The following is a 72,089-nucleotide window of genomic DNA, read 5'->3' on the forward strand; positions in this document are numbered from 1 at the left end:
AAGACTCTTGGAATGTCCTCTAGTCTTTGAAATGGAATGAATGAGTGAGAAGAGCATAGAAGTAAATAGTTAAACAGTTTCATTCAAATATTTATGCTTATCCACCAAAAGAGAAGCAGGAAAGCACGTTTGCCTAGCTCAAATGCTTGTAATTAGCCTTGGACCCTTTCTCTACCTTTGTAGTCTTCAGAACATGCAAAATTTTCATGCTTGAAGAAAGAGCAATCTAGGATAATAAGCAATAATATTTCTTTGCTTAGGTAAGTTTACATATACAAAAGATATATATCAAAAGATACAAGATCTCTTTTATTAACAGTGAAGCCCCGCAATACTCAATAAGCATAAAATACTGTACCTGTCTCTCAGCTTGGTTTTGAAGTCTTGGGATTGCAGGACCACATTTCACTTGCCTGCTATGCACAAATCTTCTGTGACAGTTTACAAACAGTGCTGCCAAACATAGAAACTAAACAAGTAGAGAGCAGAAAACTTTCAGCCTCTGTGGTCTCTTCCAGTTATTGCCACTTCAAGAGTTCTTTAGATTAAATGCAGGTTAAAATATACTCAAAGAGAAATGTCAATTTAAATTGCAAGGATCACTAATATGTACTAAACATTGCATTTGAAAAGCAAAACACTTTTTACATGCACACACCAGTCTTTAAACATTGAAGTGGCAAACTGTTTATTTTTGACATGTCAAATGTAGGGGGGTTTCGATGTCGGATTTTTTTCAACTTACATTACTTTATTAGTTTTTAAAAAAATTGTTGTAATGTTTTACAGCTGTTCACATGCTCCAGTCCTGAAATCTGCAATCTTCTTACGGTATCCAGTGCTGAATTTCAAAACTAGTCTGTTTCTATAGTATGAAAAAGTCATGAATATTGGGAGAAAATGTATAGCCCCGTGTTTCACTTGACTAATTCTTTGTAGTATAACACTGAATTGAGCTTTACCATAGCAATCCTGTACTTTTGTCATAAAAGTAGATGTGAGCCTTACCAAAACAAAAGCATAAAATTTGTTGTAAGTAATAAATTATTTTTCTTAATTTGTATGCTTAATCATATTTTTAATAAAAGTGAGAATGAGAAGGCAGTGTTCTAATTGCATAGGCTTTACTGTATGAAATCAGATGGGATAAGACAATCTTGCACGTATTTTAAAATGTATGCAATGTCTTGACAAGAGACATGCACAAATAGCTCTTTTACGTTATTTAACATTCACAGATGTAAACGTCTTTCACAGTAACATCAGGCCACAGCTAACTCTTTGCCTCCTTTTTATGTGTACCACAGTCAAGAGCAGGGTCCTCCATTTGTTTTTATCCCATGTTCTGTTGTAAGCAGGACAGAACAAAGTTTTGAACACTTCTACCTCAAAGCTTTCTGCATCCCACAAATAAAAAGACAAGAAATGACGGTTGGTTTTGGTTGAAGAGGCAGGAGGAACAAACGGCCTTCTAAGAAATTTGGAGGGCTGTGGAAGAGGCATAAGTTAAGTGAGGTTGAAATTGAAGGCAGTGAGAGGAGTAATGGTGGGAGGTGACAATTCACTTCCCTTACTCTACTTCTGCTGGAGCTCCTCCACAATTGCTCTGTTTTGCCATTCACTAGTGTTTGGTATCGTATACGAACTGTAAAATATGCCAGATCCTCCAATCCTCCCGCATATGAAATATTTCTTATAGCTATTCCTTCCTCTGAGGACTGTTAAGACTTCCAGGGAAGCTGGAAAACACCTCCCATTTCAAATCTCAGATGAGCAAATACATAACTGGACATATAAAAAAGCTAATTAGCACAACTGAAAATGGTAGTATTTTAATTCTTCAGGTAAATACTGATTGGGAGGGGTCATCTTTTTTTAAGGAAGTGTTAAGAGACATCCCAAAATTGACATTAAGTATTGATGTAATTTTAAAAGGTTTGTTATTTAAAGAAAAGGCTAGAATAGCTCCTTTGGAAGCATTTCAAGCAGTTAAATAATTATGTATTTAGGACAGATTACATTTTGTAAGAACAACTACAAACATACATGGAAAAATTACACCTAAATTCTGTTATCTCAGACAGCAGCTTTGCCACAAATAAACCTAGATGGAATTATGAATTTAAGCCAAGAACATAAGGTACTGGCCTGTGTATGACACCCCCTCACAGCCACAGTGACCCTCCTCACTTCGCACTGGCATGGCTGCGTGCTGACCAAATCTTGCTTAAAAATGAAGCCAAATATTGACCAAACGTCACTTAAAAATCAAGCCCAATGCCACGTGCTCACATCCGTGGCCCACAGCCCTGCCAGACCCACTGCACCCTCAGCTCCTTCTCACCCTGTCCGTCCTCAGCCCCACATGCCACTGGTGCCACCTGAGAACAGTGAAAGGGTGAGGGGAGCTTGGGGCCCACCCTGCCGCTCGGCCCTGGAGCCCCCACTGCAAGAAGAACCCGGGCCGGCTCTTCGGACTGGTCTCGAAAATGAATAATGTTACAGGAATTAAGCTTGTGTGTGCGTCCATGCCTGTGTGTGCATGTCCCCAGCTCGCATGACTGGGGAACTGAGAAATAACCTTGTTCTCAAGCAATAAAGCAAACACACAAAAGAGCCATGAGGACGAAGAGGCAAGCAACCTTGATTTTGCCACAGGACCAAGCCCCTTTCCCGTACTTAGTTTCCAATCCAGTTTCTAAACTCTGGTATCCCTACATTTAAAATGAAAGAACAGGATTCAGTCAAGATGCTGCTCAAGCAGCAGTCCACGGTTCAATCTGTAATACAGACCGATTCTTCTCCTCAGTGGTGCGTATTGCCAGATACCAGCCTTATTAGTCCCTAAGCAATAATGCGTATCTATGTAAACCTCAGTCCAGCATGTGCTCTCTTGCTGGGTTTATGGTGTCTGCCGACCTGGCAGGAGAATTACGACAGGAAAAAGAGCTGCACAAAGCAGTAAAGAACGAAAAGGTGCTTGAAAGCATCATGAATGCCAGAAAGCTTTATGCAGCACTCAAATTTTGCCTTCTGGATCCTTTTTCTCACTTTATCACATTTTGTCTGATCCATCTACAGCCCTCCTGAACTGGTGCACTCACAATTGTCTAGAACTTAGACTCCAGAAGGTTTCAGGGGGGGAAACGAGGGATTAGGACCATACATTGTATCAACTCACTGCTGTGTGTCTCCAGAGCCTTCTGCAGCCCAGTCGCTTGTCCAGGCAATTTGTTCCTACCTCTTTCCCACCATCCATCACCTCGTTCTGATGTTCACAAATCTTCCTACCAGCCCATAAGCTGTACCACAAGAGCACTCCCTTATTAACGCTTGTTCGGTATCTGGCACCAACAAGCTGCTTGTTACCAGCTCGGTTACTTCAGCTCTTCTCACCTACTCTCCAGTGCTGCTCTTGAAAAATATGGCAAAGTGCTGCCATACAGCCCTGTATCTGCTCCACCCACATATTTCTTTATGTAAAGCTGTATCAGATGTCTCAGCAGGGATTCAAGGCTTTTATAGTAGGGGATACAGCTGTGCCACATTAGCTTGTAGTCAACACTTCCAAAATAGGCAGAGTGGGACCAGAAACAGCAGGAGCTCAGAGAAGAGGAAAGGCTGGTGGAAGGTCTTGGAGCAGGTCACAGCCAATCTGACAATACAAGATATGGCTTCTTCCCTTTCAAGAGCCATTGTTTTCATCACTACGCCTTCCTAGCAGTACGATTTCATAGAAATTTAATTTCATTTGTAGTACTAGAACCAGATTCTAGTACCAGGGAAAAGAATGGTTCACAGAATGCAAAAAAAACCCAAAACCAAACACAACCAAAACCCTCCAAAATCCACAGTGAGCAGAAGCAATACGATACCTTCCCAATGTACTGATAATGACTCGTGCAGTGGCCTAGACTGAGAGGATAGAAAACAGGAAATCAATGTGACCAGTAAATGTAGATCAGTCCCATCAGAAACATCTCCCTGCCGCCTCCACCATGGGGTGAACACATGCACTGAATCCCAGTGATACTCTCTGCAAACCTGTACTTAACGGTGTCATTTCTTAACACAGCAGCAATGATTACTTGCAGCATAGCGGAGTACACTGCTATTCTGCCAAGTGTTCGTTAAATCAAAACACAGCCTAGCGGAGGGAAAAAAATAATCCAGTTAGGATGCACATATGATGAAATAGCCATTTGTGCATAAATTATGAATAAAATTCTGTGAAAAACTTGCGTAGGGGAAAGTTCTACAGAAACAGAAGGGAAAACTTCAAAATGTAGGCTGGTGACCCAGCATGTGTGAAAGTCAGGGACCTGTTTGGATAACATAAGATTTCAGATATTTTGTCCATGCCTGGAACCCAACTCAGCCATCTCTCTAATGACTCTTTTCTTGTCTGGGGCAAAAAGATCCTAGTTTGAAAAACCTTTCTGAAGGAAGCTGTGCTGGGTTACACGATAACACTTACCAGCTACTCACTGTTGCTTGAAAATTACTTGCTACTGTGATACAGAAGCCTATAACCCTTTCAAGGGTATTGTTCTCCAAGTAGTTTTTTGAAAAATGCAAATACATTTAAAGATATATAAGAAGTACATCTCGTTCTATCTGTAGGCACGCCACTAGAATCGAGCTTTCAGAGGGAATAGGAAAGCTGTGCACAAAAAATAAATAGCTCAGTCTTGCTTTGGAACCTCTTCCTGGTGGTGTCCATCTCATGTTGAGTCCAAAATACTTGTAGTTAGGCTTTTCAGCTGAAGAAAAGCATGGCAGGGGAGAAAGTTATTTTCTTGCAGCTAATTCTCACAGCATTCTTCTGCCAATTTAGCGATGATAGGGCTTGAGATTGCGTACCCACTTGTCCAGACAAGAGGTTCAGTCAATGTCAAGATGTGAAAGTGAGCTCTGGAGTTCGAAAGACTCTCTGGTTTGAGTCAGAAATGGCTTTTCTTCTCTTAATTTTTAAGAAGGAAGAAGAGATCGTAGATAGAACCCCTTGTATAGGATGTTTCCTTCTGGTACGATTTCAGAAACTCAAGCACAGAAGATTGATGCAAACCTCCAGTACCTCATTGGCGTGGAAAGTTAATGTAATGCCTGTCTTCTAGAAACACTTAAATGTAGCACAGGGTCTTTTATCTGCTGGGTGATCAGAGAAAAGCCATGTATTATTACCCAGCAGACTTTGTTTAATGTTTTAATTAATTTTAAAATACACAAACCTTAAACTTCTTTTGTATGGGCAACTTTAGGTCCAGTGACCACCGAACTATGGGATTTACTATGCACATAGTTTGTAGCTAGCTATGACTGTAAGAGGTAGCAGAGACTTACTGCCGAAGTGAAGGATGGGATTTCACTGGCAGGAACATTTCTGGCTTCTGGGTGAAAATGAATCTTCAAATAACGTAGTACCTCCCCGTGCACATTCACACTGAAGAATGATGCAAATCTTATATACAACACAGTACATATTATATTGTGTACCTAAGAATTAAATTATGTAAACATTTTATAATAAATAGTGGTTTCCACAGCACAGTCTGAGATACTGTGTCAAAAAGGCATGCAGCACAATTCTAAGCAAAGGGAAAACTTGAATCTTTGGACTGCTACAAAACCTCAAAATCACAAAAGCTTTTTACTTTAACCATTTTTTTCCCTGTGACCTATTGGACATCTCAGGAATTGGAAAGGATCAATTTATCTGGACAAGAGACGTGAAGGCTCCCAGACCACCGTTTCACTGCCAGGAAGTGTGGTCACAGGTTTTTGTGATAAATTACTGATCCCATTTGCAGCAATACTTGATGGTGCATAAAGCACCTACACATCCAACTAAGATTCTAGCAAATGTCCTACAGACATGGATTCTAGAAAACACGTACCAGCATACACTGAATTAGTAGTGAGCGGCAATTCTGAAACATCAAATGAAGGTTGTCTCTTTATAGAAAATACCATATGCCAGATAAGATCTGAGCCAGCCATATCAGCTTTTTCTGCCCTGTTCTACAATGCATGTTTCACACTTATATTGGTAATGGTGGTGATAAAAAGCTGGAGGAAAGATAGCCACCCGCTCATTGGTTCTTAACTTGGACAGGTGACTATTAGCCTCGTTCCCCAACACCCAGAACAATTCGTTAAGAGCTTTCCTGAAGCCATTTGCAAGGCTTATCTTACTGATTCCAACATCTCAAAATGCCTCAAACCAAAGACTGATATTTCTTGTTCAGACAAGCTGAAAGAGGAGCTCTGTGGAGTCCCTTCCCAGAGTGAAATCTGAATCTTCAAACCAGAAATCCTGCTCCTCACAAATGTTTGATTACATCATCCTCCTTAATCATACTGCCCCTTGGCCCTGTAACTAGCAATGATTAAAACCTCTTGTTCTCCGCAAAAACGAGTAGTAGTGTGTAACTTGCAAGGATCAAACCGTTACTTCATTCACAAATGAGCCCGAGAATACTTAGATTATAGCAATTTTATGTACAGGCCTTATACTTACTAGAAATAAGTACCCCGACTGTTGAAACTGATAACATGGGCCGCTTTCAAGCTCATGCTCTCTTGCAGAACCAGTTTTAAGGGTCTTCTGAACTTGTGATTACACCAGACCACAAGAAATACAAACCATCCAAGGACCTAAAAGCTACATTGCCAAGAAACTATACAAGCGAGGAAGTGTGACATGAAAAATGTAAAATGCTACAGATTGTACCAAAAATAATCAAGAGACACATCAAGCAACCATCATCAAGAACCCATGAAGAACCAATTCGCAGATAAACTCAGAGAGCCTTCTACAGAGTGCACAATTCTGTGTTGGTATCATATGAGTGGCTAGAGTGACCATGAAAATGAGCCATGAGGTAGACACAATCCAAGATATTCCAAAAATCTTATACCTGGGCTTGTGAACCGTTGCCCTGGAGGGGAGCAGAGATCTTCTGAAAGCTACTGCCATGCAACTTGTGAACAAATGCAGCAGCATCCTCAAATAACAAACACAAACACTATGGCTGTGAGGCATTAGGCACACAGCCCTTACACCACAGGCTTTATACCAGACTTTTTCCTACACGTTTCCAGTTACTTTCTTCCAAAATTTCTACCTTCTGAAGCTTCTTAACACCACAATACCATTTTGAAAATTTGTGCCACCGAAACGCTAATTAAAGCAACCACTTGATATACTGAGCATTAAAGTGTTGAGAAATAAAGCAATCTCATCTTCAGCAATGAGACATTAAAACCCTTCACACCAAAACACCTATGTCCACAAGTGAATATCAGTGAAATTGTTATGCCATAAAACTTTTGTACTGAAAAGTAGTTTCGTTAAGAAAGTAATCCTTTTCCCACTCTCTTAAAATAATACACTAATATAGCTACAAATAGCTAGAAAAATGAGAAACAGCATTAACACGCTCTGCAAAATACACCAGCTTTTCGAAACTATGTGCATTTACTTGTCTAAAGGAATTGGACTCAACAATGTCCATGGAATGGTGCAAGTCTAAGGAAAACTGTCTTCTCTCCCAAGCTGTTGCTCTTGTGCCTTCCTAAACAATTTCACTCTTATTTTATTAAATAGAAGATTAAGCCAATGACGAATTAACTCCCTTTTCTCTCTGTCAATTTCTCCTGCTCTGAATCTCAAAAGATTTGCATTAATTTTTTTCTCATTAAACTGCAAATGCAAGAAAATCTTCCTTTCATGACTTTTTCCAGCTCCCTCTTTTCTACCTGGTTTATCCTAAATTATCCTGACCTGTTTTCAGGCCATTTGATACTCCCAATCTTTAGACTTCACAAATGAAAGCCTTCCCCTTTCATTACAGCATCATATACAATCATCACTTTAATATCGCAGTTCTCACTGGTCTTTGTTGCTCCATTTAAAATCATCACCTCACACTTCCAGTCATATTTTCTAAGCTCACAGCCAGTATAAGGTCAAAAAAGTTACCACTACACCAACGTAGTATATAGTCCAGGCACATACAGATGGGGCTTTCTGAGTGACAAAGGTGGTATATTACCATCTCCTTGCCCATAAGGACAAGGAAACACCATGTCGACTTCCCACCATCTGGAGCAAAATAATAAAACATCTCAGGGTATCAAATGTATTAGGAAATTACACCTTGTTAGTTAACAAGAATTACAGTAAACTCAAGTCAAAAGAAAAAAAAATAGTGTTTTATTAACTACCACACTGTTATAATACACTTTAAACGTACAATAAGGTAGCCTTTAAATTTGAGGTGGTTTTAAGAATAACAAATGAACAGATTTCCAAATGTTTGTAAATAGGTGAACTGCAGTAATTATTGTACATTTTTTGAAAATGGTATAGCACTTACAGACTGGCTATATAACTTTATTTTGTACATTTTTCTATAATTGAAAATATAAACAGTAATTAAAAAATAAAAAGAAAATTCAGCATAATAAAAAACATATATGTTTATCAGTTAAATGTACTGGATACATACAATTTTTAAAGGAAGAAGCAAAAAAGGAAAGATGGCTGATATTTAAATGCAGGTTGACTAACCAAAAACTAAACAACAAACAAACAAAAACCTCATAAAGCCCCTAGTTCACTATGACTATATCCATGTGTTTGGGAGTACTGTCAATATGGAAGTGGTTTTTCTGTTGTATTTGCATATGTTTTATTTTACTGGTAATTTACATAATGGCTTTTAAGGCCCTGGCAGACAGATGTTTTTTTGGAAAAAGATCTGATAAAAATCACTGCTGAGACGCAATACACCTTATTTTTGGTCCTCCAATGTTCAAAAGAAGGGATATACTTCACTATAACATTTGCTTTACCACTCAAATGCCTCAACCTATACATATTTTTTTTAACGTTTTAAGCTTTTTAAACATTGGTTATATTGCCCACCTTGGTTATTGAAAGAATATTAACAAGACATCATTTTGGCAAATTAAATCTTAAACATGGCTTTTCAACAGGATTTAAAAGGTGACTATCCCTACAGTTCCATGTTAAAATGTAGTTTTCAAAATCTTACAAGAGTAATGCTTAAAATATTGTACATAGTTAACCTAATTAAAATAATTAGCTTCAAAATGACAAGTTGATGAGCTAAGTAAAGCCTACACTATGTAACATTTGCCTGGAAACTTGATTTGTCAGTTATGCATAATAAAAATTCCAGTCATCAAGAAAATTACAAAATTTCTTTTATCATAACATGATTTCTTCTCACCCATCAACTTCTTTTATCTTACAATAGATAAATACCAACATGTTCTCATTTTTTTACACTAAACCACACAGGATTGATGCATTTGGTTAGACTACCATTTCCATCGTTAAATTCTTTTTTTTTTTTAATATAACTTGGTAAAATTTCATCTTTTCTAGATTCCAAAAGTACCTACAAAACCCATGCAATTTTACCATTTTAATATACTATGGAATATCATACAAAGTAAGGCATTTCAGTGTCATGTATAACCAAGTTACTGTCAATCCAAAAATTTTTGCACATCAATAAAAAGATATCTAAGAACTTAGGAACAATATTCTTCTCACTACTGTATAAAAATAACCACAATTAATAGGTATCTTGTGTAATATTTATTCCATTGTCTCGTTTCCCGAAACTGTGACAAGCTGTAAAGGTATTTCAGTGTTGGTAAGAATATCCTGATTGCTGGTGCCAGATGTATTAACAGTTCCTATTCCTGAAACAGAACCTTGTTGAATATTTGCAAGGATAAGTGTTGTTCCTCCTGCAGTAATCAAAGTATCATCAGATGTTGCTTCTACTGATGCCAGCACTGTACTGCTGGAGTGAATACCTTTTTTATTCTGATGTGTTTTAATGTGTTTTGCAAGGTGGTCACTTCTCATGAAGCGTTTTGAACATTCTGGACACACAAACTTCTTCTCACCTGTCACAGAAGATAATAAAGAAGACATTTTCAACAACATTAAAAATATTACATGTACATCAAAAATTGAAATAACTTACTGCCTTTAAAAGACAGAATTCTAACAACATCTATACTGAACAAAAAAGCAATCCAACATGATAAAATTGAGTGTTAAATTTCTAGACACCTATATCAACCCTTTAATAGAATTCATATTTTTCTGTGTCTGAGTTTGGGAAGATCTTTCAGGCAAGCTAAAGATTATTGCAATCTCATACCCTCAGGCTGCTAACTTTCACTGCAATTATGACCAATAAACAACTTTTCAGAGGAGAACAAAATCTGCCAAACAATGGGCAGGAAAAATGTTATGAGCTCCTGCAGAATCACACTTCAGACTGACAGACGTGATCATGGTGTAATTCAGGTTTGAAGGGACCTCTGGAGGTTTCTAGTCTGATCTTTCTCTAAGCAGGGTCTGCTACGAGGTCAGACCTGGTTGCTCAGGAATTTATCCAGTTTGTTCTTGAAAACCGTTAAGGATGTAGATTGCAGAAGCTCTCTGGGCATCCTGTTCCAATGCCCAGACCTATCTGGTCTGCACCTCTCTTGTTTCAACTTACGTCTGTGGTCTCTCATCATCCCACCAATGCACCACCATGACAAAGTCTGGTTTGGTCTTCCTAATGGTGGCCTTGCAGGGACTAGAAGGTTGCCGTTAGACTACCCCCTGCTGTTACTCCTCTCTTTGTGCAGCTGAATGAGCCCAGTTCGTGCAGCCTCTCCTCAAAAGGCAAATGCTCTAGCTTCCTGATCATCTTGATCACCCTTTAGTGAACTCAATCCTGTTGATCAATGTCTTTCTTACACTGGGGGCTGAAAACTATAACAGATACAATATTCTAGATGCAGTCCAACCAGTACTAAGACGGGAATAATCACTTCCCTAGAACCAGTGCCTCTGCTTCTTTGATACAGCCCCAGCCACCGTTACCTGCTGGCTCTCGTTCATGTTCTTGTCTGTCAAGACTTGCAGGTACTTTACGGTAGAGCTGGTTCCCAACTAGTCAGTGCTTAGCCTGTTTTGCTGCAAGGGTTAACTCCATCCCAGGTGCAATACGTTGTGTTTATCCTTGATGAATTTCATAAGGTTGGTCAGCCCATTCCTTCAGCCCTAGTTCCTCTGAATAGCAGCCTTGCTCTCAAACACATTAACTGGTCACCCCAGTTTGGCATCATCCATAAACCTAAGAAGTGTGCACTCTGTTGCCTCCTCCAGGTCAGTAAAAAGATGTTAAAACAGGTCTAAAGATAGATCTCCGCAAATCTCTACGTTTTATTGGTACGCAGGTACATTAGAAGCCATTAACCACACCCTCCAAGCTGGATCACTCAACGGGTCTTGGGTTCAAGCATCCAAAGTGTCTAACAAAAGCATATTGTTAGGTACAAAACATGAAATATTTTTCATAGACATTGCAAAGACAGCTGTCTAAGCAGTGTAAATGATGATAATAGATAAATAATTTATTTGCTTATCAGTGGATTTTTCAAATAGTCTAGTTTTAAAAGGTAAGCATCTTGTAGAATGTAATTATGGGTTCAGTTTGCAGGGAAATGGGTTATACAGACAATAGATTTGAAGCAAACTGGTCCTTGAACAGGTGGAAGAACTAGACTAATTTCTTTTCTTTGTGTTAGGCAAAAAGAGAAATGGGAATTCGGAGTCCCTAATGGGTGGTATAACCATGAAACCAGAAGATGTAAAATGATGCACCATCACATGCCCTTCCGTGATTCTCTCAAGCGGACACCTAGTCAAGTGGACATTTAGCCCTCTCTTTTTATTTTTCTTTTTTTTTTTAAATGAGAGAAAATTATTGAAGTTTTAAGCTGGAAGAAGAGCTGTAATATCATTCAAAACAAGTGAAATGCATTGCTGAACCTGAAACAAAATATTCTAATTAAGCTATATTAAATAGAATCATAGAATGGTTTAAGCTGGAAGTAACCTTACGGATCATCTAGTTCCAACCCACGAGCCATGGGCAGGGACATTTTCCACTAGCTAAATATTAAATTAATGTCAGTTTTGAATCAAGAAAGGTAGCCATTTTTCCTCCTCAGACCTACTAAAGAAACTGAAGTGTATACATAGCTCTACATAGTAGCTGAGTTTAGAAAAGTCATGCTATATTAAAATCAATCCAATATAAAGATCTGTTCTCCTCTTAAAAGTTATTTATCCAAGTCCTCTCCATGACATGTCTTTAGTTAAAGGCACCAGAATCAAAGACTGAAAACCTGTGTGCGTTCTTCGGTGTCGCTGAAGCTCATCACTGCGAGTGAATCTTTTACCACAGAACATCCAATTACAAACAAACGGACGCTCTCCAGAATGCCAGCGGAGATGAGCTCTCAAATGTGAAGTTTTCCCATATACTTTGCCACAGCCTGGTATGTGACAAATGTGTTGCTTCTTTTTTCCCAAGTTGGTGCCTCTGTTATTGAAAAAAAAGAAAAGTTACTCATTCTAATACATTGCTCCTAAATACTGGTCATACATGTAAGTGAGATTACATATACTAATAGATCTGCAAACCAATCCAAGAAGCTTCCTGTTTTTGTTTCAAATACAGCCAGAGTCCAGTGCACTCCCTAAGAAGCTGGAACTAAGTTTTCCCAATTCTGAAAAAATTATAAATTCAACAGCATGTGAAATTTAAATGATAGAAGTGTAATCTTTAGCAAGCATACATGTATCTAAGTTGGAAATATAATCATTACAGCAGTTCATACTACTTCGATGTTGAGGTGCCCTTATTTTAAAATTTCTCCCAGTTTGAGTCTTTACCATAATCAAAGACAGTTTTGGCAAAGAAAAATGCAAATGACTGCAACTGCCAAAATGGAAACTGGAGATTCTGGCAACTGAGAAGAGAACAGATGGGACTTTTGGCATCTTGGGTAAACCTGAGAAGCAGTTTGGGGTTGGCGGACAAGCATATTAACTTGAATATTTCCACTAAAAGGAGTGGCAGTGAAACAGCTGATCTTGCTGACATTTAAATTAAAGCCTCGGTATATCAGGGGGAAAAAAAAAAAAAATCCATCAAAATCAACACATAATTCACAGACAGTCTAATCCAGACTACTGAGCTTGATGCCTATTTTAAGATGCTGCCTCACTGAAATGGTAGGCGATTGATTCAGAGGAAGCAACTAACACAAAAGCCTAACTTTCTTTTTCCTTTTTTAAATAAAATCACCAAAGGGAGATAAAACCCTCTGAAGACCCAGAGAAAGAGATTGGTCTGGCTAGCACAGGGTATCACGATTGATTTTAGCCAGCCTTAGCATTTGCTGCTGCTGAAAGGGGCACACCAAGGAGCAGATCCAACTGACAACGCAGCTTTATGAATGGTAAATGCTGGTACAAGGGAGGAGATCAGAAAATGCAACCAAGCATTAGGCCACCTTATTTATCAGCAATGTTAACTTAAAATAACTTAAGTGGATTCTGAAATCATAGTCTTGGGCACTCCAGTCTCCATGACTCATTATACAATTTTCAGTTGCCTCCCCAGGGCAACTTTTTTCCTTAAACTGAGTGCTCAACTTTTGCTTAGCTGTCCAGAGGCTGAAGGATTTTCGAAGCAACTATTACACCCAGACTGTCATCCCTGCATTCAAAACAATGCTAATTTACATCTCATAGGAGTTTGGGCTAAAATGCATACACACTTAAGGAGCCAGCGCTTCCAGTAAGCATTTCTGAATAGGCACAGAAATTAACTTACTCTTAAAGCTTACACCATCTAAAGAGAATTCCAATCTAAGCACGTATGAACCTAAAACATTCCAGACAGTCCAGAAAAGTAAGGACTTAGAAGTTCTATTGAGTCTTAGAAAATGTTTCTAAGAAGTCTCAGTATAGATCTTTATAGTGCTAGTCTTTAGTATAGTCTTTGTAGTGCTACTTTAGTCATTTTGTCTTCGAAGTGAACACTATTCTTTTTGCATACTAATTATTTGTCATGACAATGTAGGTTTTGACTTCAGAACAAATTCAATGGCCACAGTAGAGAGTACAGAAGGCTTTCGACCCTACTTTGGTAGCAGCGGACTATGGATGTGGTGACAGAAGATATTCTGCTTATCTAATTTTTTGTTGTTTTATTGCCACCCCTCAATCCTTAGCCTCACAGAAAGTTCACCTGCCTGTTTTATCCAGCCTGTTTATAAATTTCATGCAAAAAATTCTCTGACATTTGATCTGACTTCTTAAGCTCTTCCACCATTATTAGTCTTGGCAAGAATATTTTAGACTTAATTTTCCTTTTTTAAATTACTTTTTTTGGAACAGGACAAACATTGCCTTTTTTACACCTCCTACCTCAGCTGAAATGCCCATTTTTGGGAAGCTTTGCTACACCTGAACTGTCAGGTTCACGGTCTTCTACAGCCTTCTCTCAAGTCAAGCTAAAAAAGCAAAAATAACTGCAATTTGAGGTATTTCGCACTATGCCACCTACACAAAAGCTCAATATTCACAAATTTTGAGCATTCAACCAATCTCAAAGGCAGGGTCAACGTTAACCTTCATTTAATGATTCACTTCTAGACAGCTCTTCTTCAAGTCCTCTTGTTTGGTGCCTCAAGGCATCCAGCAACTGTTGTGCAAGGCAAAGGAACAGCCATGGCTCCTCTCCATTATACAGTCTTGTTAATGGAAAGAACTTTCCACAAGATCCTGCTATATCTTTAATTGCCTTTCCAACTCCATTTAACCCTAAGAAGCGCTCAGCCTGTGCTTATAACAAATTGTATTTCTGCATTTGAGAATATATTTCTGTAGATAGGATTTTTTTGTATTTCGTCCTCACACCTTCTCCAAGTATACTATAGTCTTCCCCTCCGCAATGATCAGTACAAATATTTTGTAACTTTGCACGATAGAGTATATAAATGTGACAAATGCCATGAAATCACACCAAAATTTCCTTAGAATAATTTCCTAAGTCAATCATTTGAAGTTGCTTAATTGCACCTTTAGTCTAGACTGAAGGAAACCAAGTTTCAATTCAAGATCAGCTTACTGTGCATAGGTAGTATAGCTATGTAATTCAAAGCAGCTCGCATAATTGGTAACAGAATTTCTTTGCAGATGCTGAAGTTCAAAGCGAGGGAAAAAGTTAGGGATTCACAGAACGACATCCATAAGACTACTGTGAATGCGTAACTAAGTGTACTTATTCTACACAGTTTCATGTAGCATGTGCATGTTTGCTTCACGTGTGCTTTAAACTGACTACATTTGAGCTAAATTATATCCGGACACTTCGCAGCTGTGACAGTCTGGCACTATGCCCTAACATGTCATAGTACGAGGCCTTTCTTGCTGCACTGGCCAATAACCACCATAATTCAGTGAAAGGATATGCCTCAGGCCTAGCCCTCAACTGGAGTCTTCAAATCAGTTAGTATTTAAGTATTTTCATAGTACATTTCACCTTTATAAAGACTGGAAACCAGGTTTCTCAGTAACCATGCAGAATGCAATGGTTTCACAAGAAGTCACTTTAATCTGCTGAGAAACTGGACTTTAGGTTTCAGGGGTAAAACACAAAGTTATTAGTTATTTTAAGAATCTGTAGTTTAGAGTTACGTACCTGAAGTGGTACTCAGAAGCATTGTTCCTCTATAGATCCAGACAGTAGTATTTACATCTCAATGCAATTTCCGATCTCACTAAGAGGAGGGTAAACTTTCCACCAAACTTCAGACACGTTAACTAGAAGCCTCATGCAGTTTGAGGTCAGAGTTATCCTTTGAGGTACATCTCTCTCTCTCGCTCTCTACTTGCTTACCTTGATGCTTTAGGATTTTAATTTACACGTCTAATGCATCACCCTCTTCCTTTCCCTTCCCTCCGCCCGCCCCGTAATGTAAAGGTAGTACTGATTTCCTACTTCATAGGACTAGTACAAAGAGAAATCCTTTGAAGACTGCAATGCAGTCTAATTCTGTATCTAGAGTCAAACAATACAATCCAAAAACCCCACATATAACAAAAAAGAACACCTTGACTCTACTTTGCTACCAGAAAACAGAAGACACAAAAAAATGTCAAAACTAAGGCAACACAAAAGATTAAATGATCATGAAATCTGGATATGTGAAGCCATGTACTGCCTTTTCCCACCCCATTCAGAGCACAGGATATTCATTGACTGAAATGTTATTCAGCATTTTCATACTGATTCAATGCGCTTTTCTTATTAGTTACATATTATTTAACTACTATCTTAAGTACAGAATTGTTCCATTTACCCATGAGTTTTTTCTCTCCATCACAGTACTCACAACACCCACAGTGTCTAAGCAATTCACAAACATCAATAAACTTATCATCTTGCAACACCCTTGTGTAGTGAACTTGAACTAGTACAAGCATTTCATAGATACAAATACGAGACAGAAAGAGATCAAGGCCAAAATTGTCCAACACCCACCACCCTGAGGTGTCGAGTTCAACATAGCAGAAGCATATTTTCTTTATTACCGTAGACATTCACAGTTCAGCTCAATTGACTTCAAATGAACTAAGTACTTCTGCAGTGGAAAAGGTGGGGTGGACAGACAAATGCCTCCAAAACTTCAAAGCCCCGTTGCTGCAGTCCCATATCTCATTCCCTACATGCCTTCCAACTCCTGCAATAAGAGAGGCAGCTGCCAATCATTACACAGCCCTGATTCACTCCCTGTGCATTATCAATCCCATTCACTGAACAGCACTGGCGTCACATGAAAAAGATAGTACACAGTAATGTAATTAGATACTAAATGATAATATATATGCACAAGGGATTAAAGTTACCCAGAATATCTTAACTTCAGCATGTGCCAAAGTCCAAGTTTTCAATTTTGCAACCTTAACATCATTTTAAGAATTGTGAATGTTGTCTTTAGAGATTTATAAAAGCAAATGTCCTATTATCTGAAACTCTGCGAGTCACCAGCAGAATTGAAAGATAAATGAAAACTCAAAATTATAGCACTAGAGATAAACAAGCAACTATAGCAGCTATGAAACATGATCAACATGTATCAGAAGGAGAAGAAAAATATCCCTCCAAAAGAGCCTACTAATTTTTGCTAGACTCTGAAGTACTTCTGCATTCCGGTGGGAAAGTTGCTCTAGCAACAACAGACACTTTTACTTTTTCTGTTTCCTTTTCTCCTTCATTATCCTGCTTCTATTCCAGTCTTAATTCTTCTCACGTCCTGACTTCTCGTCCTACTTTTCCTACTTACTTGGTACATTTGATGTGTCCAGTCCTTCCTTTACAGTGGAGTTCAGGTTCTCACCTATCTTAACTCTGTTCAAGCTCTTAACTTCTTCCCAAATTCCCATATGCGAGTTTCAGTCAGATTACACCATTTTCCAGAATTCATCCAAACCATCTCACAAAAAGATTCTCTCTTGGGCTTCAACTTTAAAATTTGGTGTTACAGCAACTCGACTTAGGAGGAAGACGATTTTAAACTAAAGATGTCTCTAAATGAAAGCCAGTTTGGTACAGAACAGAAGGAAGATGCAACATGTGAAATCACTTTGTTTCCTAACAGCACAGAGAGTGCAAATCACATTTTCAGAGCTGTCTCCTGGACTGAACCAAATCTCAACCCAGACCGTACTTTAGGCAGATCTTCATGGCAGAGTCAAGGTTCACCAAGAACTTTGAAACATCTGTGCCAGGTTTCAGTGAACTACACACAGGAATTTAACAACAGGAAGGCGATGGACAAAGATGCTCTATAACCTTAACTGCAGATATTATCACTAGCTTAACTGGTGATGTAAACATATGAAAGGAGTTTCGCCTTAAACATTTAGTATGTACTCAGCATGGCTGCCTAAGACGTTACCTCTCTGTGCCTGTAAAGGTATCCAGAATATACAGGAAAAAAAACCTGAGAGACTTGACAATAGACATATTCAGTCAGTACTTTTAGAGCCATAGGACACTGATAGGTTCTTTAAGAGAACTCAGTTATTTACACTATAGCTCTCACATAAATAACACTTCCATTTTAGAGAAGTAGCTATTATTAAAATGGACTAATTTTAGTATACTAGAAATAAGCCCTTGCACAATTATATCAAGCACAAACACACCTAAATCCCCACTTCCTCTCTTATATCCATAATCAAGATCTTTAAAAAGAAGTGGTTCGGAATAAAATTAATTCTTTCTAACGAAAAGCTGAAGAATATTTTCATGAGACGTAAAATAATAAAACATGACTTTCTTATGCAGCCATGAAGTTTTATATGAATTAGAACTTCATACCTCTTTGTTAGCCAAATCTCCGCTAACTTTGACAGAAAACAATCAATTCAAAATTTCGTATTTGGAGTTATTATACAAACCTTGTTTTCCTTAGGAAACCAAACAACAAGAAAACCAGGATCACTGGTTTTTTTAATACACTCTAAAGCAATCCATGTGGAAAAAAATGCTCAATCAGTGAGGACATGTAGGAACACAGGATTTAATCAAGTCCTTGACATATGATAGGAAGCCAATCATGAATGTGCATATTCCAAAATATTTCATTTTCATGTTATTTAGGGCAATGTTCTATCCTCCTCACTTGTGCTAGGTGGCACGTAACTCCATATTTTTCCAGTTCACCTCAATGAAGTATAATCCACTCATCCACGAAACTCAGAAATAAAGATGGCAGTCCTTTATTGCATAAGCTCTTTGCATAAGCCTTCAGATTTATGTCACTGCAGACAACTGCAGTTAACTAATGCTCCTTTTTTCCTTGCTCATTATTTGTTTTCATCATTACATGCACTACATGACACCGAACATTTCCCTACCTTCCACCACCTTCTTTGCAGTTGGGACATGTGCAAGCGACCCGTCGCAGTCTTTTTCCTTCTTGATGCGGTTGGTCCCCTTCCTCATCCACTACCTGTACTCTCAAATGTGTCAGATCATTGGTATTCAGTGTAGAATCACCACTGAGCTGCCACTCTTCTGGATCAGGCTCCTCTTCTTTAATCCTAATATCTGAGGAAAAGAACAAACACGGATCCATAAGCAGCCCATTAAATAGAGAGAAGGAAACCATGATGATCAAATCTTTTTACTGTTGAGAGCACTATGTCAGGCAAAAGTCAACACCCTTTAGTGCACACCGACATTGCTTCTGTGCCCCTGTAACCTGTAACGTATTTAAAAACTTTACCTTACTAAACATTTCAAAGTAGAAGACAAGCTATAATGAAGTATTAAAGTTTAAGTTTGAACTGTTCTTGGTAGAGGGAATGCTGTCACCAGGGGGACTTAGCTTGCTTGAAACCTGGGAAAAATTGAAGAATAAGAGGTCGGACAGAGGTTGGGAAACATTTAAATTCATGTTTCAAATGATCCTGAGTAGCCATTTATGTTTCCACAGGATTTCTCAATTAGTGTGACACATAGTAGAAAGAGCCTTTTTTCTTCAGAAGTTTTCAGTGTGCACAACAATATACAAAATAATATAAAAAATGAATTAAATAAAAGGTTTCGACCTATGAAAGATGAAAATATCTAAGGAAAATTAAAAAAAAAAAAATCATGCCTTTGTTCCATTTCCCTGTTCTTACCTCACATTCATGTCTTTTCCACTACTTATGGAGAGGAAAACATTTAGGAAAGAATGTTATCCACCAGTAGAGAGAGGTAAACAACACACGAGCCACTTTAAAGTTCTGATGAGCTAGTAGTCACAATAGGTCTTTGCTGTTTCATGGATGCAAAAAAGCCTCTTATGTTATCACAGGATGGATGTTTGCAAGTATGAGTATTCCCTCCCTACAGAGCAGTCATTCAATCTAATCCGAGTACTAATCACAGCATCACAGTACACTGTGAAACAACTATTATAACAAATTTACATTTTAATAGGAACATTTTTCCCCTCAGACACTATTTTGGATTCCCGATGTGCTGAAAGTCTAAGCCTGGATTTCAAAAAAAAGACAGCTTCTATGTATTGTTTTAGAAAGCTGAACCTCAGCCCCTTCTTTGGTTCAGCAGGGTAGTTTAGTTTCTATGTTTTTCAGTGTAAATGATTAGCCACTGGCACAAACTAATAAGTGAACGATATATCTATATATATGTATTTTTTTTTCTCTTTTGGTAGAAGCTTCAAACTAAACATTGTCTTTCTGGATACATTTAAGAAACTACTTTCTCTGCAGAACAAACTCAGTTATCACGTAGGTTCTTACTCTTAACTCAAACCCCACTCAAACACTGAAACCTTAACAGAACACTGTGGCTACTCTAAATTCTTTCTGGGAGTCCACGTGTCAGCCATAATCTGTGTTGTGAAGGCAAAGCTGCACAGATGGCAGGATAAAAACATAAGAAATACTTCGCTGGGTCAGATCATAAACAGCATCCTGTCCTAGTAAAGATTAGGAAAGAAATGAATAATAAAACATGTAAAGAGTAACAGTCACTTAGTCTACCTTCCGAATGACCTCCGGCATTCATCAGTTTAGCGACAAAGTATGCAGCTATGCACAAAAATTTGCTTCATGCTAATAAATTCTCACTCCAGTCTTCTCAACAGCACAGTCTGCCTTCCTTTTAGTTGCACATGTATAGCCATTTGTGGGACTGTGCTTGTAAACTACATCACTGATGTAACTGAAGTTAAAACACTTTTCTAGGAAACCACTGCACTGGGAAGAGAATTCCAGGTCAGAAACAGGGAAGTCTGAGATATTTGTCCAGTTTGGCTGCAAAAGTTGATTCTAGAAATTAAATTTGCATGAATATTACGCGCTCTGAGCTGTGGGAATCCAGGAGCTAGCACACTCTACACATGCTAACATCCAGTAGAACTACCAGGGTAAGCTTTTGCACTGTCCAACGTCACCTGCTCACTGAGCTTTGCTGTTACCATAAGGAGTCCACGGTTTCAGACAACAACGTAACAAGCATCTTTCATGAGAAGACCTAGAAAACCTCTGTGGTGACTTCTAGTCTTCTGCATTAGCAATCAAACTATCTTTCCTACTGAATTGAGTAATTTTCTGAGACTGACCTATGAAATCATTTTATTTCACATAATAATTTGTACATACATGTTTTATATATAATTCATTTTACATAGGAGAATATTAAAACACTATACAACATACAACGAGTTTATAAAATTGATTTTTCAAATTGGATTCTGCTAAGTATACTGATACATTTACTTACAGCAACTTTACAAGAAGGCAAAATGCCTCACACCAGTACCCAGGGCTTTCTACCTTCAATTCACGCAATGTTTCTTCTGCTTTGCAAACTTACAGCATGAGTTCCTTCCACTTTTTTCACCAGCATCTCTATTCCCACTCCTTCTCAATCACCACAGCAGCAAAGGCTCATAATAGTTTTATAATAGTAGAAGCATAAATGAGAAAATTATTTGGGGGGTGGTGGGAAGAGGGACAGACAAAACATTTCTAAGAGTTTAGGACACTAGAGAAAATAATTTACATAGACCTACAATAGGTTGTAGTATTATTTTAAAAAAAATCCAAAACTGAAATGAAGTCAAAGTAGTACTGTGTATAATTTTGTCTTTTTCACAGTTATCTTGGTAAGGCAGAAAGTGTAGCTATTGCTTTAGGCTTTCCTCAGAAGGACCACCTACTCCAGGCACACAGAAAAGTACAATGTAGACTGGGAATTTACAGACCGGACTTTTTAGTAATGCAGATTAAATAAAACAAAATTAAAAGAAGTATCAAAAGATGAAGTGTCTATTTAGCCTCTCCAGGATGTAGTATAGCAGAGAGTGGATTGTGTCAATTCCCATAGTGAATGTGATTGTCTTAACAAGGTTCTTAGAACCAAGGAGTTTGTTGCTGTCCATGTAGGTTTTACATTATTGCAAGAGATGAGGGAAAATTCCATCATTATTTTTTGGGGGCAGAAAAGTATGCCACCATAATTTAGACAACAGTAAGAAAATTAAAGAGAAGGGACAAACCATGGAGAAGAGCAAATGAGAAGAGTCTTCTCGGATGCAATGGAATGGGAGATTATACAAATTCATAGACAACGATGACTCTGCATTTCTCCCATGCAATTCTTCTGGACATACTCCACTCTCAGTCTCAACTGACAGAACTCTGGGTTTTCACACATACTCTGCAAAAAAGTGGGCCTAAAAAATTTTACATAATCCCTAAAGCTGATGCAAACAGTGGCAAATTTAAGTCAACTTTAATTTTCTACCAATTAAACACAGGCCAAATGAAGGTTACATTTTCTTTACCACTATTTTCTTTCCATTCTTTCAAATTTTCTATATATTCTTCCTTCTTAATTAAGTTCAAGACCTAGTACTAGGTAAGCATGAAGGAAAAATTCAGAAAAAGATATAATTTCAAACTGCCTACAGATTCTAAATACCAGATATTCTGTTCAATTTCTTGTTATCTAGTAAGCTAGATTTGTTTTAGGTTTTACTGTCCTCTAAAGGATAGAAACTGGGAGACGTAGGTTGTTTCAAAGGTAGTACTTCATAGCCACAGGAAGCCCAGAGGTGGCTACAATATGCAACAAGTTTAAGACTGTTTGGCAAATAAAAACAGTAACTAAGAAATTTGTTTGAAGTGCTTTAGAGAATAACTAAACTGAAAAGATTAAACTATGTAGATGCAAATGCAACTTAACTGTTCTAGTCACTTACCTACTTCACCATCTATCAGCTGAACGCATCAGTTAAGCTTCACATTCTATCTTGGCCTGTTTCAAACAGGACTTCAAGAAAATGCTAATAACCAACAGCCTTAGAAATGGGGATAAACTGAGAAGGGAGGCAGATGCAGTGCAAAACCACTTCATTTGAGAGGACTCTGCCACCACTTTGACTTTTTGAAATATCTGCCCCTGCAGAATGTCATAAAAGGCATTCTCGGCATTACCAGTAAATGCCTCCAAACCGTGGGCTTCTATCTTACTGCTTTTCCTAGACACTGAAACCACCCTGCCTTTTTACTCAGATGAGCTTTACAAGTTCCTGATCTGAAAAGCAGAAATACAGTCTTTCAACTGAAAACAGATTTGCAGTAGCATTGCACATACCTTCACATCAATTTCCTCACAGCATCACTAACTGACTGTCTGCAGTTCCAAGATCTTGTAATCTGTCATGCCTATTCATTTATTTTTCCAAATAGATGCTTCCCTTCCAAAGAAAACTGATACGAATTCCCATCTCCTTTCCGTCTTCTCTCATTAATTCCATTTTCAGTTTTCCCTGCAATGCAACCCACATTCTCTCAGTATCTAGACTCATCTTGCCTTAATCTCTGGATATGAGGAAGCTTTAAGCACAATGTTCAAATTTCTTAGACACTGTTCATTCCCATCTAAACTAAACTTACTAAACTATTTTATCCAAACAAAACTCTCCCTACTAGTTGGCCAGCTGTGCAAGTCTTTCAGAGAGAAAGCTCAACAAGGTTAATGATTTCTACTTTTGATTTGCCCCCAAAACCAAAGTGTGAATTCTGGTATTTTTATTAGATTTTATCAGATTTCAAGTTTCTGAGGAAATCAGCTGTTGTGTGCAAGTCTAAGCAGGACATCCCAGTACTGAATATTTAAGCAGTACAAGCAAAAATATTAAAACCAGAGATATAGATTTTTTTCTTGCAAGAAATGCCACACACAGTATTTCCAAGTGATCGTATACATTATTCTAATTCTACGCAGATTATTTAAAAATTTTAATAATGAAAAGTATTTAAGCCAGTGATACCACAACACATGTTATGCATCAAAGAAGAGTTACTTACCCTACAGTAACTGCAATTCTTTGAGATGTGTTGTCTGTAGAGTCTCAAGATTTTGCATTCTTATGGGCAGTAATGCCTGCTGCAGCATGCCCTTATTTTTTCCTTTTTTCCCATAGTTGAAAAAAATAATAGGGAATAACTAGAAAGGGGGAAGAAGAGTTGATCATGCTCAATATAGAGGAAGCCAGTAACTCCAGGAATAGGCAAGGAAAACAGGAGGTCACAGAATTTTCTGTGACCAACAGGGTTAAACATTCCTTCATTAGAAGTGTATTAGACTGCTGCTAGAGTCAAACAACAGAATTCGCAGCAGTAATTCAGGATGGCAGAGCTGTTCAATAAGTACTTCTGTTGCGTATTTAGGCAAGAGCCAGACAACGGTCCTATCGGTAGACAAGAATGAAAAAGCTCCCTGCTGATATTAAGTCAGGAAGATGTAAAAATAGCTACTGAAACAAACACTTAATAAATCAACAGATTAGGACAATTTTCATTCAATAATTTTAAGAGAAGGCTGAAGAGCTCTCTGCAGTTTTAATGCTGCAAGCCTTTGACCATGAGGATGCTCCAGTGGCTTAAAAAAAGGCTAACACTGTGATAATACTACAGAAAGGATAAACAAAGACTCAAAAGAAGTAGGCGAAGAATTAATGCTGCTCAAAATGGGATTATGGTACAATTAAATTTAAAAGTAATTTTTATTTAAATGAGTGATAATAGCATTGTTGATATGATATACTTGAGTTCTGCACAGCAAGTTTCTTATTAGGATACTGTAAAACATTCTGATTAAGGAAAATGAAGTACAAAACATACATGGAATATATTAATTAAAAACCGGGATGAAGTTTAAATGAAGACTGAAAACTATCATTTCTGTATGCTAAATAATGAGGACATGCCATGACTATGTGCATTTATTCCCCTTTTTATTCCTTAAACATTACTACCTTTTGAAAAAAATGTGCCTTCTACAATCCATGAAAGACAATCCATCTACAACGCAGCCTCATCTTCAAGAGAGCAATCATAAAACTAGGACCCTGGCACCATTCTTGGCTTTATGAAAAGACTGCCATTATCCTTGGTAGAAACTTCAGATGCTTTTTATGAGCCAGATGCACTGACAAGTTAACTTGAGAGATAAGAACCAAAATATGTGATACTGCCTCGAGGTACAAGGTGAGAAACCTGCAGTAGAACCTGAAACAATGGTCCTAAAGAGCTGAGACTGCAAAAAAGACAGAATATTAGTTTCCAGCCTTCTATACATCTACATAGGTATAAATGTTTTCCTTTTGTTTCAGGAATGTTTGCAAAAAATGAAAAAGAAAAGAGTACCCAAAACTTGGTAACATGATTCTTTTGTGAACACCCTGAGCAGGCTAACCTCCTTAACCTTGAGAATCTAAGTTGCATCACCAAACACTCAGCATACATAACAGAATATTCACTTAAGAGTAACACATACAAGAAAGTTTTACCTCACCACTATGGGCTGAAAGAAAGTGAATTAAGACTGAGCTGTTTTGCAACACAGCGCAGAAAAGTACATGAAATACAGACACAGGCAAAGGTTGCAACAATTCAATCTTTTCAAGAATTTGAAAGGGAAAAAAATGCAATTATATTCTGCAGCAGTAGACACTGAATTAAAAAAAACCCTAAATTTTTCAAACTTTCTTAAACTTGACGAGAGATAATTTACAATATGCTGTTATAACCAAGATCATGAAACACATACAAGCACGATCATCTAATTCTCCCATAATTTATTAATTTCCTTCAAAAATAATGAGGAAATAAGGAATGTAATTTAAGCATGCTGAAAGCAAACTATTTACACAAGATTGGCACATAAATAGCTCTAATGGCTGCAATAACTTAAATTTGTCAGTTTCCAATTTAATTTTTCATATCAAAAACAGAACAGTGGGAGGATTGGTTTTAACCACAATTTACAATATGCAAACTAAATGCCTCAAATGTAAAAGGAATAGCCCCAAACAGAAGTTGTCGGATGAAAATATTTACTTAACATCATTGGTTCCGTTTACATCATTGGTTTCATACTAACACCATGCCCTTCTCTCAAAAGCTTGGTATAAAAAAAATGCCTTAGAAAGAAAAAAGGCAAAATTGAAAGTATCATTAATAAAGTTAAAAACTGGAACTTAGAAAGACAAAAAAAACCAAAGTTGTGTAATAGTGAAAACAAGCCAAAACTTTTTTTTAAGTTTTAGATGCCAGAAGAAAGCTATGCTTTAAGTAGCATTGTGCACTGCTTCATCAGAAGCATTAAAACACTGAAACACCTATTCCTGCAAGCAAAACTGTTAATACTCCATTTTAATTGTGTTTGTTTACAGGTTTAGACTTTTCTACCTAAAAGATGTTAGACCAAAGCCTCACAAGATACCAGCAAATGAAGATCAGTTGTCACTCGGGTAACTAATTACCTTAAAAATTGTTTCCCAACTTTCTGGACAAATTTAGAATAGCTAAATTACTTCATGATAAAGGCTTCGGGTTCTGGCAGGAATGGAATGAAGTCCTCACCACAAATAGCCAACCCTTCCCACTCTCTATCAAATGGCATAAATTGATCAACAGGCATGCCTTTAAGCTTCAGTAGCAGCAGGCAGATGAGTCTGTAGGTAGCTGTGTATACTCCAACAGAGGAGAAGCTGGGAAAAAAAGATGCAGAAAAGAAGACACCAGTTTTGCAGTGGCAGTTTGAGTCAACTCTTGAAAGGAACTCCTTTGAGTTTAGTCCAACTGTAGACCAATCTGGAAAACTGTAGGGTTTTTTATTTTTAAGAAATGAATTCTCCAACTGACTGTGTCTGGGTTGATAAGCAGCAAAGCCCCTTCTTCAGCCAATTCTACTTTCTTTCAGGTCACCTGCTAGTTTCTGCAGATGCTACTGGAACAGTGAAAAGAAGTAGCAAAAAAAAAAAAAAAAAAAATGGATCCAGCGTTTTATAAAAAGTTAAGCAACCGAGATAAGACCTGGTAAAATTGCCTTTTTTCAGGAAATAACCAATCCAAAACTGCGATTCGATACATTAATAAATTAGCTAAGACACTATTACAATTAGATTTGATTAAGACTGTTAAGTCACTTCTGTCTGGGCAATGGCTTGGGGGGAGGTGCAGTAACTTAAAAATTTTTTCAAATTGATAAAACTTACAGGATCAGAAACATGAAAACCAAGTTGGTATATTTTAGTACCCTGTGGTTTTTCAAAAGGAGTGTTACTTTATATTAAATGTTTCAAGAATAATGTAATGTTTCAAGTAATGTGAACTGTGCATGTAATGTTTTTTTGTTGCACATAATGCAGTATTTCATTACGAACTGCCAACAAAAGGAGTAGACCACAAGTGAGTTTTCTCAGGTTTAAACCAGAAGACCGAAGCCACAACACAAGTGAGAGAGTTATCTCTGCCAGCATTTAATACGTAGATACCAACACAGCTTTTTGCTTTGCAAAGCAATTTTGAAGAAAATTTCAGCTATGGCTAGCCACTACTCTTCCCTTCCTCCTATAAGAGGAGTATGAGCTCTGATAAATGTTTCAAGAAAAAACAAGCTCAGCAGAGACTTTTCAGTACAAATTCAGTGTAATGGAAGTTTCTGTGTATATACGCCTGGTAAAGCGGACATTTTGGGAAAAGCATAACTGAACACCTGTCAAGGAAAACTGCACAATTACTAGAGATAGGATTAGATTTGTATTACGGTTGTGACATTAGGTAAACAAAATGTTGGGCTTAGGTGAAGGCAGTTTTTCCTCTCACACATTCATGAAAAAAGTAAAGATGTCCTCTACTGCTTACCAGGGAAGTGAGGCTTGGACAAACATCTGTCACACAATGGGCTGTAGCTACCAAAATCTAAAATCTAACCCATGGTCTTCACAGCTATATCACTAACAGAGCAATCAATGTTTTCTGGACTTCACATAATTACCAGTCATCTCTGACCCAAGACTAGGAACATGTTCTTTAAAGTATTTTTGCCTCGGGTAGAAAAGTTTTGCTAAATGAAAACAGAAAATGTAGCCTGACTCTATTTGATCTGGAAGGAAGTGCATTATCCAGGGTGGGAGAGGCAAATACATGGAAACCTTTCTTATCTTGTTTCAAAGCTTGTTGGGAGTTCGCAGAAAAAAGGAATCAAGTAGCCTCTCTCTTCAGCTTTAATTTCCCTTGCTCTCCTGTCCCTTCCTCATACCTTCCTCTTTCAGCTTAAAACTGTTTTTCCTAATTTACAGATCAGAAAGACAATATATTTTTTCCTGCAAAAGAATTTTCATGATTTCACTATCTGCTTCTACTTGCATACTTATTCTTCAGCCTGAAGAAAGGATGTCATGTAGTATTGTAAGGGATTATAAATAATAAGAGGAGCAACAACACTGAAAAAGATTATCTTGGACAACTTCAATATAGACAAAATATCAGATGCATATGGAAAAGATACTGAAGGTCAATTAAGACAATCCAGTCTGATTCTGTTAGTTAGTTAGCAGCTTCACACTGATCAGTACTTTTAAGAAGTGAAGTTTTTGTAACATAAATGAGGGACCAATTACATTCTCCCCAAATTTAGGGGATGGCAGTTTTAATACCTTCCAGTCCATTCACTATTCCTAGACAAGTGGGAAAAATCTCCACCCTGTCTTTAATATAATCAGGGGTTTATAGCTACTCACTTCAGGCAATACTTCCTACTATTCATATACTACTTCTGCCTATTTAATGACATTTGAGAGATGCCATTTACTCTCTTCTCACATGAAATTCCTCACAGGAAAATACAGTTGAAGAATACTTGACGGAACTCCCTTGTTTTACTATCAACCACCTCTAAAGCACTCTCAAGGACCATCAACATACAAACTAATACACACAGCAGGCCCAACTTCCTTTTCATCTGTCTTCTTTTGGTTCCTGTTTCCTTTACTTTCTGTCTTTCTTCTCAATTTTCTGCTACGTTACTCCACAAGAAATAATGTTAGCTACATGATCCCATACCAAATACAATTCTCAGAAATAAATAACTTCTCATCCTCTCCATATTTAGTGTTAGCCACAGGGTTCTAAGAGTTAGGTTCTAACACCTGAGTTTAGTTGTGTTATGAGGCACAATTCCTGGGTTTTGCTACTGATGGCTATATCCACCACCCTCATGGGTAACAAAGTGTGATGGAGCCAACCCAAGACTTTATTGTGGTCACCAGAAAAAGAAAATTTAAGAAATGAGATTACCCAGCAGAGCAAATGCTGCCAACAGTACAGTCCTCTGGTGCTGTTGCCTACAAGCCAGCGAAGAGCAGGCAGTTTCTGGGTCTAGGTAACTTTGCCTTGAGAAGTCCGTAACATAGAAGCAAATTCCAAAACAAAACAACTAGAAAAATATTGCGGCTTATTTTTTTAAATTCAAATTTCAGATTCCAAAGGGAAAGCAAACTTCCTGACACAGAATATACCAATATCAATTACTACATAAGTATTATAATCAGTAGACATATGAAACAAGCCCAAGGCATTTTTCGCTTAACATTGCATCCTTCTCACATGCTTCAACAGGCATACAATACAAAACATGTATGTTTTATTTCAACATATACGCTTCAGTATCTTAATGAACCTGAGCCATGGATCACATGATTATAGCAAAACAAGGATTCAAAGCTAATTCGTGCAACAGATCTCTCCCAAACAGCCTCTCCTGCTCACTCTGCCCCTCACAACTAGCCTGGGTACAACTCAGCAATGATGAGACTAAACGGCTTCCAGCATACCAAAATGTCTTGAACCTCAGTCATCTCTCATTCTTTCTTTTAGGTAGCTATGCCCTGAAATTTGGAATGCACAGTATCAAAATTACCAAAAATAAACAGGCATGTTTATTTTTTCTCACATTAAGAAATACCCATTTTAAAGAAACTGTCTTTCTTTCCTGCCCAGACAGATAAAACACACTGTGAAATTTATCATTAACAATTGCACATTCTGAAACATAATGCAAATAAGTAATATTGGAAATTCACATACATTCTTAGGCACAGCCTCCATTTTGATATTACATGCTTGTTTCACTTCTGCATATGTGAGTTTTGCACATCATGGTTAAACCGATATTAAATCAGTAGGAAATTCATTTAACAAAAAAGTGGATCAATAGCACTCAAGGGGGTCTGAAAATTTTCAGGTGAAAAAAAGACTGTATGAAAAGAAATATCTGAATTTTCTGTGAAAACTTCATCTACTCAGGACTGGGAAGAATGGGGTACGCTAACAGCACTGCTGACTCAGAAAAGTGGTACTTAGTAGCTAGTTTTCCTTTCCACTACTTAGTATGCAGACTTTCGTATGGTACAACCCAATAAGCACCAATAACCATAGTATTAAAAATGCTGTCAACTAATATGACCAGGTGGGAGTTACAAGAGTTTATACTAAAAGAAGCAAGGTGGGACTATGTTCTGCCATTACAGCAGTTTCTAATGTAATAGCAGTTTCAAATAAAACCTACCATCACTATGTTTACTCCCCTGTATTTTGTAGGTTTCCACAGCAAGACAATAATGTTACTATTAGCACCATTCAAACCAACCACATGCAATAACAAAAAACAATTTTCTGCAAAGAGAGTAAAATAAATACCTGCAGGGCTGCCAGCATTTTCTCCTTGATGCAGCTGAATACCAGCAGAATCTATAGAGTTTACTGTAACTGTCTGTAGATTTGGCAATTGAGCAGTGCTTAGACTAACTGGAGTTGACGTCAACGCCCCACCTGCTGCAACTTGACCAAGAGTTAGAGTCTGCACAGGGGTTAGAGTTATTTGTTGACCAGGTGCATTCTGAATTTGCAAGTTCTGCAAGTTCTGAACTCCTTGCACTTGAAATGTCTGCCAGGTTATCTGCCCAGAAGGGGTCACTGTTTGTGCCTGAATTAAAAAAGTTCCAGGATTCAGCTGCAGCTGAAGATTTTGAAGAGCCTGCTGAGATATGCTTTGACTTGCTTGCACACCATGGATTGTCTGCTGCGCGATACCTTGTACAATCTGGGCTTGACTGGTTGGCTGCTGAGACTCTTGAAGCTGTATGTGTTGTACAATTGGCTGTGCTGTGGAGACCTGAATATTCTGAGCCTGCGTGTCATCAGAGACCGATGTCTGGATGTAGTTTCCCTGAAGATCAGAACTGTGAACTTGACCACTAGTTGTGGTCAAGTCATTTGCATTTTGTTCCAATATACTTGAACTGTCTATGGTAACGGGCAATTGTGATGAAGATGACGTTGGCACAAACAAGTCATTATCAGTGGCAGTTTCTGTAATTTCAGGAGAAACTTGCTCACCAGTCCTTTCAGAAGTATCTGAACTATCCATGGCCTGTCCAGTATTTATTAAGTGCCCATCTGCATTAATGCCTGCTGTCATGGTTTGAGAACCACTGCCAAGTCCCAGAGAATCTAGATCAACACTGTTGATGGGTACAAAAGTAATATTTCCTGGCAGCCCAAGAGGGACATTAGCAACTACTTGTGCTTGGCCAGGAAACGATGAACCACCGATTGCAACTCCCTGAACCTGGACTTGACCAGGCTGTGATAAGATATTCTGAATATTAGCTGAAGATGTTCCAGAGGCAATGATGGTTTGATTGGAGCCAGGAATGATCTGAATTTGACCAGTTTCTTGATTTATACTGCTGTTATCAGAAGAGGCTGCAAAGCCAAGTTGAACCTGCTGACCATCCGCTGTCTGGATCTGGGGTATTACTTGGTATTGTACGTTAGACACTGTACCATTCGACGAATCTGATCCTGGTGCAACAGAAAAGATTTGTTGATTTTGCAAACTCTGAATAGGAAGGACATACTGCCCACTTGAAGTTACTGTGGCAGCACCTGGAATCTGTACTATATTACCAGCTTCATCCTTTATAGTGGTAGGAGATGCAGACAAGACCTCCCATCTATTTGGGGTTCCTGTTAATTGCACAGAAGCCAAATCCCCTGTCTGAATAAAAAGAAAAAAAAAAAAAGACAAAATTAAAACACAAGACATACAGATTATATGCTAGAACAGTCATGCAATTCAACACTAGAGATATGCTACTGGAAAACATGCAGTGCAGCCCATATTAACAACAGTAACTGGATTAGAGCTACAAAACACAGATTCTGTAAGTGAGTCAACGCATAAGTACGGGTAACCAGACTGGTTCGTGAGCTGCATGTGGCTCACAAGCAGGTCAAATGCAGCTCCTGTGCCATGGCCATGTCGGGTGACCAGCAGCAGGACTATTCTGGTGTGAGGGCTGCTGGGTAATCCAAATGCCTGGCTACAGGAAGAACCGGGCTGGCAGGGGCTGCTGGAGCCGTCACCAGGTTAGCCTGGGACTCAGTTGTGCTCTTTATCTAGCCCAGCATCTATTGCCTAGAAATGGAGGAACTGCCACGAAGCCAGTGTCACCTGTATCTCCCGACGCACCAGTCCTTTTGACTCTGTGTTATATATGGTATTGATGTGCATGCTGGGACTCTCAGCAGTAGGGAAAATGTAAAAAGGCAACTTAGTCACACAGTCGGAAAGACTGAATAACCTCAGTTTGAGTTACGCATAATACGAAGTCCTAGTATTTATAAGCTTGTATGAGTTACTGTTTCACTAGGGAAGAAAGCCTCTAAACGAAGGACTTTCACACTGAAATCACGGTTGGATTAGTCCCGTTTATCTGTTGGGGGGGGAGAAATTAAAAACACCTATCTTCATTAAGCTGAAGCAATATAAAAGGTCAGTGTTTCAGAACAGACCCCTGGATACGTAAAGATCAACGAACCTAAGTGCTGATGTAGTATGGGTTTGTTTCTTATTCAGTAAAGAAAAGGTAAATTGCACTTACCTTTCTTTACCAAAGCAAGCTTTTCAGAATAGAGTATTAAGAATTAGATTTAACATCCTGCAATCCTTAGTACAGATTTGCGTAGTCAAGTGACTTGGTATTAGAAATAAACATCAATCTAAAATTACGTAGTTAAGTTTGTCCTATGTTTTACAGCACTACAGTAAACCAATGGAATAACTTTGTATTTATTAACAAGTAATTTGTCTTACAACTCATTCAGCTCTGTGAAATACATGTTGTCTCTTTAACAGAGTCCACAAGACATAGAAAGAAAACCTTTAGTTTTTCTTTCTCCATTGATCCTGCGATCAGTCCTGGTAGGGAAGCTACCAGAGCATATTGCAGCTTCCTTCTGATGCTACACTCTTCACTTCTTTTAGAATAAAATCTGGATATGCAAAATACAGCAGATTATTCTTCTCTAACACGGCATTGAGACTTAGCCAGCCTGAATGATCCCTGTGGCGTACATCTGAGTGAATTTAGTCCATACTGTAGGCTGGGACTTTGCCAATTTCCCTTTCTTATCCTACTCTGAGCTTCAACGCTAAGATGTTTACAAGAAAAACTCTTTATTTAAGTCTGAGTACTTTTTTAAAAAGTTACTGTGCTTGGCAAGCTTTATTTCCAGAATGGAAACACACATGTTGGTTCTAAATTCCTCTCAAGAGCTTTACAACTAATAACTGTGTATAAAATAAAAAGAATGCTAGCCTTCTTTTGCCCTCAAAGATAGATAGATAGACAGACAGACAGATACAAAACTAATTTTATAGCCTCAATGCTTCAAAGATCAGAAAGAGAAAAAGGAATTATGGTAATTCCACTGTATTATTTTATTTCCCTCCTATACTGATTAGCCCATGATTTAAACAACATTATTTAATTCCTTTAGTCTTTCAAGCTTATAATTTATGAAATTAGAAAAAAATTATACAATATTCCATGTCATACCATCTTATATAGAAAAAGGCAAAAATACCATTTTCCTCTGGTACCACCATTAGCTTTATCTCTTATGTTTAAGCACTGTTTACAAATACGTACTAGTTGCTAAAATGCTGCTAAAAAAAGTTCATAACTACTCAATTCACTAGTATATAAATATTTGTTAACTGGAAGTTTTATGAAGTACCAAAAGACCCATTAAAGTCCTAGGTAAACATTGGTCAGAAAAGACCAAAAGCAAAAATATGATTATGTTTGTCATTATAAAATATACGTATAAAATAATGTGCTGATAATATCTGATAGAATAAGAGAGAAAGAAAAAGCAATGGGAACCATTACAAGTCTGATATAATTTCTCCCTGATTTAAGACTAGGTATAAGCAATGCTGACTGTTTAGGCAATAACTAAACTGACCTAATAAGCAATTGTACATCTATGTCTACTCACATATAATACACTTGAGTGTTCCCCGCAGAAATAGCTCAAAGGGAACCCATCTCCTTCGTGACATGTAAATTACCTATTATTCTTCTCTTCAAACATACGTTGATTTCCATATCACCATTTGCCCTTGTCATGTTGGTCATACATGTCTCCTCACCTTTTCATGATTTAGTCAAATCTTCCCTCAAATCCTGCTCTGTAAGGGTTTTAGCTCTACAGAGCCACTCTTTCAGCAGATGCACTTGTCAGTCCATGGAGAAGGTCAGGGTAACCATGCACATGGAGATGAAGCTACTGCTACACATAGTGTGTGAAGCGCTTGTTATTCACATGCTGTTCTTGTAGCTGGCTATATCAGCCACTACCAGACGAATCATGAGGAGGGAGGGGCAAAAAGAGTGTTAGGCTTTCAAGAAGCTATCTGGCAGCTATCAAAATTACAAGTATAAAGCACGAAAAAAACCTGTATGGTAAGAGTATTTGAGGATGACCTCTAACCTCAACTGGTCATCAACCTGTCATAACAAGCTGGACTATTATACCTTTTCTCAAAATCTGCTGAGCTAACAGACATTTCTTGGACCCCTTTTCCTACTCAAAAAAAAAAAAAAAGTTATCACCTTTCACTGCATCCTCGAGCAATTAAGTGGTGGTGGTGTAGTTACTCAAAGTTCTGACCCTGATGTATGAGCAGCAACATCTACAGCCCGCTCACTTACTAATCTTCGCAGAGCAGTCCCAAGAGGCAAGCGTTTGCTGTCTCTCAACCACCCATGAAAATTACTTAAAGGTTGGAAATAGTGCAATAGTTCTTTTCCTTATCAACCGATACTCAGACAGCAGTTATTTGGAAGCTGCACCTTTAAGACAAGGCTGGACAGTTACAATCCAAAAACTGTGTGTCAAGAGGAAGGGACAAAGATCTGAGGAAAGTTCAGCATTACCACTACTTGCCCAAGAAGGGGAGAACAGGAAGCAACAGGGAGTTCACTGGGAGCAGTTATCAGGAAACAGGAGAAAGCAACAGCAACAGAGCAAAGAGAGTAGCTGGCATGGGAAGAACTAAAATCAAATGATAAGTCCACCTGAAGAGGGGTCAAGTACCACCAAAGAGTGAAAGCAACAGCCATTGTTCAGCTTGTCTTTTGATCCTTTAACAAACCTTATATCATTTCCAACAGGTAAAATAAAGAGATTTCTCTGAGACAAAGTTCTCATCCCTGAAGAATAAGGGATCATGATAAATAAAAATCTATCATCTTGTTCAATTTATTTAAAGAAAATTAAAACATGTCAAAAAGTCAAACGTGGAAGGAGACAAGAGAAACATACAGAAGATAAAATACCTTTAAAAAGTGATCTAAACCATGCTGAGGGATAAGATTTGAGTTGAAAAAAAGAAAACATCCTCCACCAAAGTAAAACTGGAAAAGGCAGAAACATCCCTGTAAAAACTGGTATATGTTGTAGGCACCTGCATTTCAATACATCAAAGGTGATCAACTGGACACATACCATTAACCTTGAGTATTTTACTGTTGAAGAACTACCAAACATTTGTCTGTGCCGGTCTATTGCACACTGCTTTTTAGTGCACTTTTCAGGAAGTCAATTTTGCCCCTTTAGTCCTGGGGCAAAAGTATCATCAAAACAAGCACAGGTGGACAGATAATGAGTCACAAGTTCCTAAACATGTAAAAATCACATACCTAATGAACAAGATTGACCACTGCCTCATCCAAATTGTTGTTTTGTGAAAGAGTTAAGTCTCTAATGCATGAGTTTAATACTATGTGTTTACCAAGCTACAGTAAACTATCTGGCATTCTTAGGTCATTACAAATACAAGATAAAATGCACTTGCTTCAACTCTCTCATTAAGCTATGAGTTAATACATTCTATCTTGAACTTGCCATAGGTTAAAAACATGTTCAACATCAGTCACTGTGGTCCACCCGACACAAAGCTGCTTGTTAGGGCAAATTAATTCTCTTGTATGTTTGAGACCCCAATGAAGCCACACAATTCAGAGAAATACATTTGCTCAAATCAAAAGTTTAGACAGTGAAAGAATGTTTCAGGGAAAAAGTTACTATCTTGGGCTGCTTAAAATGTTATTTTATAAGACAATTCCAATCTACTGAAACCATCTTTAACATTTAAGCGTGTCTCATTTAAAGAGCATCAACATTTTTTTGCACAAGATGGACAACTGGACCCAAAACTTTAATAGCTTGTTTTAAATAGCGGAAGTTCAGAACCTGCCAAAATTAAGCCAATATAATGTCCCTGACATTTGTAGAAACAAGAAAGCTGCAGTATTAAGGAATGAAACATGGCAACAAGGGGTCATTTTTAACCAGACTGTATGTAACTTCAATTGTTTATTAATTATTAAACTAGATATGTGTATTAATGTCTATAACTGCACGTCAAACTAGAATTTTGCATAAGACTTTGCGTGAAATGGTTCATTTTCCTTGTGCCTTCAACTCAAGTGCTGAAGGCTCTATGATATCAAAAATGGCAACAAAGAGGACCGGGGCCTCAACCTGATCTTTGGGAAGGCAATGGAGCAAATAACCTTGAAAATAACCTTGGGGGAAAAAAAATAAATAACCTTGAAATAACCTTGGAGAGAGGGGTGGGCGATGGGGATTGGTGAGTCTACATTTAGGAAGTACAAACAATGCTTAATTAACTCACAAGACAACCTTCTGTGATGAGACGTCTGGCTTGCTAGATGGGGTTAGGGAGGGGATATCATTTATCATTACTTTAGTCGCACTTTTGACACTGTTCCCCATAACAGGAGAAAAAATCTTTGGGTTTGGTTTTTTTAACCATAAGGGTAACCAAACACTGGAACAGGCTGCCGAGAGAGGCTATGGAGTCTCCATCCTTGGAGATACTAAAAAACAACTGGACAAAGTCCTGAGGAATCTGCTCATTGACCCTGCTTTGTCCAAGGAGGTTAAGGAGATTGCCTCAATTGCTCTGTGAAATCTTACACTTCTTACTGATGCTTAAATATCAGAGACAACTTTTTGCTTGATACCATCTTTAAATACAGAAACATTTTAAAGCATGTATTTTCTTACTTTCTCTAAAACTGTAAAGAGAAATAAAACAAATTATCTTAAGAACTCCCTTAAAGCACCTGTGAAAGAACTTCTACCCTTGGTACTGATCCAGCACTAGGAAGACATAATTGGAATGTGAAAATCAAAGAACATTTTAAAACATGAGCTTCTTGACAGCAGCAGAGCAAACATACTGTTAGGACACTACATTTGAGCTGAATCTTCTTTTGCAGAAGTATAAGAGACAGACGAGACAATTCCAGGCAGGCTACGGTGGATGAACCCTTCCTGGTGCCTCTGTTCACATTCAGAAACTTAGCATCAGGAAGCTGTATCATCACACATAAAGAAGAAAATGGATGCCAGGACAACTTTGTCCATCACACAGGCCGGGAGAGCTGAGAAGCATGGGTAACTCTGATACATGGCACTCATCCATATTGTTGCACAAAATGCCTTCATATTTCTCTGTCCAGCAGCACTATTACTATTTCTATCTAAGCTGAGGTTATGCTATTTGTACCTCAAATGGTTAAAGTTATGAGGCATGAACAAACTGGAATTCTAGATTTTCATTAAGCTCCGTGAAGCATACATACTCAACTCTAAAGCTCAAGACATGCCAAAGCAGTCTTGTAACACTCTAACCTTTATTTGTAAATTATACAAATAAATGCTTTGTCTACATCACAGAAAGGATTCTCATCTTTCCCACTTTGCTAATTATTAACCTCTCCAAATGTTTTCCACATATTGTTCATAAGCAACACATACAAACAAATCATTCCCTCTTTTTTTTTTTTTCCCCTCAAGAATCAGTGCAGCCTGCAGTGCACAATACGCAACTACACACCACAATATCGGGGCAGTCATCTCTAACAGCTCCCATTCTTTGGTAGCTGTCAGAACCAACAGCGTTCCCAGCCAGCCTGCCACCTTTCTCAACTTACCTGCCTCCCAGTCCTCCCGCCCCATACTCCCATGAGTCTTGCAGTGCATCCTCACGCATACCAGCCATGCCCTAAGACAAAGGACTGCCATCTCAATCAATGCACAAACATGACATCAGCAGTAATGTCTGATAGCATTTTGTCAACCAAAAGCAAATGAAGCTCTAACCAGAACCCTGATCTGAGCTGAAAAGCTTGTGGACTTGAGACAGCCTGCCCAGTGCACTGACAGGATGGAAGACAGAAGGTGGTTGAGCTTAGTTCCATCAACCATCTTCTTCACTTGTTTTCCATACCAAGCAGTTGCCATATTTCACTAGTCTTTTTACTTCCACGCTAATCCTTTTCAGTGGCATAAAAGTGGCATCCATTCAAACATCAGGCTTGGATTCAGATATCAACATAGAATCATAGAATAATTTCAGCTGGAAAGGACCTCTGAAGGTCATCTAGTCATCTGGGCTCAAAGCAGGGCTAACTAGATTACAGCAAACAGAAGCACATTTGCCCCAGCTCTTCCCCAGATTCCAGACATGCAATATTCCCTGCATTCCTATGGGAGTTTGGTTGTTGCTGCTGCTTTTAAATCATACTCCTGGTCTATGGGGAGCAGCTGCAGCATACCATTTCAGACAGGAAAGCCGTGTGCTAGCCTAGCACACTGGCTACAGCCCTGCCAGCTCCTAGCAAGTGAACGTCACTAAAGCATTAACAAAATAACCCCTAAAACCACATGACCACTATCCTCATACACACAGGCTCTTAAAACGCTTCTACAAATAACATACAGTTCAGTATCTACTGTCCATTTATGTTGCTGGAGAGTTCTACCAGACATTCAGCAGCCAGATCTGCAGTCTGGGTATAGAAAATATCGGGAAAGGGCTGCCTCCACATCACTGCATTAGGCACCATCGCCATACACAGGTATCAAACTGATTCTTCTGTTTCTGGAAAAGGGATAAGCATCACAAATCCCAGGAAGTTACTATACCTGTGTGGATGCATACAGATTTTACTTCCCATATGAGTTATGAGGTACCTACGATTTAAGCCATTTTAGCTCCTTCCTCTACCCCCCCCCCCCCACCAATAAGATACACTCATGGGTCAGAAAAATCATCTCTACTGCACTAATCCCTTTTGGTCTTCTGTTTTTCACAAAGAATGTATTTCTGGGACTTTAGAACCTCCCCTCCCTTTATCAAGGTCATTTTAATTAACTCCAGTGTCTAGTTCAACTACTACAGGTATCTCCTCCGCTTTTTATTTAGTTTCCCTCCCCTCAAAATATTCTGTATCACTGAAAAGCTTTGTTGTAGGAGTGCAAAAACTACCACAACAACTACATAGGAGAGACCTATCTGAAAAGTAGCAAGTGAGTTTATATTCATATTTAGTTTTATCTAAGATTCTGGCTTCTCTTGAATTGTTTCCGCTTTGCCCTACAAAGCTCCTTATACCTAAACACAACCACAGATTAATTTAACAGGAATAAATTACTATTTCAAAACCACTTGCCCCATTTTGAATTATCAGGAACCATTTGTTCTGTACTAGCATTCTAGCACCCCATCGCACCTAGCACTGCTCACGCTAAGCAATCAACCCATCCCCAAGATGCACAATTCCAGCTTTGAAATGAGAACAACCTTAAGACGGATACAGGAAAGCAAGCTATCATTTAAGCAGCATTCATTTTTCACTTTGTACGTTTATGCAAGAGAGAGATCCAACATTCCACTGTATGCATCTGGTATTATGAAACAAATTTTAAAGGTATCAGGCACTTAGCAATGCCTAGAAAGACTTTTTTTTTCCCCCAAGGTATACTGCTTTAGAAAATAAGCAGGGTCAGCAGAAAGAACAACTGAAAGGGGTTCAGAATCTTAATATTTTCAAACTCTTATCATTAGTCTACAACCTGCTGCATAGTGTCAGATACTATTTTTTCTGCAGCTTCCTTTTACGTAAAGTAAGCTGAAATGTATAGTTTAAAGGTATTTTTAAAGTGTAGCGCTCAAATTTATTTAGTAAACCTAACACTATCATTAATATGAGGACGTTTGTTAAAAACTTGCCAAAACCACTTTATCCAGCAGTGTGCTTCACATATTTTTGCCCTATTTGCAGAATCCTAAAAGCATGCAAAGCTGTTGTACAGCAAGTTTAAAAAAAAAAAAAAAGACATGCTTTAAAAGAGAAAAAAAAAAAGCAAGCTTTTTCTTTCTTTTTTTACCTACCAAAAAAATAGAGGTAAGTTATGCAATTCCCCAAGGACTAACACCAAAAAATACTTTAGCATGCCATTTTAAAAGATATTTCGGAACTCCCTGTTAAAATACCAATATTTTTAGGCATCGGTTATTCAAAAATGCATCATCTCTTTTAACTTTATGAGAATACGTCAACAAGAGAGTTCAGCCAAACCAATTAGAGAACCTAGGAGATTCCATTAGGCTTTTGTTACGGAGACAGTTAAACTAGCTTTGACAAGAATACATTTCTGGTCTGCGAGATCCATCTCAATACACAAGATCCCAAGGTCATCAAGGCTTCTTTCACTGCTGACAGAATACGAGAAGCAAGGGCAGAAATTCGGTTCGCACTGCGAGGGACTGCGCCCAGAAAGAGCCGCGTCGACACAGGAAGCGGCTTTCCACCGCCGCGTTCGCTTCTCAACAGCCATTTTACTTCTACCGCCGTCCTTCCCCGCCACCAGCCTTCATTTTGCGTAGCTGCCGGGCCGCGCGGCTCCGGGCTGGCGGCCGAGGGGAGGCTGCCGGGTGCGCTCAGGTGGAGGTGAGACGCCTCCCAGCCTCGCCGAGAGCCGCTCCGGGGCCGGGGCCGAGGAAGCGAAGCGTGGTTTGGTTTTTTTTTCCCGCCTCCCCCCGGTTTTGAAAGTAAACGAGGCCGGCGCTCGCCATGGCGGGGGAGGGGGGGCTCCGGGCTCCCTCCTCCTCCCGGGAACCCGGCTCCTCCTGGAGAGGCAGGGGAGCCCGGGGACCCCTCTCCTGGCAGGTCGGCCCCGCTATCGTCCCTCCCCCCGGGCGGGCAGTGCCGTGTGTCCCGTCCCTCCCCCCGGGCGGGCGGGCTGGCTGGCTGTGCCGTCTCTCCCCCCGGCAGGCCGTGCGAGAGCGGCGGGGCGGGCACTCACCGCTCCGGCAGAGTGAGAGGCGGCGGCGGCGGCGGCCTCATCTTCCTCCGGCGACGGCGGCCCGATCTTGCTGCAGGTGGCCGCCAGCAGAGCGAGCGGTGACGGCTGAGCGTCCTACCCACAATGGGCGGGTTCAGGGAGAGAAAGTGGGTGGCGGTTAGCGCGGGACAGCGGCCGGGCTCCTCGCAGACGCGCGCACAGGAAGCGGCGGCGGCGGCACCGGCTCCCGCGCCCGCTCACAACGTGTCACCGGGGCGGGGGGGGAGGGGGGGGCCCGGCCGGGCCTGCGCTCACCTGCGGGGCGGCCGCCGCGGCGGAGGCCGAGGCGGCGCCGTTGCCGTGCTGGAGATACTCGCCGTGGCTGCTGCTGTCCACGTCCAAGGCAGCCATTTCCTCTTGTTTCACGGGCTTCTCGGGAGCTGCGGGCACGGCGGGGAGGGGGAGGGGAGAGTCACTGACGGGAGCGATCGCCCCCCCCTCCCTCTCCCTCTCCCGCCCTCCCTCTCCCTCCCCCCCCTAACCCCGGCGCTCCCCCCGCCCTCCCGCACGGAGCCCTCCTCCTCCTCCTCCTCCTCCTCCCCGTGCTGCTGCCCCTGCCCCTCTTCTCCCTCCTCCCCCTGCTCCTCCTGCTGCTGCTCTCAGTGCCGCTCTCGCCTCGCTCGCACACGGACGCTCGGGGGCCGGAGCGGGGCCGCGCAGGGCCGGAGCAGGAGCGGGGAGCCCCGCGGGGCGGCTCGGTCGGTGCGTACGTACCGGTCATGGTGCGGGTGCGAGCGGGAGGCAGGCAGGCGGGCGGGCGGGCTCGCACGCAGGCCCCACTGGCGGGGGCTAGGCGGCCGCCGCCGGGGACATGGTTATTGTGCTCACGGGCTGAAGCGGCGGCGGCGGCCCGAGCCTGCTCCGGTTTTTTTTTTCCTATTTTGATTGACGGTGCGGGAAAGCCGAAAGGTGGGGCTTGCAGCGGGAGAAGGGGGCCCGGCCGACACCGCCGCCCGCCCGCCCGCTTGCCAGCCCGGAACTCCCGCCCCCGCCCGCGCGCGCGCGTCCATTGGCTGCGCCCCGCGTCCGTGGCCGCTCGCATTGGCTGCGCGGGCCGCCAGTCACGCGTCGGGGGCGGTTGGGGAGGGGTGGGGGGGGAAGCGCCCCGCGCCGAGGCGCCTTCCTGTTTGCCAGCGCTTGGGCGAGGAACAATGAGCGCGACCCGCCGAGAGCCCGGGGCCTGCTCCGGGCCGGGCCCCCGCGCCGCGGGGAGGCGGCTCTGCCGCTGCGATGCCCCCCTCGGGTCGCCGCGCCTCCCGCCCGCGCTGTACGAGCCGTCGCAGCTGCGCTCCCCCCACGCCCCCAGTGCCCCGGGAGGCGCAGGGCTGGAGCCGCGCTCGTTCGAAACCTCCCGGCCGGGCTTTGTCCCCGCTGGCGCTAAAATGGCGCGGCGGCCCCGGGGGAGCCGCGGGAGCGGCGCTGAGGAAGCTCGAAGGCTCCTCTGCCTCCTCTGTGAAATCAAACCCAGCCAGGATAAGGCTGCAAATAAGATTTTAAGACGACGCGTCCTCAGGGGAGCGTCGGCGGCCACGACGTACGGGGCCTTAGAGCACGCCGAGTATCCGTGCCAGCAGATTTTATTCTGGTGATACTAAGGGGAGTTAATAACACCTCGGCCCCGGTTTGCTGCTCTGGCCCTCGCGTTACGCAACACAAAGGAAACAGTGCTCTCGGCTTGCTAAACTACAGCAGGAAATATGTTAAAGCGTTATATAAGTACATCGTGCTGCAAAAAAAAAAACATCAGTGGGGCCTGTGTCCCTGCTGCTCCATGTTGCTCGTGGAGGGTCCCTGTAAAGGGTGAGGGCTTCATCTTGGCCTTTGCTCACGTCTCAGCGCAAGTGCAGGATGACAGGACAGCGTTGGCTGAGGCAGTATGTTTGACCCTCAGCTTGTAAACTCCCCCCTCCCCATGAATGAGTTTTTCTTAGTTACCTTTTATGTGGTGTTCAGGGAGTCTGCAAATAAGGCTGAAGAGCACTGGTCTGAAGAACTCGGACCTACTTTCCTGTTGCAATATTTAATGTAATTATTACTGAGAATTACCTAGGAGATACTGTGAGTATAGTCCATAACTGTGCTGAGTATTTGAAACCACCGGCCAGCCAGATAAGCCCACGGAGGAGTTAGTAACTAGGAAACCTAGAAATACAATCAGGATCTCCAACAGCCTCTGTGAGCAGAGTAAACAGCACTTTTTAATCAGTCCATCACTACGACCTTGCAGTAACTGCCTAGGCTTGGAATCGAAACTGTTACAGAAAAGGCAAAAGAGGTGCTGAGAAAATGTGGATTTAATATCAGGAAGTTATGATAAAGACTGCGTTATCTTTCCTGCCAGTGAAACATCTTTCTTACTGTGTGATGTGTAGTCTTGTTTTAAATGCATTTACTTTTGCCAGTATGTTAAATGGGCCTTTAGGTGACTTTTAATAATAAGTTGTAAATTGATCCCAAAGCTGTCACCATTCCTTTTTTAGGGTAATTAAAATACAAACTCCACTTCTGTTTTTAAAATGTCTATATTTGTTTACGTAATCTCTCGTTAGTCTACTTTAGAATCAGTTTTTGGCAAGTTAAATAACATTGATAGAAGAGAGGAAGCTTTTTTACAATTCTTTTTTTTTGTTGCAATAACAGAACACACTGAGAAGCAGAAGTTGTAACTAGGGACAGTCTTGACAGTATGATGATGTCAGAAATATTTTTTTTTAAGCCAGCAAAAGCTAGAATACACAGCCTCTGAAAGCAAGTCAGTATATGCACATAAGCAAATTTTAGAAGAAAAATGAAAATGTAAGATTACATGATCCACAGGGCTGCACTATTCAAAAAAGTCTCCTAAAGCTGGTATAAAATCTGCAATTTGTTTTGCAATATCAGAAGTTGTTGGTGAAATGGCTGATAGCCTGTCATCCTGGAACAAGAGCTGTTACAGATGACTTTGAACTAATGCTAACCTAGGAAGAGGGTCGTTTAACAATGAATCTGTAAAATAAATAATTCCTGTTTATATGCTGGGAAGGTGGGAATGATATTAAAAATTTAGCCTTGCTGATTAGCAGAATATTGTCAAACAACATCAATGGCATTTTGCTTTGACAAGATTATATTGTCTAGGACTAAATATGAATGAATGTTGGTCTGTCTTCTACAGCTGGATGCACATTTAGAGCTCTGTGACTTCAGTGAGATATTGTCAACAGAGTAGTTTGCTTGGCTCTGATTGCAGGATTAGGATGTAACTGCAGTGTTTTAAGACAGAAGAGTTTGAAATATCAGTAGTATGTATTAGGGAGTTTTTCAGTGCTGTAAAACTCTGATGTAGATAGGCTTTACAACACTATTAGAAGACCAACTTTTTCCAGTCAGGTATCTAAAATTAGGGAGTCACCGTGATGATAATACTATATTAAAATAAACATAAACTCAAGCATAATAGAATATTAGTAGACTACTAAAAACAAGGTAAATTACAAGAAAGTTGCAAAAAAAGGTATGCTGTCACCAAAAAAAAGGCATGAAGAGGAGACTGGGTCAGAAATGGTACATAGAAACTGATTGGTAATGAAAGTGTTTGTTTGCTGGTCCCCAATAGAAATTAAGAACAAACCCAAGAAGCGAAAAAAAAAAATCAAGGAAAAAAAGGAAATGAGAAAAGACATAGCTGGTATTCTTTTGTTTATTAATATATTAGCATCAAGATGTTCACTAGGAAAATGCAGGATATTGAGGAGATAATTTTACTATACTGGATGGTAGTTCTATTAGGTGGTGGTCTTCCTGCTGGGTTAGCACTGTGCTGGTATACCCACAGAGATTGAGCTCCATGTCCAACTGTAAGAGTCATTCTTTCCTCTTCTTTGAGATTGCCCATCGGATGTACTGTATCAGTATGTGATCTGAATAAACTAACCATGACCAGTTTATTATTGAAAAGCCTGGCCTGTTCAAGCCCTTGTCTCCCACTTCTAGGCTACTTGTGGTAAACTGCAGGTCCTGGGATGAATTCTCAATCCATTTGCTGAAAATGGTGTGTAGTAATTTGAGCTATGTAGATGCAGAGAAAGCAACAGGGGTGTATACATAATGAGGATACCTCTACGAGATACCAAAATGCAACTTTTTCAGAACTGAGGTGCAGCCTTTGTGATTAAGTAGCAGTAGAGTTCAGGAGAGGAAGTGGTGCCTACCAGCTTCTGATGAAACCTCAGGGAAGATTTAGAAAGGTAAAATAAGATGCAAATTGGAAGGAATGCTAAACCTTAACATCTACCCTGTAGTTTGTTTGTAAGCTCAGTGCTGCATTTGGTCACTTATATCTCATGGGTTTCATTCTTGGAGCTCAGTCTGTCCGAGGATATCAGTTCAATGCAAATTCAGAAGGAAGTGCACCACCTGACAGAGCTGCCACCCAGTAGAGTGCCTGCTATACTTGGAAATGTCTTTTCTCTATATATACTCCTTTGAACCTTCTGAGTTAATGATGTACTATTTCTGTCTTTAGTAGTCCTTTCTATTGGTGACCCTGCATTTTTTTTAAAGGAACATATTATTTAAGGGTCGTTGGTATGTGGTCTAGTTCAGTTTTCACATCCGTGTTGCTCTGTTCCTCTGTAAAGTGGTGGTTTTGTCATGCTGAAGCCTAGAATGCAACTGGACAAGACAGGCAGGAATGCATTCTGCTGTGGTATGTTCTGTATCACAGGGAAAACACAGACAAGGGTCACTTTAGTTTGGAAGGCTGGGTTTACAGTGACATTCAAGAATCAGCAGGGATTTGATTCAACAAGCTATCTTAAAATGCAGCCTTTACTGGAGGGACAACAAGCAGAACTACCTGTAAATCTCATGCCTGAGAAAGTAACTAGGACACAAAACCCAACAATTCAGAGGAGGTATCATTTTGAATTTGAGGTACCTTCTTTTATTTTAGTTATCTCTTTAAAATTTCAGTAGAATCTGGAGGACCATGTGATTTGGTTTCTAAGTGCTGTTTACTTGATACTACAAAATGCAAGATAGTTACAAGATTCTGAATCAGACCTATTAACCTTACTAGAACTCAACTTCATTTTGAATTTTGGCCCTCCTTTCTAATTTTGTAAGCCTTAGCAAACAGGAAAAATAATCTAGCTGCTAGTCCTAGCCATTGCATTATCGATTTCTGTGTCACGTATGGGCCCATTCACTTAAGAATATTGGGAGACCTTTTATGTAAAGGGCCCCAGGGAGGACTGACAGATTGACTTGCGAGGTTGCTTGAGTAGTTGGAGATCATTGCATGACTTGAGTCTGTCCCCTTAGAAATCAGCAGATAAATGATTCCTTGCCTAGTGTAACATCAGCAAGGAAGAGGCAATGGTCAGAGAAAGATGTTGGCTTTGATCATGTCGTCATCCCCTAGAAAGCACTTCCCTATGCCGAGTGGTTACAAGAGCACAAATTTTGTAGGGCGGGAGCAGACTGGAGCGAGAGGTGTGGTTTGACCAGAAGAAGCTAAGCCAACCTAATAGCTTGTTGACCTCACCATAATTTAATTAACTTACACAGCTGACAGAAAACAAACGCAACAAAAATACTGTTCCCCATATTGCAAGTTAAATGGAGTCAAACTACATACAGTTGGGGATAGGACTACATGGTTGGGAACAGATGAGGAGAGGTTGGACTCCCTTCAGCAGCAGCAACTAGATTAATTCAGGGTGTCAAGCTTGCTAGACTGCACAGGAACCCGCTTTTGGTTATGTTTGTGTAGAGTGCCCGTCAGTAGCCGAGGATTTCTGGCCTCTAGAGGAGCACAAACAGTACTTCTGGGCATCTGACATATTGAGGCATTTGTATACTCCACTGCACAGGTGTGATGGTATCCAAGCGTAACCGTATGAAAGACAAGTAATATTTATGGAAAGTGAAATTGGATTTTAGAAGAGCAGTTCTTCTGTTTTAAATGGGAAAGCAATTCTAAAAATACTAGTTTCTGCCTGAAACAACTCCATTAAGGAGAGGTGAAAGAGAAATCTATGGTACCTGGATCCAGCTATTAGCAAGGGAGACATTTGATTCTGCTGGTCTGCTCACATCCAGTGGAAGCTGTTGATGGGATAAAGAAAAGCCTAGCAAACTAATGGACAGCCCAGCATCCACAGCAGGAACATGCCAGTTCCAGACACTTTCTGGACTAGACGGGAGGTCTGAGACACACAGCCTAGCAACAGTAGGAGGAAGAACCTGTGAATAAGTGGTGTAACAACCCAGTCTGTGCAGAAATCTAAAGGTTGTGAATCTTGACCAAGACAGGTGACCGATCTTCAAAGAATGTGGCCAACAGACAGTCTCTCCAAGCTCTACACATGCCAGTGTGTGAGGACAGTCCTCTGGAACATTGTTTCTAGCCTAATCATAGTGTTTATGAATTTTTTTAAGCAATTAGGGCAAAATAAGTCATGTTCCCTTTTAGTCAGAAATTCTTCCTTGTTTGTTACAGCTACAGCTCTCTCTGGGTGATATATTTTTGTGTATTTTGCAAATTGTCAGATTTCTTGGGGATATCTAATATTTGACTACTAACTGGGCTTTGTCCTTAATAACATTATCAGGAAAACTAATCCTGCTGTTTTTTCTTTGTCATGTTAAACTATGTGACTAAGATAGGAGAATGTCAATGTACTTGCATGGGGGTGGAGGTCTCATTTGTTGTATTATCTTCAGTTGTGTATGCAAATAAATAAAAAGCATATTAGTTTTAAAACTTCTTTGTAAAATTTGGGTGGTTTTTATTCAATTGGCTGCTTATTGCATCTGAGTGAGATGAAGAAGCAAATATATCTCATCTCTCCCATTTGGAGAAAGGTGGGAGGAAAAAGCAGATAGGTACATAGCTGAAAACTTGCCCTTCAGCAGGTAAATCACTATAGACAGCTCTTCCATCTCGCTTCACTTAAATGAGAAATACCTCTCTTTTTTTTTCAGGCTTCCTAAAAGTTGCTGCCTTTGGGCATCATCATTATCCTGTTTGTTTATGTTTGATTCCTATCCTTCAAGGTCATTACAACAGATACAACTGAATTACAGAAATAATTGGAAAAAAAAAATCATAGATCCTTTATGTAAGGTTAGAAAAATTGTTGAGAGGAAGAAGTCCATAACCATGACTTTCAGAATCAGCAGTGTGGCATCTAAGGATCCTCAATAGCCCATCACAAAATTGGAATGTAAATAAATAAATAGATACATAGATAAATTTACCTGAAAGATAAAAATATATGTCTTCTTATGTACTTCTTGTCTAGTGTAATTCTCTTTTTCTCCCGATTTGGCATTTTACTTTTAATAGTACTGATAGAAAAGTAGGCCATTGTGGAAATGAAAGAGATTGGCAAATTATATACTTGCACATGTTTACTGAAAAATTGAAAACTTAATAGCAGGAGTTACGTAGTCTGAAAGGAAATAATTTTAGAGTGATGAAGTGACATATTTTTAGGAATCTCGGTCTAAATTGCAACTCCCAGAGCAAGACCAAGCAGGACTCTGTGGCTCCTTCTAGGAGAAGGAAGTCTGGGGCTACAGTCCAAACCGCATCCCATGCTGTCTCCATGTTGTTGAGCAGCCCCAATTCCAGCAGCCTAACGGCTGGAGGGTTAAGGTGGTCTGAACAGTGAAGGATCAAGGTCCATTTTTCTGTGTAAAAGAGATTTATAAACCTGGATGAGAGCTCTAAAAACTTACATACCTTTAGGTGAGGGAACCGTTCTTTGTTTTTTAAAAAAAACACAACAATCCTTGACAGGATCTTTTAAAGAGGAGTTGTGGGCAGCAACTTCCAGGCGAGGGCTCAGGGGCCATGCATAGCAGGAGAACATTCCCCACACTAGGGAGCTGCACACAGCCCATGCCAACTTTAGCCTGGCTGGCTTGGATGCTTCCGAGGTGCCTGATCTGCTCTCACTCCCCTGTGAGGAATCCCCATCGCTGAACAGACTTCTGGCATGTGTACAGTGGCACATAGAGGCTCCGTGTTATTTCGCACAAGCATAATTTCATTTAAATAGACATAATGCATTAGGAGGAGCAACAGAACAAATTAGTTTTGTGCATTTCTACTTATTAACTTTGAAAGAGGAGGTGGAAAGTTCTGGGTTCATTTCAGGTTTTCTGAAATTTAAAAATTTGAACAATGGTAACATCTACTCACCTTGCCTTCCTGCAATACCACAGACAAGTGGAATTGCATCATGAATTCCAAGGAAGACAAAGCTGAGCGAGATTTGAAAATCCAATTCTAGTCACAGGAAAAAATTTGGGCTGGAGGAAAAGAAACAGTAATTAAGAAATGCCTCAGTAAAAGAATCATCAATCTGTTTTTGCATAAGTCTGAAAGGGGCATATTTGGTGCTTGAAAATGACAATAATGAACGCACTGGTGGTGCTGGCATAGAACACCAGTAGACATTCTGTAACTGCTAATTAACTTCTGGCTTCTGTAGGCATCTTTAAAAAATGCACATCTTCATCACCTTTTTTGCAGGTCAGTAGCAATCGCATAGTTCACGCTACTCAGACCACACTGCAGCCCCCACTTGGTACTTTTGACCTGTTTTCTTTTCAGAATTACTGCACAGCCTTCCCAATCTAATGACACTTGCAAACATCTGCACTTGCTGCAGTTGTCCTTCCTATTTCTAAAAATTAATTAACAAAAGTTAATTATTTTTTAATGTTTTGTTTCTCTCGTGTCAATTAATATCTGAATTATTGAAGTGGATCATTGCTATTAGTTTGTTTTCACAAAGTTGGAAAACTCAGCAACTCCATTATCATCTTAATTACTTACCAATGAAGGGTAAAATGCCGCCTTTCCCATGGCAAAACTGCAAAAGATGTAGTGGAGACAGGATCTCACAGCAAGCCTGCGTTCTCTATGCATTCCTCCCATCTCAGCAGGACTACTCAGGCACTGGAGGCAAAGCATGCATGCTGTCCATAAGCACAAGTATGCAGCTCTAGGACAGGAATCCCACTACATCATTCATTTTATACTAGTAGTGCCAGATTCTCAGCAACACGCATTACATGTAAACGGTGTAGTAAATGAATATTCTTTCTGCTGTCTGGGAAAAAAAAAATATCCTCCTTTTCCTCTCCCAAAGAAAAAGCATTACTTTTTTCCCTAGCCTGTATTCCTACAGAAATCAAGAGTTTCAAGATCATTATCTCTTCATATGCAGCGTAAATCTGTATGTGTGTGCATGCATACATGTGCATGTACATACTTGCACATTGTGCAAGAGAAAAGAGAGAGGACATGAACAAATAGTAGCTAAATTTAACCAAATATGACAGAGCAATAAAAGTCTAAAAATGTTAAATTCTTATACATTTCATGAAAACCGGCTGCTCAGTAAAAGAAGAGAGACCAGCTGCAGCTTGAGTTAAATCCTTATTGAACACCAAGAAAGATGAAATGATAAAAGATGTTAAGAATACTCACCCAGGAAAAGCTGCAGTGGGAGATTCCAGCAATGTAGACCTAGTAGAACCCAGACAAGAGATCACCTGAGGGAAATCAAGCCCACTCATCCATAGCTTGTGGGACTACTGGTTTGTCTTGGTTTTCTATTCCATTGCTGTTCATCTCTGAAGATGACATAATCAATGTTTGCCTTTTGACTCTGACAAAAAAAAAGTTTTGTGTTTTTTTTTTTTTAATACAGCTTTTTCAAACCTGATGAGCTGAAACCCAAGATGAAAGGAAGGACCAGAATGTGTTCTCAAAGACCCCATGGGATAGTCTCTGTGATCTGCATGCAACACACTAGGTAGAAAGAAAACAGCATCTTTAGGTTCTTGAATCACAGAGAATGGAGAAAAACTTCATGCCATGGGAGCCAGTGCTGTTACAAAGCCTTTCATCCCACTTTCTTACCTGGTACATCACTGATGTCCAAGGTCCAAACCATTTTCAGAAGTTTGGTGAGGGATATCATCTTAGGCCTATGAACTAACTGATTTTTCTGTGATGGAAGTGCGTTATCCATGCAGAAAACACAGCTGAAGGAAGGAGTAAGTCAGACTACTCAGTGCAGTGCCCTCAGTTCTGCTGATCTGCAGGAGATATGCATACCAGTGCCACCTATCTTAGGCGTCTCGCTTGGATGCCAAAGGAAAACTGAAAATGAGAGAGGGTCCAAACCAGGTGCTGCATGATGTACCAATAAATACACTGTCTTCGGGACACTTGCACACTACAGTGCTTGTCTCAGTCACATTTCCTCCCTGTTCATAGCTGGGGTGCCCTTGACAAGGTTTGTTTATTTCATCACAGAGTTGCAGGTTTGTCACCTCTCGTGCATCTGGGGACAAACTCTGGTACTCTGATGTTTGCAATCCCCTCTGGATGACTGACTGCCTTTTTGTGTCCTAGTCACAGCAACTCATCTTTCGTGTGCACCTCTCTCTTGCACTGTACACTTCAGACCCTCCTTTGCTGGGCACGTTCACATCTCTAAAAATACCATCCAGAAACTTGTTATTCCTCTTCATGTTGTACAGCAAGGAAACTTGGCTCTCAAGCTGAGCAGTCTTGCCTTATAGGTGCTGAGGCAATCAATGCACCTAGACCGCCTTGGATGCCTGTAGCCATACCTAGCAATGCTCTGATTCACAGTCCTTCATGCCCCACACAAAGGAAGGAGGGATAATGAAAGAATTCAGCAGCCAAGTCCTGCTATTCACCTCTTCTACCCAAAAAGGTTAATTCCAAGAAAAACAGAAGTGCCCATTCTTGTCACAGGGTGACAAAGGGATGTGTGTGGCATTATTATTATTCTTGCTGCTACACGTTTGTGAGGTTAGCCTAAGATATTTTTAATGAACTTTTTTTTTTAATCTTTTGTTGCTAAGAGAATAATAATGACCTGGCATAGTAATAAGAATCTCCAAGGCTTGGAGCAATAAAATCAAGTTACAGTCTTCTACCTACATTTTGCTGTTTTACGGGAAAATAAATACCCGTTCTCTTCAGCACATTATACTTGCCAGTCCCTGTTTTCCCTACGCTAATCTAAAATTAATTAGACAAGTAGACTTCTTTTTGTGCTGTCATTCATTGCTTAAAGATATAGAGGGGAAGTTAAAACAGCATGTTCATTGAGTAAGTAAGTCTTTAACATTATCTTTCATTTTTAACAGTATAAGGGAACAGTGTCATAAAATCTTAGAAAATTGGCAGCATTCTTCTCTTTATTTATGTGACACTCAGGTTATTCATTGGAGCCATTTTACTTCCTGGATGAATCATGTTTCCTGTAGTAGAAGAATTCAACATAAGCTTCTGCAATAAAACAGATCAGTTAAACTTGCAAGTTAATTCTAGGCCACAGGGAGAAAGCTGCCTTATTGTTATTTACTGTTCCCTAAGGAGTTAGGACCCCAGGGCAGTACAACTTTGCATGGACTGTAACTTAAACCCGCACTTGAATTCTGAGTCAAAAACAAGTGGCAGCCGACATGACAGTGAGCTAATGATCCTTTCTCCCATTTCTGCATCGGTTTGTCTACCGTTTGTCCACATTTGATACACAGGTCATCAGTATGATTATAAGCACAGAAGAGACTTCGCAAAGAGCATGACCTGCTGTATCTTGAGCGAAAAGGCCTCAACCTGCCTTGTATCCCATATTTAATTCAACTCTCCATTCCAGTCTGTACTAGACCTTAACAGACTCTGAGAACTCCCAGCTAGTGCCTATGCGAAGTATTTTCATTGCTGCAGCTAATCTAAAAAGGTAAATATTTTCTTGTTTACACTACGAGAAACAAAATATCCTTATCTCCCAATATAAAACATTTACTTTCTGTTAGATACCAACACTGTTCAACTCCAAAACTGTTTGAAATCCTGGCTTGTTGCTTACCTAATTCAGTGGTGCACATTATAGAAATCAGAGAACTCCCTCTGATACTGCTCTGTCTCCCTGCCTGATTACTCAGTCCATTGAGGATGTTCTCAATGAAATCTCTTGTTGATCATGGAAGAATTTATCCCCGTTTCACAAACATGAATGAGATATGTAGAAGCCTTGCCAGAGGTCACAGCAGAGCTAAGAACGAAACTCCCATTCTTTTGGATCTCAAACCATCCTCCCTTTCACCATATTTCCACCTTGAAGAAAAATGGAAGAGCGTTCTTCCTTGTTTTCTGTTTTGAGTAAGAGCCTAATTATTTGCCTACTACTCCATTCTGTTCTTTAGAAAATGTTTTTCCTTCCTGTCGTAGACTTTCCACATACACATGCCTTGACAATTTGCAAATTGCTGCCACACAGCATCAGTTAACGTCCTGAGAAGTAACAGCCCAGCTCCAATGCAGCTCCCAAGCAGCACTAGCCCAGGTTTTTCCTGCACCACACATCTTTCTTTATGGAGAAGGAAAACAACTCAAGGTGTTAATGGTGAAAGCAGCTCTGAATTCAGTAGCAGCTCAGTGTCCTCTTGGGCACTTCAGCATCCGAGCATGGAATCCTGCAAAGCCCACACAGAGCCTACCACTGCCTGGCTGTGATCTCTGGTTTGGACCATTTCACACTCACTGTGCTTGGAAGCATATCGTTACAGCCCCTGGCCATTAGAGCCAACTAGAGCTTTTAGCCTGGATGTTAGTGCTATTGCCAAGATACTGGCTGGACATTAGTTAGATTTGGTTTTCCACTTTTTTTTTTTTTTTAAGTTGCTGCTGTATTTTAAAAAAATACAAAAAACAATTTTTCCAAGTCCACTTGTGCAGTATTTGTGACTCTTTCCTTGTGGGACAGTACTCCTCTCTCAATCATCTCTGTATGGTTTTCAAGCCTTGCCACCTGCCTATCTAAGTTGTTAATACTCTCTGACATTTCCCTGTATCTTTCTTCCAGAGAAGAAAGGGGCTATTGAAGAATATCGTGCAGAGTCTCAAGCAGTTCCCGAATTGATCCCTCAAGGCTCAGGCCGGTGAGAGAGCAGCATGGCTCAGAGGCAGAGCCCAGCAGAATTTGTTGAGGAACCTTTAAGCCAGCAGCATGCTGCTTGAAAAGCCTTTCTCCTTCAGACACATTCGTGCCTCAAATCATTACCAAATATAGAATGTATTCTTTAAAAGATACTACTTTCCCCACATGAGGTATCTAAAAGTGTTGGAAAAAGCAAAGCTGAAAAACACAATGATACCCCTTGCCATATATGAAATGTGATTAAATCAAAATGCCTCCCTAGCCTGACCTGTTGGCCGTATGATCCTTGACCTTACTCATCTGGGTAGGAGTACGAGATACAACGAGACTACTCAGGGGTACAGATATATTCACACACGCGCACGGCCATGGGCTGGGCTCTTTGCGTGCTGCTGGCTATGTGATGGACTGCCTTGGCACGCCTGCCATCAAGCAGCCTGTTTGCATACAGGAAGGGGCATTCAGCAGGATCATTGTTAATAACAGGAAAATATTAAAAGTAACCAAAACAAAGACATAACATTCCCTTGACCAGATGCACTGTGGGTCTTAACAGTTGCTACTCTCACTGTTGTCATATTTGGCCATCACAGAAATGGTCTATCCCAAAGTTTTGCATCTGCTATATAGAAAATAGCATTACCAGCTGCCCTTCCACCAGGGCTCCAAACCAAGGTAGCACCCAGCTCCCCCTCAGCCCCTTGCCCTTCTGCCTTGTTGCTTTCTGGCTGCTCTTGCAGTGCCAAGCATTGCAGAGCGGCAGACGAGGCAGTGGTGCTTGCTATAGGTACGTGCTTGCCCAAGGAGCCCAGAAAAAGCCCAGAGCAGCACGTTTGGTTTTATGTTTGAAATTAAACCATTATATATAAGAACCTTACCATGGTTTACACATTCTAGTTTGTTTCACACAAAGAAGAAAAAAAAATTCTGATTCAATGCTTACACTCAGTAGTTGGTTTAGTCCCGAAAACTGTGACAAAAAAGGAGAGAAAACTCTCCCTCTATTGGTTTCTTTTCCACTTTACCAAGTCCCTGGTCTACTTCGCCTGCGGCTGATCTCATCTCTCTGGTTCTTCTCACATATCTTGTGAGATTACTCACTCCCATCCATCACATGTGTGTTTAACACACATTTATTTTCCACAGGCAATTACTTTTGTGCTGAAGTCCCAGGTAAGCTCTTCTATGTAGAACCAGCCAGCTGTGTATTGATATCCGATGCTGCGGTCACCTACCTTGTGTGCTGGCCCTGCTTAGGCTGCTCTCTTTTCAGGTGTGTCTTGATGCCCTCCCCTACTCTTCAGGTAGGGACACAACTTCTTCTTCCTCTATCTCTTCTTCCAATTGTGCAGTCTTCTCCAGCAGAGGAGCCAGGTAGCTTGGACTGATCTAGGCTTCACTTTGGAGCCCAAGCCAAGAGGCTTCTTTGCTCCTTCGCACCCTGAATCATGTTAAGGCACAACATTGACCAGGAAACAAGCACCTTTTACTATTGCAACACAAGAAATGAAAAGCAAGATGGCAAATACTGTTGCAATAAGGTTATCCTGTGTTTTGATGCACGTTTGCTTGAACATTTAGTGGTCCCAGCTAATCTCAACAGCTCTCTGACTTGCAGACATTTGTCTTGGTGTTTCTTTCCCTTCCATGTAAAGGATAACCATATATAAGCCACTATTCAAGCCAAAACTGGAGCCTAAACAAGCAAATGGACTGTTCATCTGCTGTGTCATGTCTAACCATAGTATTAATTGAGCCCTAAGAAAATGGTGGCCATTCCCTGGGAGTAGGACATTTAGAGATAGATTAGAAGAGTCATAACAATGAGATGCAACGTATATACCAGAAAAGCCAGCACTTTTGGTTGTGTGCAGCTGTTGCAAAAAAGCACTTAAATGCTGCAGCGATAGGTGGTTATGCTATTTGGTTGAATGAAGGGGAAAATAATGGAGGAGAGGAGAGAAAGCAAGCTGTCACCACACCTCAGGTCAGAACCCTGACAGTCTGCCTGCTCTGCTGCTCTGCCTGAGCACCTGAACATTGTCACACTTACACTTCCAAGACACAAATACAAATGTACTCCTTAGATGCTGGCCAACTGATTGCCTCTGCCTGACAACATTTTGTATATTCATTTTGGTATCCTTTTATTATAAGGCTGCTAAATACAATCCTGACATCGAGGAAGTGGGAAGACTCAGCATTCTTCCACACTGACACTGCATTCCTAGAGTGTAAGTCGAGTTTAAGCAAGGTCTACTCCCCTGCAGGAACTGAAAAACATACTCCTAGTTTACATCTTTGATCCACCAGCTTTACGCATGGAGCACAGCATGTCTCCCGTGGAATTTTGCTGAGGGCTATTTTCCCCTCTGCTGCCAGTGAGACCCCAGGTGGTGCAGTGTGTGTGTTTGTTACAGCTGCAGGACAACAGCTGGGGGTCAACAAAATCAGAGGCAAAAGGGGCATCAAAACTATTTTCTGACTCATCACAAAATCAACAGAGGAAAAAAAATCTTTAAAATCCTCTCAAGATGTTTTAATATTAAGCATCAGAAGTTATAGAGATGCCATACTTCCAAGTTGTTCCCAAATAAAGAAGAACTTTGCAAGCAGCTATTAGAATACTACAGTTTGCAGCAGCACTATTAAAACTCCTAAAGTATTTACAGTCTTCCATTCTAACCCAGGGATGTGCCAAAAGGAGAAAAAAAAAAAAAAATTCTGGTAACAAGACAACTTGCAGACAAAATGGTCTTGCAACATTTCCCAAGCTGTGAATAGCTGAGTAGTGGAAATGCATTTGGATCGTGCTTGCTCACAGACAGTCTGCAGGTCCTGCTGGCCATCCAGGAACGAGCATCTCCCAGCTTGATTTCAAACAAGTTAGAAGAAGTGAATGAAACAACATGTCACACTATCTAGACTCTCGTTAATGAACTGTCTAGCTGATGACTGTTTCTAACTGCTATAAGCTGGAAGTCTCTAAGCATAAATTGATAGTAGCCCTGTCAACTACAGCGATGCAAACAAAACTGGTATCTGCTCACAGGTCAGGATTTGATGCTGAACACTGTGCCAACAGATTAGCAGAAGGTATAATTAACCTATTTTGTTGTTAACAGTCAGACCAAGTTCGGTATTCTGAAGGAAGCCTGCACAGGTTCCTTTTAAACACAAAGCAAGAATCCACAAATCTCCTAAGTCTGTCTCTTCTGGTGTTGACTTCTTAACTGCTGTATTGGATTAGGCACTAGTGACAGCAGACAGCATCCCACTGTGTTCAAGCCCAGTCAAGGAGGCAAGGGCAGGACTACCAGGGTCATATCCAACTGGCCTTGCGGGGCAGGGCACCTCAACAGGACCGTGCCATGGCCAGCACCTCGGTGAGCTGGACCAACAGTGGATCATCCTGTGATGGTTTCTTATATCCCACTCCAAAGTTCTTGCCTCACTTCCCTGACCTACTGTATCTTCTTTCTGTTTCTCTGTGTGAGCTCTATATGTGCCCCTGCAGAACCAAGAAGAGGAGCATAGAGTACAAACAACAAAAAGAAAGAGGGAGAGAGGCTGACTCCCTTGCAACTGCTGTGCTACCCCTGAACAGAAATAGTCCTCCCACATGAGCCTAAAGCCACCAACTTATTTCATACCAGAGGCAATGACTTTAGCAACCTAAATGTTGCAAGGCTTTGCCTCCTCCTGTCTGACATTCAGGTAGTGGAGAGCACGTGGGAAGGAACTCATTAAAGCAACACCTTCAGCAGATCTTTCCTGGACTCACTGAAATGCCAAGCAGCTGCAGCATTTCCAACAGTTCAGTGCAGAAATTGCATGGCTCCCTGGGATAAATCACCTTTGTTCCCAGGTCTTCTTTTTCTGAATTTTGATGGGTTCCAGTGGCCTCAGCGTTGTACCCAGCCCACAGGGCAGTTCCAGCTGGTACTATCCCACTATGCCATTGCACTGGGATCCACAGGGAAAGCTTCCCTGTAAGGTTGCAGTTCCTCTACCACACTGGTATGGAGGAAGCAGGTTGCTGCCTTTGGCTGGTGGCCTCCAAGTGCTCCTCAGAAACCCCAGGGAGATGAATTTGCCTTGTGAGTTCTTGCATACACCTACTTTGATATGATTATGGGGTCATAGGCCTCAGGGGGAAAACAGATCAATTCCTCCCTTCTACCCCTTCAGTCAAAGTAGTCTTAGAAATATTTAAGTAGCTGGCATCTTTCAAGTACTGAGTGATATCATGTATTCAGAGATTCACAACAAGGTTTTTGTCTTGAAAAAGCTTAATTTCCTGAAGCACATATCAAAATCCTACCCTATGAATCCCTTCTGTGCAACAGACTTCTTGTTAAAATTCTGCACAAGCATATTTCCTCCCCACTCCCTCAGGTACCATTCTCTCTATGTTCACTACAATAACAACTGTGCCTTTACTAAGATCGAACACAATAACCAGGTCTTTGTAGAGGATAATTAACAGCCAGCAGTGAATCTTGGTGTTCATTCAATGCAGTATGAATAAGTTATGAAAATTCTTTTTTACTGGAGAGGTAATGGGATATTGTTACATTGGCATATGCTTTGCCTCTTGCATGAGAGTGTATTTATGGTGTTCATAGTTTAAAGTCAGAAATATGTACACAGATATTATGCATTTACATTCAAGCAGTTATGCCTCTACATATTTGCCTCTCTTTCTGTCATGAATGAAGTCCCCACACCATCTGTATCTAATCCAAATTCCCTGTTTCCATTCTGAGAAGGATGAGTAGACCTGAGCCTCTCCAGCTGTTCCTAGAGATGCAAAAGTTCATTTCTGGAATTGGATTTCCACAATCTTTTGTAAACTATCTAGATTAGTGCCCTCACACAGGATACTCCACAGAGTACTTGGAAGTAAGTACAATGACATTACACAGTTCTGAAATACAGGGAGCCCCTAAATTTGTTTGTGCTTTTCATTTTGTGTTAAAAAACTGTCATGTTGTTGTTTACTATTGAATAGTTAAGTATGTATGCAAAGCAGCAACTCCCACTTGCAGTAGTGCATATATATGAGCGTATTTTTGTATGCGTATACATTACATATATAAAATACAGAATTATCTCTCAACACATAATTTAAGTGAGAACATGGTCTTTTTAAAGTAGAAATACTGATGAGCATTGTTAAAAAGGACAAAGGAAGAAAAAATGTCCAGGAACATTAAAAAGTAATAAATAAAACAAAGTTTTATTTGGACTACTCCTAAAGCCCACAGTTTCGGTTCTCATCCAAGCTAACAGTAGATGATTAGGAGAAGAGGGGTCTCAGGCTGAGGAAATGCACACTTCTGCTGCTCACTCACAAAACACTTCTTCCCTACTTTTTTGCAGCCCAAGAAATGTTGATATCCCAGAAGCTGCTGCAGAAAGTGCCCAACTCTTACCTGGCTGCATGTTGCAGCCACACTCCTGCATCACCAGGGCATATCGAGATGTGACTGCTTAGGTGCAATAGCTGGATTGGGATGTCGTGAGATTTGTCTCCGTCATTACTTGGTTTTGCATTGCTAAGCACACACAAAAACTTGGGAATGCTGCCAGAAAAGGAGCATTTTGATCTGACTTTGGACTTGTGAAATGGCTGAAAAAGCAATAATGTGATTACTGGCATGCCAACAAGTGTGCCAGGCAGCCCAGGCTGGTGGAGGGATCCTGATTGCAAATGGGCCAAGGTGGGAGTTTCCCATTGCTGGTCAGGGTTTCCTGAAGCTGGAAACATGAGTGTATGCAGGCACTTGGCACCAGCACTCCTGACAACACCATTTCTGTAACTGTTACTGAATAGCTTATTTTTTTTCTTCCTCACTGCAACCTAAAAATCCCCTTTCAGTCCAGCAAGCTGCTCACACTGAAGGTGCGTTTCCAAAGCAGCAATCTTAAGAGAAGATCGGAAATAAAAACATTGCAGCCCTCTGCTGCAGCACAGCAGCCGTCAAAGGTGACTTCCAAAGGCAGCCCACGATCCTCTGACCTCGCTTGCCCTTTATCATGTTTTAGAAGAGTCTTGAATTTTTTTTCTTTGAAAACTAGCAGGGTTAGAGGAGAGATTCTGCATGAAGGTTTGTTTATTTGTTTGTTTTCCTTTCAAAATGCAGATCCTGTCTCCCTGGGAAGGGGCTCTGGCTAACTAGACAACTATTAAAATAATAATAATGCCTGAGACAAGGGAGTGAAAGTCTAGAAGGCAAAAATGCGTTTTTTTAATTTATTTTTTGGTTTTAACCTGACTGCTTAGCATTCCTTTGTCCTAGTTAATGTCTACTGGAGTTCAGTCCTCAACTGACATTTTGGAGAAACCAGCTTTTTGTAAAACGTCCAAGAGCTCCATTTCTCTCTGTAACAAAGCCTCTGTACCAAACACACAGCTGCCAGCCCACAGAATAGAGTTTAAGGCAAGCCCAACATTTAGTACTGTGCACATTTTAGGGGTTAAACAGCAAAAAAAGTGGAATTAATCTTTTAAGTATCTATCCACTGCCTTTTTAACCATCATGCAAAAGAAAACAATAAAAAGAAAACACAAATTCTCTGTAAATCACCTGTGGACTGCAGGCACGAGTTGGAGATATTTAATTTGCAAGGATTTCTTCTATGCATTGTAAAACATGTGCTCTGTAGTCCTTAGCTAACATATCCTGCACGGTGGTGTAAATCAACGTGTAACATTTTGAACTGCTGGCCTGAAGTACTGCATGTGAAGTTATTCATTACAAAGATAAGTTAAAAATTAGTCTGCTTCTGCACAGGTGCAAAAAAAGCCACTCTTTGTATGGGAGGGGTAGATGATAATGGGGATGCACAACATGAATTTGTAACTACTGGAAGCAAAGCATTATTTCTGACCCAGATAAAATCTGAAGTGCCTTGCTAAAGTCCTCCCTGGTTTGCAGGAGGAGCACTGCCCACGCAGCCCACCGCCCCACCAGCTGCACAGCTCCCTGCCTGGCACTGACAGCGCTCCAGCACCTTTCCCAGCTCCAGCAGCCTCATCACGGTGACAAACACAAACACAGATTACTACACTAAACATGTCAAGCTAAGTCAATAGTTTAATAACCACTATTAAGGCTTTTCCAAATCCATTTAACAACTGTAAATTATTCCAAAATAAAATAGCCTCAGCCAATCAGCTGTGTAGTCACTGACCCACAACTATGTGCTTATTTCTCAATTAAGCAAATCTCCGCACCCTGGTTGGCTTAGTTGTTTTTGTGGTTCCGTATGTTGCAAGATCCAGTATATAAATCCCTGAGCCCTGCCAGAGAGCCTCAGCTGGCTGTTCCCGACAGCAGGTACTGACGCTTCTCCCTCGCTGCAGGCTATGCCAGTGCTGCGATAAACCTCTCCAATCTGCTTATACCCTGGCATCTCCTCCTGTCACATCCCTCTGCTAAAGCCATGCTGCTCAGCTACCCCTGCCCTGCCAGGTGTGGGGTGACACTGAAGACCGTGCCTGCATGTGCGAGAAGCTCCCCAGGACCGAGCCAGGGGCAGCCACTCTTAACTTTTGACGCAGCATCTTAATTCCTGTTGAGATCCAAGACTTGCTGGGTCCCACGTGCTTCACCAGCACCGGGGAGACAAACCCGCAGTGGCACTGCCGGCACCGATGGGAAGCCGATGAGGTGGGGAGCATGGCAAGGCAGTGCTGATAATGAGCTGGTGGCACCGCTCAGTCATTTAAAGCCTGAGAGTTTATAGTAGCCAATCAGCCCATCGGGGGGAACAGGGAGAGCCCGTCAGGCACAGCAGGAATAATTGGAGGGAGCTCCTAATTAATTTGATAATAACCCTATCCTGTATTAACACACTCCACGTGAAAAAAAAACGGGTAAAAAGTGCCAATTAACAGTGGAAGTGAAAGGAAACTCATGATGGGGATTCAGGGAAGTTCGCAGCCAAGGCCTGATGGCACACCGGTGTTTGGGCCTCAGCGACACTGTCCCTTCTCAGGCACTGAAGTGGCCTGCTCACATCCTTTATAGCCTTGTATCTGCTACAGCCAATGTCTTCCATGAAATGAATTAGCTTTCTTGTGGGTACTCATGTCCATCAATGAGCCATAGACGGGCTCATGATACATTTCAGGAGTGCCTTAAATTGTTTTCCAGATCCGTTTTGCAAGGCCTAAGTTCTCCCATCTTCCTCCAACACACAGGGGTCTGTTGAACCTGTTTGCCTGCAAGCTGTGGAGGGAGGTACGGCTCCTTCAAAAGTGGGGCTATAGCTGCGTGCCCAAACGGGGAATCAGCAGACATTCTCATCCTTCCATGGGAATACCATCAGTTTTCTTATTTTTCTCACTACTCATCTGATCCATCAGGAAGTTTGGAGCAAAGTAAGCAGAACAGCTCTCCTTGAGTTCCTCTGCCCAGCTCACGCCGCCACTGGGCTGGTGCCAGAAGAGTCAGCCTGAAGATGGCACCTGCAAAGCTTGCAGTGAGCCAGGACACCACAGGGAACCTGGAGCTGCTCCACAGCATTCAACACAAGCTGCTGATAGTCCACAAATATGATTTAGGACTTAATTTCTAGATACTGCTGTTGGTCCACCACCAGCATTTGAGATATCCTTTCCCCCTCAACCCCATTACTCTGTGTCAAGATGGTTTGTATTTTCATTCCTGAATTTTCTCAAAACTCTCAGTATTCTGTATTACAATTTAATCCCAGGGCCAAACTTGGCAAGTAATTCAGTATATTTTTTCAGACAATAGGTAACTCAGATCTAATTATATATTGTTAAAAGTTTTACCAGGTGTCTCGTACTCACCACTTTTAAAGCTCCCATAGAGCATGCAGCTATAATGAGCTCCAGCTTGCTTTCTGGACAACTATGAAAGAGGAGGATTTTTATTAATATTTGTGAACACAGACAAAAGTCCATGCTCAGTGGACGCTATTGTGGTCGCTGGAATAGACAGGGGGTATTTTACTTATTTCCTAATTTGTGCCTTGCAAAGCCGAGGGCACATGCAGGAATTTGTGTATCCTAGAATTTGTGTAGCTGGGAGGTTTGCAAAGCCCGCAAGGAGAGGAACTTCAGAGAACAGAAAGGCAGTCCCTGGCAGCTCCTGTCAGGGACAAGAGCAGAGAAAAGGGATCCAAGTCCAACAGCCTGTCTTCACAGAGCCCCCCATTCACAGAGCAAGGAGTGACTTCCAACCACTTGGTATCCCGTACTTACTTTCAGCCACAGGATAAAGATGCCTGGGATGAAGCAGAATGAAGCCCCAAACACAGTGATGCCCAACATCTCAGGGTCATCAGCTCCTGAGAACCTCAGCTAGGGAATAAATGGATGGAACAGTGACTGGAGAAGACTCTTGATGGGTGGGGAATGCCTGTGGCCAGCGTGTGGACAGTAGGACCCTTGGCATGCCTGTGTATCCTCAGCTGGGCTTAAATCGGGTTTAACAAAGCCTCAAAGGAACCCTCTGTCCCTGAGGAGCCCTCACGCCTCCCACACACCCCGGCATTGAGGAGCAGCAGGGAGAGTCTGAAGCCACCGTATGGGACAGGGGTGGGAATCAGGGTTTGTACCTGTGCAGCAAAGCCAAGCAAGACCTCCCTCCATACAGGGCAATGCATTTAGCATTGGGGACAGATCTTGGGTTTAAAACAAATCAAAATATGAAAAATCTCCCCCATCATTCATAAACCTCTTAAAAAGCTTCAATTTAAAATTAAACACAAACCTTGTGCTTTGCCAAGGGATTGCACAGCTTTTAACTGACCCCATATGTAATGTCAACCTGAGTGAACTGCTAAATACTTCAATCCAGCCCTCCAGCTCCCTAGAGGCACCTTCCTCCTGTGAACTCTGGAACCAAATCTCTGCAACGGCAAGCTTTAAATCTGGAAACATTAACTACCCTCCCATCTTGTTAGAGAACGAAAGTATTTGCCAGGACATAAGGAACGTTAAACCAAATGCCCAAGTTAGGGATAAGGCAGGCGTTGTGTCTCACTTCTGCATTCCTTGCAGGAGGACCATTTCAAACCAGTTCATCTTAGCTATGTGATTGTAGTGCTCTCCACCTCAGGTAAAACTGCACAGGCTCCCCACAAAATACCTTTTCCTTTCTCCCATAAAGCACTCACATTTGGAAACTGTGGTTAACTATTACTAGTAGCACTAGTTAACAGTCACAGCAGAGTCTGCCTTTTAATTAGACAATGATACTAAGAGACTGTCCTTTGTACCACATGCAACACAGGTGACACACCCCTGCAAAAGCCCTCGTGCTGCCACTGCTGTCTGCCCCCGTCCAAGCACATTGCACAGGAGGAGGGGTCTGCTCCTCCTTCCCTGGGAATTTATTAACTTTAAGCCGCATTGCAGTAGAGCAGATTCACCCATTGGTAGAGAGCAGAAACAAAACATGCTCTTTCCTTAGAGCAGAGAGACCGAAACTGAAGCATAGGACATACTTTACACACTTACTTTGAAAAAACACCCAGCTCACACAACTTCGATGTATTTGATGCAGGAAATGATGTGGTATCTCTAGCTACATTTCTATGAAATTCTAAGTGAAAGATTGCTTCCAGCAGCACATCCTGATTAGATCTGAAGAGATTTAGCAAAAAAAAATAAGATTTCAAGGCCCAATTAATTTTTTGATTAAGAAGTCAAGATGGGTAAGGAACTGTAAGCAAGCAGCTGAGATGCGAGTCTTTCTTCTTGATTATACTTCTGTTTATTAATGAAGTCTTAAAAGTCAAGGGACAAAATAAAAGGCTGACCTTTGATGTATGTGATATGCTATAAATTAGATCCAGTCCTCCAGATTTTTACTGGTCAGCTTTGCATTTACTGAACAGAAGTTGCCTTTAAAGATAATTTAACATGATCACAGATCTCTCTCCAAGACTGAAATTCTCTTTTAAAGGCAGTGTATATACATTGCCCCTTCTTCCTTTATGATATAAAAAAAAAATAGGCTGAAATGTTTGAGAACCAATGCACCCTGCTGTTCTCTTTTTCTTTGCATCCCAAATCATGCAAATTCCACTTTTTTTTGCTAGAGAAATTTGTAGATGATCTGGGCTTCTCTGCAAGGACTGAGGGACTTCCTTGCTCCTATGGAAAAAGTAGGAGGAAGGCAATTCTTAACAAAAAGAAGTTTTCATATAAACTTACTAGTAATGATCAGGAAAATGAAAACAATCTAAATAAGAAACATTTCTAGGTGCTGGCAAGGATTTACCAGGCACTCGGCAGAAGCGAGCCTGTATCAGCCGTTCTCCAGCCAGCCACACAGACTCACAGAACAGATGTGCCATTTCAGTGTTTAAAAACATGCAGCTGAAAACCAAAACCCTTTCCAGGATTTTCTTTACACACTAATAATCAAGCAGCACATTATTTTAAAGTAATAACCATGAGCAATAATTTCAGTGGAACCATGTTCCTAACAAAATCTAAACCTCCAACTTAAAATTTTGAATAAGAAGAAGGAGAACAGCCAAACTTTCCACCATGTCAGGCAATATGAGGCACTTATCCATGGCCAAATCAGCCACATACAAATGCTAGAACAAGGCGTTGCTTAAAAAAGTGAGGGGGGGAGGGGAAACCACCCAGGAGTAAAGTTGACTATACTGAGATTCCAATGTACTGCAGGCAGTGAAAATTGTCTAACCCCCTGAAGTTTGCAATCCCTGTCTAAAGTACTGTATACTCCGTAGGTAAAACCTCCTGCCCCAGAAATCCAAGGGAGGGTGAAAGAACTCACTTGAAGTTTTGCCTCTTTGAAAAAGACCTGAGGAAAGGGAAAAAAAGGTCCATTTCAAGGTTCACAGAATAAGTGTATTTAGATACTCCTCCTTAAGAAAGGACCCAGATGCAAGCAAGGTTTGTGCCATAGTTTAAATCCAGGTTCCCAGGAAAACTTGCTTACAGAAAGATCAGAAGATCTGAGGATCATTACTGCAGAGGATTCAGAGAAATTATCTCCTAATACGCAGTTGAAGACAGAACTAGTCTTGGTCTCTCTTTGGCTTGAACCTCTACTGAAATTTAATGCTGACAAATCAAAAAGGGATATATCCAGAATCTGTAACCCTGATAAAAATGGGAAATCTGTATCATCTTAATCAAAGGATATGCCACCCTGAGCTGGATCTGTGTCTTGTCCCTTGGCCTCATATGACTCCTGTGTGCTAGAGGTTAAGGGTTTGTTAAAGAATATCGGTTTTGATTAAGTGTCACATACGGTGTAAAACATCCTCTTTATCATTGGAAGTGAAGGTTGGGGGCCAGACAGTGCCTTTTAGTGAGCTTCTAATATAAATTAGGTGTCTTAGGTAATGGGTGGTTTTCAGACAGGATTGATCTTTCTATGGTCCAGTGAAAGTAGATGTGTTTGGCGAGATGTCACAAAAGCGAGCTTCCTGGCACCTATACTAATGGGCTGGTTACCCCTTTTGGAGTAGGACTTGAAAAATGTAGCACAGGAATCCCCCCTCCCCCTTCCTAACTTTTTCATTTTCTTGATGTAATGGGCAAAGGTCTATATATCCTTTACTCCTTTGGTATTTCAGTTCTTGTATTTGCAGTATCACTCAGACAATCTTAAGCCACTCATCTTTTTAGTCACTTACAGCTCCCTAAACTTGCATGAACTTAAAGATGAAGCAGTTATGAGTAGACTGGGTTACTTACTATTTTTATCAGTGTACAACCTTTAAAGAAAAAAAATCTATCAAGTACACCATCACCACCACAACCAAATGATTTCTATTCCCCATTAAGTTCTCCTTGGAAACTTTGATTGCACAGAGACCTAGGAAGAACTGTAGAGATGTTAAACCCTAAGTTCCCCTGCCTCAAAAATAAGAGCAAACATGCATTTCTATAGACATCAAAACGTGTCTGTATTTTCCTCTTTATGAAGCTGAAATTCTCTCAGCTTTGTGCAAAGAGTGGCATGATCAAAAGCATGAACTGAGCACATGAAAGCCTGAAGTTCTAATGCAGAATCTAACCATGGACCTCAGGTAAAGAGGGTATATACAAAATAAACCTTTCCTTTATAGTTCATTGACACGCTGTAGTTAAAACTTTTCAGAAAAGTTTCCATGGATTTATGAAGAAGTGAAAGCGCAACCGCACAGTGGGTATTGCAGACTCATAAACCAACCCAATGAACAAAATCCATAACTCTTTAAATATACAAGAATGTTACAAACATTGTAATATTTCACTGCATTTCCCACATATTCACTCATCATTTGAGCACTGGTAAATATAAAAGTTGTTTAAAATATTTAAATAATCAAGATACCTATGTCTATTCTGATTCTCACCCAGAAAAGCTTCCTTGGTCCCCAATTTAACTAACCAGGACACCCAAGATTTAAAGCATGAATATTCCTAATTTTCTTGTAAAAACTTGTTCATCTTTAGGCAAAGACTTAGGCACATCTGTAATGCTGTGTACAGAATAGCTTCACTGAATACAGTGGGATTATGATTAAAGTTGCATTTCCTTGCAAACCATAACAGAATCAGCCTGATTGCCTTCCTTTTCGGTTATTTTAGATATGAAGCATTAAAAGTCTTCTGTTGGTATGAAAGGTCTAGGCAACGTTTTCTCTCTCCTACCTCTGGAACTCTCGTGATTATTTTTGCTTATTTGGTCTCTGTTATAATGAGGTAGCTCTGTTAAAGTGCTTTTTTGGATTTCTTTCTTATTAGAGACATTTTCAAAACCTGCTTGACCAGTTAAGGTATGAGGTTTTTTCAACAGCATCAAATGGACCCACTGGGTCATCAAGTCAAATAATTCCTAACACTCCCTAAACCATGCCCCTCAGGACCTCGTCCACCCGTCCCTTAACACCTCCAGGGAAGGTGACTCCACCCCCTCCCTGGGCAGCCTCTGCCAGTGCCCTGTGACCCTTTCCATGAAAATTTTTTTCCTAATGTCCAGCCAGAACCTCCCCTGGCAGAGCTTCAGGCCATTCCCCCTTGTCCTGTCCTCTGTCACTTGGGAGAAGACGCCAGCTCCCTCCTCTCCACAACCTCCTTTCAGGTAGTTGTAGAGAGCAATAAGGTCTCCCCTCAGCCTCCTCTTCTCCAGGCTAAACACCCCCAGCTCTCTCAGCCGCTCCTTGTAAGACTTGTTCTCCAGCCCCCTCACCAGCTTCATTGCTCTTCTCTGGACACGCTCCAGAGCCTCAACATCCTTCTTGTGGTGAGTGGACAGAACTGAACGCAGTACTTAAGGTGTGGTCTCACCAGTGCTGAGTACAGAGGGAGAATAACCTCCCTGGTCCTGCTGGTCACGCTGTTTCTGATACAAGCCAAGATGCCACTGGCCTTCTTGGCCACCTGGGCACACTGCTGGCTCATGTTCATAGTTGTCACTTTCTATATCCAAAGGGAACACATGGAGCCAACACTGTGATGGATGGGTATTTCTCTTTGCTTGTTACATTGCATATTGCAAAGAGAAGAGAAGAAAGATGGATTTTTTCAGGGGTAGGTTCTCAGTGGGGACATCTAAGGGAACCAACATGCTTGCCGAGAGCTGTCCCCCCAAACCAGTTCCCAAGCCATGCTCAGGAACCAAATGCCATTGGGCTCATGGGCTGGTCAGAAATCGGCTCTCATATTTCGAAGGTGTTCTTTTAATGTTCACCTTGACTCTCAAGGTGCATTTAAAGATATTTCTGAAAAGTGTTTCAAAACTGCAGAGTTTGCCAAAAGAAGTCACTCGCCCATGAGATACACACCTGGTCCTGCAGGAATAGTGGCCCAGCAGCAGAGTACATGCAAGGCTGAGCATCACTTAGTTTTGTGAATTCATTGCCACTAGCACCACACTGTCAGGAGCACACAGAATATTTACAACCAGATTTAAAGCAACTAATTCCAGAAGCAGGGGAGGGAGGCAAAGCCACTGCAGCAGGAGCCCCCTGCAAGCTCCCTGAGCCATGGTGGGAGCTGCCTCTGACCACTGTAGGCAGCCCTTGGGCTACTCAGCTTCCTCTGAGTCCCGTCATTGTCCTAATTAATCTTATTTTTATTTTTTAATAGCTCAGGCATCATTTCAAGGTGCTCCTGTCTCCTAAAATTCATGTGAAATGTTAACACTACCAGATTTGCTACAGGAGCACCTCCTTACTGCAGAAATACAAGGAGGGGTGGGAAGGAGCGCAGAGGTGCTGTGCCCACAGCTCGTCTCCCAGACACTGGGCTGGGGATTGGGATGCAGCTATGAGAGGCTGCTGGTCAAGGTGCTTCTCTGTCCTTTCCAAATGCACTTTTTTACAGTTTGCCAATTACTGAATAGAAGTGTTTCCAACAAGGATAACTGGATTATTCCCAGCACACCCTGTGTATCAGTAGGGCAGGAGTAAACAGGCTGTTTGCCGGACCAGGAGCAGTTTGGCAGTGGCATCATGGACCTCTCTGCACCTCCATTTATCCTGAGGAGAGGGAGGTTTGCCTGTAGCTTATCTTTCAGAGCTAGGATGGCAGCAGCATCACAGCAGCACTCGCTGGCCTGCCCTGCCATCCTCTGTTTCCTACAGACAGCACCAGAGGCCAAAACCCCCTGTGTGGGGTCATGAGGAGCACAAGAGAGCATTCAGAGACTGGCAGCTCATTTTATCTGTGCCACAGCAAAATCACTGCAAAGACAAAAACCAGAGACGTATCACGGCTGCAAAGAGCCATCAAATACGGGTGATTCTGCATGTGGAGATTTTGTACCTCTCTGGTGTTATTCAATTTTGCAGAGATAAGAAGTGCTAGAAGCATAACATCAAGTGGAAATTGCCTGAGGGATCAATTCTACATTTATTACTCTCTTTTTTGTGCCGATGGGAATACAAATTAATAACTGTTGTGACAAAAAGGCGATTGGAGTCCTGGGATTTTCCCTTTTATCCCATGGCCATGGTGGGCAGATCACATGGTGAGATGGCTACTCCTGCCTGAGGTGTGAGGAAGGGGAGGTCCCTTCTGTTTGGAGACAAAGCATGAAGAGATTGAGGATTTGAGGCCCATTGCCACCAGGAGTTCAGAGGGGCTTATAGGTGGCACCAGTCACGTGTACAATAGCATCTCCTACTTCAAAGGTAGGCGATGATGTGAGCAAACATTGCTGCAGGGTATGTAGGAGACAAACAAAGGCGTTTGGAAATGCGGGTCCACACTGAAATCAATAGAAAAGTGACTTATCTTCTTCCTTACTCTTTAATGCCAACAGAGCCCAGAAATGAATACTGCTTAAATGCAGTCTGATACCCCCATCCCTTCTATAAATGCCTCTAAAGGACATCTCCTGCAGAACTTAACAGTGCAAAATTTCTCTGTGCAGAAGTGACCCTTCAAGGGAAAAAAAAAAAAAAAAGCAAAAAAAAAAATAAAATAAAACCTTGACCTTTAAAGACCAGGCTTGTCAAATTCAAGGGACAATTTTCATGAAATGAAGTATTAAATCGTTCAGCACTCTCCCTATGCTCGAGGTTCCCAATTACTATCTCGCACCCACTTTGGTTTTATTAATTTCTAATTCCTATTAGTGTTACTTCATTAGATGGGAGAAGAGTGGATTTTATGTGCTGTGACACAGATCCACCTCCACTGTGGGGACAAAACTGAGGTTATCCCCGCTCCCACGGGAGCCCTGGCTATCCAGCCTGTTCCCCAGGGATGAACAGAGGCATTGCTGCACACATAGGCTCTTTTTGAGCTGTGTTTTCAGCATCTCCTCTCCCTCTGGGACACGCGGTGCTTTGTGCCAACCTGGAGACAGATGAGCTTGGCAGCCTGGCCTGCAACCAGGTGACTGAGCTTTAACTCACCTGCAAGTGCAGACGTTAAGTAAATCTCATTCCTAATCCAAATCGCTTTTGATAAGAACAAAAGCTGCGTGCAAATGAATATTTCCATCTTATTTCAAATTCTAGGTTTCAACTGCAATATTAATGCTATTTTACAGTGTAATTTACTTGTAATAATATGTCATTATTGCCATTTTACAGTTTTCTCTTAAAGTAGTAAAGAAAGTGTTTTAAAAGGCACAAATAGCTGCAGCACAAATCTCCATTCAGCCTAAGGATCTGCCTCTCCCTTCAGAATGGCGCGTAATTGAAAACAATGACATCCCCAATGTGCTAAACACTCCAGTCATTATCGCATTTTTATTTTGGAATAAAAGAGCACACTTACAGCTTTTTTTCCTACATAGTAAATATAAATTAAACATTCCTCTTCTGTTCCCAGAATGGCATCTGCCAGTGAAGCCAGGGCTGACCTTCAACGCTTGTATCTCAAACCAACACTCTGGGTTTAGACACAAACCTGCCCAAGGCGAAGTGTTTATCTGCAACACAGGATGTATAAGGCAGCTTGCAATGGGAGAATTGTCCTTACCTGGTGAGAAGGTCCTGGATGCCAGGGAACCGTCTCGCTGGGGCCATGAGAAGGGCTGGCAGGAACTTTGGAAAACTCAGGGAAGCCTTCAACTGCCGGGCTGCACGCAAAGGGATAGAGACGTGGCTAGAAGAAGGTGTTGCCTAATGGAGAAGGCATATTTCATACACCATACACGTGATTTTACACCAGTTATGCTTCCACCTCTCCTATATATATATATATATATTTGGAAGAAAACTGATATGCTGTTAGTCCTCTTGATGAGCGAGGGAACCTGTCCCAGGGA

General features: G+C 40.9%; 1 protein-coding gene across 2 annotated transcripts; it reads right to left on the reverse strand.

Annotated features, from left to right (window-relative positions):
* Positions 1 to 8,204: 8,204 nt before the first annotated feature.
* Positions 8,205 to 42,942, reverse strand: SP3 (Sp3 transcription factor). Of its 2 annotated transcripts, XM_054069924.1 has the most exons (8): positions 42,077 to 42,419; positions 41,618 to 41,742; positions 41,324 to 41,437; positions 31,757 to 31,847; positions 30,485 to 31,651; positions 18,830 to 19,022; positions 12,238 to 12,434; positions 8,205 to 9,951 (listed from the first exon to the last, which is right to left on the reverse strand). In XM_054069924.1, exons 1-8 carry the CDS (start codon positions 42,402 to 42,404, stop codon positions 9,635 to 9,637), a joined length of 2,532 nt encoding a protein of 843 aa, XP_053925899.1. In that variant the 5' UTR covers positions 42,405 to 42,419; the 3' UTR covers positions 8,205 to 9,634. The 2 variants fall into 2 exon arrangements, with proteins under 2 accessions (XP_053925899.1, XP_053925898.1); XM_054069923.1 differs by having other exon boundaries at positions 30,485 to 31,847; positions 42,077 to 42,942.
* Positions 42,943 to 72,089: the final 29,147 nt, after the last annotated feature.

This window comes from Cuculus canorus, chromosome 6 (genome assembly GCF_017976375.1).
Source record: "Cuculus canorus isolate bCucCan1 chromosome 6, bCucCan1.pri, whole genome shotgun sequence".
Classification (NCBI taxonomy): Eukaryota; Metazoa; Chordata; class Aves; order Cuculiformes; family Cuculidae; genus Cuculus; species Cuculus canorus.

What these genes read in the sequence shown, in the direction of transcription:
- SP3 (XM_054069923.1), bottom strand. Translation starts at nt 42,404, where the DNA reads ATGCGAGCGGCCACGGACGCGGGGCGCAGCCAATGGACGCGCGCGCGC. An exon ending in CCGCGGCGGCCGCCCCGCAG is followed by an intron (nt 41,438 to 41,617) that starts GTGAGCGCAGGC and finishes CATTGTGGGTAG; the next exon opens with GACGCTCAGCCGTCACCGCT. An exon ending in CCTCTCACTCTGCCGGAGCG is followed by an intron (nt 31,848 to 41,323) that starts GTGAGTGCCCGC and finishes CTTTTTATTCAG; the next exon opens with ACAGGGGATTTGGCTTCTGT.